Source organism: Elgaria multicarinata, chromosome 6 (genome assembly GCF_023053635.1).
Source record: "Elgaria multicarinata webbii isolate HBS135686 ecotype San Diego chromosome 6, rElgMul1.1.pri, whole genome shotgun sequence".
NCBI classification, from domain to species: domain Eukaryota; kingdom Metazoa; phylum Chordata; class Lepidosauria; order Squamata; family Anguidae; genus Elgaria; species Elgaria multicarinata.
In genome coordinates, this window is record NC_086176.1 from 64,879,863 (window position 1) to 64,951,951 (window position 72,089).

Here is a 72,089-nt window from a genome sequence, read left to right on the forward strand (position 1 = left end):
TTTCTCTCCCCACACCCCGTATGCAATCGGTTTGGGCACCACCGCCATTGTAAAAGGCCTTTCCCTCTGTGCATGCTCAAAGATGCTGCAATGACATGTTCTTCAGAAGCAAGGCTGAGTACAATGGTTATTTGAGAGAGCACCTTCTCCCTTATCAGTCTGCCTGGTCCAGGAGGTCACTGAATGAGGCTTGGAGTAGGTTTTGTGTACTGGTTCCCTTTGTGGAATTCCCTGCTAGCTGATGTCAGGCAGGTGCCAACCTTGCTTTGTTTTCAGGATTTGCTAAAGACATTAAAGAAGCTTTCCCTGAAGCATTTCCAGACATGGTTTTGAAATATTTTGATTCTTTTGAATTTTAATTGTTTTTACTGTTCATCACAGAGAAATCGTCTTTAGAAACAGAGCCATTTATAAATGTAAATAAATGAGACTTACTTTCTAAATTCTCATTTATTTGATCTTTTTTTATCCTGCTCTTCAGTTTAAAAAAAAGGGGGGGGGGCTCTCAGAGAGCAGCTTACAAACATCAGTAATAATGTAGTCGCTGTCCTAAGGCTTACAAGTGAAAAGGCCCAAGGCAAAAGAAAAATGTTTAGAAGGGGAAACGAACAAACTCAGGGGCTAGTTCTTAGTTACATAGTTTTTATTAAAACAGATCCTTGTGATTCTTTAAAGATTTTCTCGTGGCACTACCTGTCCATAGAACACTTGATAGTGTTAAAAATATTATAAATAATAAAGTCGAATTTATCTGATGAAGTGGGCTGTCTCTACGAAAGTGTATCTTGCTGTAATAAAAGTGGCCTTCAAAGTGCCACGGGACGTTGTTTTTGCTGCAACCGATTAACAAACGACTACTCTTTTATTACAGCAACCTGGAGTGGAAGCGACGGACCGAGCGGAGCACAGAAGCCAAACGCTGTTGGCCTCTGGGGCGGCCCCGCTTCCCTTTCCTCTGATAGAGCCTGATGAAATAGCTGCGGCTAGGTGACAGTTGCCCGCTGAGGCAGCGCCCCACGTATGTATTAAGGAAGGAGACGCGGTTACATTTCCAAGGCACGTTTTGCAAGCGCGGGCCTCTTCCCCTCGCCCCAAGGCGGCTCGAGGGGGACGGGACAGAGAGCGCCACAAAGGGCCATAACGGCCGTTGCCCAGCAACATCCTATCAGCGCCTCCCTTCGGAGGCACCAATAAGAGCTCCCCGCAAGCGGCGAGGCATCACCACAGCGCTCCAAGCAAGACCTCGAGCCGCGCCCATCTCTTTGTCTAGTCTCCGCCTCCTCTCTCCTCTAGCCACGCCTCGTCCGCCCAGAGAACACCACGTCTACAAATGACAACACACCCGGAAGTTCTTTCTGCCTGTGCAAGGTGGAATCCGGCCGCTTCCGGGTCGTCGGCTTCTTTTTGCGCACCTCCTCCCCCTTTAGCCACGCCGCAGGTGGAGACCGGTTTGCGCCTGGCTCCCTCGCAGGTGAGGTGTTCAGGTAACAGCCCTCTCGGCCAGGCTTTGGGTCGCCTGTGCTTGCCCCCCCCTTCCCTGTCCGCGTCTCATTTCGCCGCTTTTCTTTCTCAGTTCACCCCTTCGCGCTTGTTGCCGAGTCCCCGTCAGGGAGATGTTGCTGAGGGGCTGGCCGGGCCCTGGTGCCTCCGCGGGGTTGTCGGCGGCGTTGGTGCTGCTGCTGAACTTGGGCTGGCCTGTCCGCGCCTCGGAGATCACCTTCGAGTTGCCAGACAACGCCAAGCAGTGCTTCTATGAGGAGATCGCGCAAGGCACCAAGTGCACCCTGGAATTTCAGGTAAGGGCATCATTCCTTCTCCAACGCCACCTAAGCAAGATCACGCCCTTGGCTGCGCGCGTGCGTTCATGTCTTAATTAATCTGGGGGAAATACTGTTGCATGACTTCAGGCAGATAGACGCGAACGTGGATTAGAAATCCCTGCTTCCCGAAAGCTGGCGATGAAAAGGCAGCGTGAGGCTGGTGAAACTTTCCTTTTTGCTGCTGTTAACTTTTTGCGTTAACGTTGTAAAGACATCAGGCTGCTGGAGGGATAATTAAATCTGCAGGAGTGTCTGAATGCGTGTTGTATGTTGAAATACTGCTCTCGACCATTAACTCCTCATCATTATCTCCCAACCTGTCCTCTTACCATCATCACCTGCTCTGTCTTCTGTTCTACTAAAGTCGGCTTCTGTTATTTGTTGGATATTTGTAACTGAAGCTATACCACTCTGGAAAAAAAAGCTCACTAGTGACTACAAGGGTTTTGACCACATGCAGCAGTATACAGTTGGAGAATCTTTTCCTGGCTGAATAAGTTCCTAAGGAAAAGTTGATGATTTACTACTATTTCTTTTGTCTGTTGTTCATATGTAAATAGTAACACTTGTTTTGGTTTTGAAATTATTAGATCTGGCCCATTGTGTGCTATGCACAGAAAATAACATTATATGAAATACTTGTTTCCTTATTTTATTTTAATAAAAGGGAAATGATATACCAAATACTTTGGCTTTACAGGCCTGAAAAATGTATACTACCAGTCCATGCAACCCTGTTAAAATGAATAAATTGTTATGTGTAATTCTTTAAAGAGGGGTAAATCTACCAGTGTGTTTCATTGTTTTATCATCGACCCCTTCTGGAAAATTGTTGTGTGGGGGCAGGAATCCAACCATCAGCAATTTGTTTCTATTTGCTGCCAAGCCAGAATCTTCAGGGTTTTTTTGTTTTTTTTAAAGAGGAGGGGGTGCAGGTTCTCTTGCATTAGAATACAAGTTCTGAAGCTAGAATGCTGAATTAACCCAGCCATCATTTCTCTGCAAAGTTGCATTGCAATGGAGCAGTAGCCTTATTTGGACAGTCATAGAATCATAGAATAGCAGAGTTGGAAGGAGCCTACAAGGCCATCGAGCCCAACCCCCTGCTCAATGCAGGAATCCACCCTAAAGCATCCCTGACAGATGGTTGTCCAGCTGCCTCTTGAAGGCCTCTAGTGTGGGAGAGCCCACAACCCCCCTAGGTAACTGATTCCATTGTTGTACTACTCTAACAGTCAGGAAGTTTTTCCTGATGTCCAGCTGGAATCTGGCTTCCTGTAACTTGAGCCCATTAGTCTGTGTCCTGCACTCTGGGATGATTGAGAAGAGATCCTGGCCCTCCTCTGTGTGACAACCTTTCAAGTCCTTGAAGAGTGCTCTCATGTCTCCCCTCCATCTTCTCTTCTCCAGGCTAAACATGCCCAGTTCTTTCATTCTCTCCTCATAGGGCTCTGTTTCCAGACCCTTGATCAAATTTTCTTCCCTAATATGATCAGGAAACAGGGCTGAACTATAATGCTTCTCCCCAACATCATGCACATTACGTACCCCACCTCATGGCAATCCATCCATATGGCACGAATGTCTATACAGGAGGCTGTGCACATGTAGGCTTCCCTTCTACGCAAGTCTGTGCCATGTGCATGAATGCTGTGTGGGTGGAGGGGGAGCTTACATAATATGCATGAAATTTAGGAGGGATTATGTGGCATGGATATTTAACCAACAAGTGTGATTAAATAAGTTTTTTTTTTAAAAAAAATGATAAATAGAACTCAGGTGCAGCAGAGATTAATAGATAGGGGAGGGGTACTTAACCCTTGACTCCCACGTCTACCACTAGGGTTCCAAACCAATGTTTCCAACACAGAAAAAATGAAACCCGTGGGAGTTTGTCTTGTCTTTTTTTCTCAGAAAGGTTTGTGCCCCAAAATGTCAAAAAATGTATTTCTTTATCACCCAACCTGAATGGTGAATCATCTCATTGTTAAAGCAACAACAAAGGAAGCACGACTGTTTATGCAATCATGTTAGATACTGCCAGTAGTGAGAAGCCGCATAGCACCGTCCCATTTAGCAATAATAGAGTGTCATGCTCCCTACTTCTGTTTTTCTGTTCTGTGAGGTACGACTCATACTTCTCTGAATCACATCCCTACCCCCACTTGGTTTAAACAATATTAGAATGTAATCCCCATATAGCATGTTTCAAGTTATCACGGTTTAAGAGAGCAAATTACAGCAGTAAAAACAGCTAGTATCTGAAGTGATTATCAAAAGAGCAAGAAGTCTTGTGGAACTTAAAACTGTGGTGGATGGATGCAAAAAAATGAGGTGTTCAGTCTCAAATTTCAAAGTGTGCATCTCTTATGTACCACAAATGGTGCCATCAATGCATAAGGGAAAGGTATCAGCAGGCTTGGGGGAGCTAAAAGGCCTTCAAAGGTACCCCCCTCCCAAAATGCTATGGTTGAGAACACAAAAGAGAATACTGACTGACTTGGGATGGGGTGGGGTGAAGAGAATGGAAAACCAGAAAAGAATGGAGTATGCTAAACTGAAGCACTCCATACTACAACATTGTCACAAGTGGGTCCTGTAGCACTTTTGCAACTGTATTGTTCCCTTAGGTGATGTCAGAAACTCATACCCACTTGGGCAAGGTCATATCTGATGTCCACTAGCTATGTTTGTGGTATACTATAGAAGTATTGTGAATGTCTGGATTCTCAATTAATTCCGTGCTCCCTATCATCTTAGACTTTTCTGCTTTGCACTCAATTTCACAAATAGCCATTCCCTTCCCCTTTCCTCCAGACTCAACTTACCCCTCAAGATTCCATGATTCTGCAAGTGACCAACACTTGCATAGTGTAGCATAGGCATTACATGTTGGCCCAGACCCCCTTGATTTCAATATGAGGTATGTGTGGATAATATCCTCTAGAAAAAGCTCTTATCTTAGAAATAAGTTCTTCATCAAAATTGTACATTTGTAGCAACAGTTGTTTTTAAAAGTTTTATGCAAAAACAGGAGGAAAATATCTAAATTTGTCTTAGAAAACTGATGTTTTCAAGAGTTTACTCAACACATTTTGAGCTTCCTAGTGTTTATCAAGTATTTTACTCCTCATTTCATAAGATTTGGGCTATCTTACTTTCCCTGTTTTCTATCTTTACAAATCTGTTAGGTAAACTTCAGAAAATAAATTCACTTCCTATGGCACGTTTTAGAAGTTTTCTTCTTGTTGAGGTGTTTTTGTTAGGGCTGTGCACAGACCCACTGAACTGCTTCGTGGCTCGCTCCGCCCCTCCCCTGCTCCGCGGAGCGAGATCTGGAGGGGCGGATCAACATTTCCCCCCCCCCTTTCCTACTTGCCTCTGCGGTGGATGGTGGATGCAGGTAAGTGGAGAAGGGGGGCAAAATGGGGGCCGAATAAGCCTCCTTCCCCCCTTACCTGGTTCTGCTGCCTCATGGAGTGCGGTGGCGGCAGGTAAGCCCCCCCCTCCACTTACCTGCCTCTGTCGCCGGCTTCAACTAATGCCGCTGGCTCAAACTGGAAGACCCGGCGTCAGTTGAAGCCAGCAATGGAGGCAGGTAAGCCCCTCTCCCCCACTTACCTGTGTCCGGAGCTCCGGATCAAGGAGAACCACTTCGCCTCGATCTGCAGCTCCCCCGATCCACTCCGGATTCGCCTAGCAGAGCAGAGCACAGCCCTAGTTTTTGTGTGACAGAAGTGGTGCAACTCTTTTCTAATTGGATAGTTTTACAATGTGATGTGGAGCCTTATTGCACAAGACATTATTCTTAAGGTATAACACACTAGTGCAGTGCTGAAAAATATAATGGGTTTGATCTCAACCAACAGGAGTATTCCCTGAGTGGAGTTCCACTTGGGGGTGCTCCTGCCAGTTATAAAGGGGAAGGGAACTTTTTCTGATTTCCCTTCTCCCCCTGCAGCCACTTCTGCCCTCTGAAAATCTGCTTCAGAATGTTTGGAGACCTTTGGGACAGATTTTTGAAGAGTGAAAGCAGTTGCAGTGGGAGGAGGGAACTTGAAAACTTGTCTCCCCCCCCCCTTTCTACTAGGAGGAGAGCTTTCTCCGCTGTGGCACCCCGGCTGTGGAATGAGCTCCCCAGAGAGGTCCGCCTGGTGCCTGCACTGTACTCTTTTCGTCGCCAGCTGAAGACCTTTTTATTTTCTCAGTATTTTAACACTTAATTTTAACTTAAATTTAAATTTTACAGTTCTAACTCTGTATTTTAATCCTATATCAATTTTGCTGTGTGGTTTTATCCTGGTTTTTATATTGTATTTTGTATTTGTGTTTTTAACCTGTTGGTTGTTTTATTGTGGTTTTAATTTTTGTGAACCGCCCAGAGAGCTTTGGCTATTGGGCGGTATAAAAATGTAATAAATAAATAAATAATTCCATGTTTTGGTTCCCTCTGCTGGATCAAACTCCTTCCATGAATGGATGGAGCTCTTCCATTCATTGAATGCAAAATCTGCATCTAGCCCCTTGGTTTGCCCCTGTATATATGGTATTGTTAGTATAATGCAGGATATACTTGCAATACGCAGGATATTGGGGATCTCTGAATCTGTCATATCACAGCTCATGAACTTAGGAAGGGAAAACACATCAAATCCACCTTTTCAGGAGTGACTAAATATATGAAGCTTTAATCTTCTTTAGACCTTTTATTTTGTACTTCAGTTTAGCCATAATAAAATGGGAAATCTTTGTGAATATTTAGTGGATGTACACCTGCTTTTTAGATGTAAGATTATAAGGGCCCTGGGCTAAACACAGAATTTGTGCTTGCTTATAAGTAGAAAGAGGATAGAGGCTGTGGCCTTAATCTGGTTTGCAGCTGTTGTGCAAATCAGATGGAGTATACTTAGGCCCTGCACTTTGATTTTATCTGGTAGTTTCCTCCTGCTTTTCTTCAATTATAGGTGGGCTATACACTTCCACCATGAAAATTTAAAGTCTGAAATGTAATAACTGAACAAATGTAATAATGTTGCCCTATAATCTGTTAATTATAAGTAAATAAACCTGATTTCCCATGATGGAACTGCCTTTAGCAACAGTATGCTGTGTTTACTGTGGCTAATCTGTTTATTCAATAAAGATGTTAGCCTTATTTGCCAGAAATACTGGTACTATTGACTACTGTTTCAAATACTATTTTTCTTTGTTCCGCAGGTGATCACTGGAGGACACTACGATGTTGACTGCCGCTTAGAAGATCCAGATGGCAATGTGTTGTACAAAGAAATGAAGAAACAATATGATAGTTTTACCTTTACTGCCTCCAAGAATGGAACATATAAATTTTGCTTCAGCAATGAGTTTTCTACCTTCACGCACAAAACGGTGTACTTTGACTTCCAGGTTGGAGATGATCCACCTCTATTTCCCAGTGAAAACAGAGTCACTGCACTTACTCAGGTACTTTTTCCTGTTAATTTGAATAAATGATAGCATCCTATTTGACCCCAGATATACTGAAACCAAATTATAGGTCTTCACAAATACTATTTCTATCCAGTTACCTATATTTAGGGTTTGTTAACTGAATGAAGCATATTAGTTGATCAAAAAATGATGATGGTTAAGAACATTCTAGTAATGTAAACTGGAACTTGGTGTTGATTGGGTAATTCACAAACAAATCTTGTTTTTGACTCTGTTGCCAGTATCACATGTTGTATTTTGTTTGCAAAAATGCAGAGATATGTCTAGTTAGATGAGAAAGCTGAAAATAACAATGTGAATTGATGAAGGAGTCAGGTGAAATAATTAGAAGGCTGCTGCAGTTGTATTGTTCCCAATTGACATTTGGGGAGGAACCAAGGAGAGGAGGAAGCAGACAAAGGCAACACTAGACTCTTGGTCCAGCTTGGCTGGCTTGTGTGTGTGGCTTTTTAAAAGTGTATGTTTTTTAATGTAGCCATTGCATTTGACGGGTAGTATCCAATTAACCCTTCCCAGAGACAGAATGATTTATGTCAGTGGAAAGGAGAGGGGTGATTCTGTCTCCCCACTCACCCTCAGCTCCCTCTGCACTCTCAAACTCTGCTCTGGAGGATTTGGGGACCTCTGGAGCAGAGTTTGGGAGAGTGGGGTGTTCTTTGGGATGGGAGGAGAGCAAAGTCTCATTGCATAAATGGATGGCTCCAGTCAAAAAGCTACTTAAGAGTGCAATTCTTTGTATGTTTAGACAGAAAAAAAGTCCTACAACTCCCAGTATTCTCTAATCAGCACAGCTGGCTGGGGAATGTTGGATATTATAATACTTTTTTCTTTCTAAACATGCATAGGATTGTGCTTTAAGTAAATAATATGATAATTATCAAACTGCACAAGCTTCAAAGATACCTTAACTGAAATTGCACAGTTGTGTATAAATATGGAGTTTAGGCTTTAAGTCTCAGATCACTAATTAAAATGTAGTATTAGTGACAGCTCAAGTTATTCACCTGCTCCACTACTTGCTGCTTTTGTCCTAATGAGAGGAGTGTGAGCAGCTAAGACAGATGCATCATCAAGATAGGAAAAACATTGCTGCACCATCCCCTAGTGCTGTTGAAGAATGTTTCCAGTTCACAAAGTAGTGAACCTACCTATATCCTACAACTGAGTATTTAAGGACTTATTCATATACGATATCATCATAATAAAAGTTGTTGCTTAGACTTGAGTAAATAAAGCTTAATGTGTAGAAGATGCTAAACAAAGCAACAATCCTACATACATTGTTCAATAGATAACTACTAATAAGTTCTTCCTCCCTTTTTGTATCTAGATGGAGTCAGCATGTGTTTCAATTCATGAAGCTCTAAAATCTGTCATTGATTACCAGACTCATTTTCGGTTGAGGGAAGCGCAAGGCCGCAGCAGAGCAGAAGACTTGAACACACGGGTGGCATATTGGTCAATAGGAGAAGCCATCATTCTTCTTGTAGTTAGCATTGGGCAGGTATTTCTTCTCAAAAGCTTCTTCTCAGACAAAAGAACCACCACGACTCGTGTTGGATCATAACTCACATTGAGAAAATGCTTCAAATCCAGTTTGTTTAAAAAAAATTCTGTTCTTTAAATAATATCTAGTTACAGAACAATTAAACATGGGGAACATTTTAAATACCTTTACCCTTCCCCCTCCACTTAAAGTTGCAAAACACATTTTCCCAAAAAGCTGTGGGGAAAGGCAGCTTTTTATTTGTGTTACATGTTTTTTTTCCTCCTTCTGTTCATATCTGCTGAGAGATCTAACTTAAGGTTGCTATTTTTTTTAACTAATAAGACTATTTCGTAGGAACATAGTGCTTTAAAGAAAATCCTTTAGATTGTTACTTAGAAGATTGTCCATATAAAAAATGGGAACAATCTGAATTCTCAAATTTGGAAGGCATGGGAATAAAACAGAAGCAGATGTGATTAACTATAGTTTCAAAACCTTGTACTGCACTGCTTTGATTTGCTATGAAAATTCTACTTACATTTTTGTGCAGAACCCTTTCTTGGGGTGGGCTTATTTTACAGTACCAGATTTTAGACTGAACTTTGAAGAAACCAATTCTCTGTACATTGAAAAAGGTCTGTGTGGTTTATTGCATTTTTTCTTTTTAAAATCAAACAAATGGGGAGAATGTCTTGTAATTCTTGAAGCTGAGTCTTTGAGCTTGTGGTGCTGCTGCTGCTGCTGCTTTGAAGAACCAAAAAATCAGCAGGCTATGACACATACCTTCTAAAGTTTAGATTCTAAGGTTGGTCAGTCCCACTTGAAGTCAATAGAACTAAGCTAAAGTGCACTGGGTTAAATAACTTGTGACTCAAAGCCAATATTGCAATCTCTTTACTACTTGGGTATCTGATAGGATGGCATTAGCATAAGTGGTTTGAGGATTGTAATCTAAATAACTGGCTCATTAAGCAACATATGTACAAATGCTGGGCATGGTTGAATAACATCTCTGAATGTATTACATTTGCCTATTAAAGAGTCTAAATTAATTGTTGGAAAAACTCCTCAGTGTAATAGAATAATGTGTTGCTTTGTCCTGGCTGCTACCACTTTTGGGCTAGAGTGCCACTTTGTATGGTGGATCACACACTTTGGGGTATGTGGGTTTCTTGCCATATGACTAGTATTCTTTTTGCTCATGCCTAATAGATAATGTCTTGTATATTCTTGTAGGTGGGTGAGATTTCGCATTCTAATGTAGTTCCAAGCAATCAAAGTGAACTTTACCACTGCAATTCTAAAACACATCTATTTGAAAGCATGTCTCATTGATTTCTTGCAGAACCTGCTTCCAAGTATGTGTGTTTTTAGTTTGAGAACAAGTCTTGTCAAAAAGACTCAAGTTGCAGTGTTTCTAGGCATATGAATACCACTACGCTGAAAGGCTTACAATCACAAAAATTGGATCCGTTGAATGATCCTCTTATGCAAAGTTGACTACTGTGCCATTGTAGACATTGTCAAAAAAAGATACCAATTACAGAGTTTCCTATATATTAGTGCTGTGTAACTGTGTTGAGTTTAAATGCTGATGTGGTTTGAAAGGGAGGTGTAGATGCACTCTAACACTGAGTGGCTCAACTTCCATTTTTTTATACTTTAGTTATTGGAGCTGTTAATAATGTCTGCTGCACTACCACACAGTGTGTGGGTGTGGCTTTTTAGAAGATACAGCACTAATATAACTTAAGACATGAAAGATCACAGTGATGTATTGGTTAAAATCCTGCAGAAATAACTTGGGCCTACAGTGCTTTTTGTCTCCGACTTAAGCTTGCATAAAATAAAATACTTGACTGTACTTGTCCATTTCTTGAAAAACTCCACTACATGCCATTCATGAGGGCAGGTGTAGTTAAGACAGTTTTCAAAAAGTAAAACCAACTAACACTGGAATCCACCAACTTCTACAACATCCTTTCCTGTTAGTAAGACAAATGAAGATTGACAGAAGCAGTGCTTAGGGCTTCGGCCATAAATGTGGGAAATATCACAAAAGCATATCTATTCGAAATAAAAGTGTATATTGCAAGTAGGTCAGCTAAGCATTTTTAAAGTCTGATCAATCAGTCTAAACTTCAGGGATTTGCAACTATCATTACATATATAGGAAGAGTGAGTGCAGATAACCAGATAATCTGAAAACATTGGGCCTATAATAACATGAGGGAGTTTTCTGTATTTTCTGACCATGTAGCCAAGCTCTGCTACACTTTGGCATCTCTGGATTTCCAAGCAGTAGCGAGGTTCTGCATTCAGAGTCACAATGTGGTCAGAGTCCACACATGGCTGCCTCCTAATATGGTTATAGGTGTTATTTGCCAAAGTCTAAGGAAGTACCACGTCACTATCTGAATCCAGCTATAATAGATGTCAGTGTGTATATATTTTGTTTGTATTTTTTCTTCCTCATTCCTTATTAATTAAGGGGCTGGATGGCTTGATTTCTCCAGTGTAGGGTTTGTGGCATTGTCTTAAACTAGCTGTGTTCCATCTAAGTCATCTTGGGTCTTGCTGAACCGTAGGCAGTGTGAGGGCTATTTAAAATGCCCTTTATACACATGACACAAACTTCAAAGTAGCCATTATTTGATTAGTAGTAGCTGTTAATAGACATACAACCAACCGCAACAGTAAGTTTAAGCATTTCTGTAGAAACAGTTCACATGCAACAATTCAAACTTTGTTCTACACATCTAAATTTGAAGTACAGCCCAACCATACCATGATGCCAAGTTCTTGAATGATTTGCTTGAAGTCTACATATGTGTATCATGATGTAAAGTGTCCAGTTTCTGATATAACTCATAAACTTTTGTTGTTAGTGTCAATAAAACAAAGCTGGCCCTGTGAAAATGATATGGGATAATAAAATTTAATATAAGGTTCTATTTGAGTGGCTCCTTATTTGGGGACTTAGTGCAGCCTACAAATGTTTTCAAAAATTGAGACAGGATGGCAAAGGTAGGGATTTAAGAGTATTATTATACTTTAAGGTTGTCCTATCTCAACTTTTAGAATTATGTAGGGTGCAAATCTATGCATGTTTAGACAGAAAAAGTCCTACAGCTCCTAGCATTCTAAACTGTCTAAACATGTACACGATTGTGCCCTTAAAGACAGAAAATGTATAGTCTGATCTATCCATACTGATGAGGAAGAAATTAAACTTTATTCAATGAAATTTACTTCTAGGAGTTTTGCATCGGATTGTAGCATAAGTTAACTGCTGATTTAAAAGCTGGAAGTGTTGTTGAATTCTTAAATCTAAATGTTAGCGAAACAATACTTTATTCCAATACGTCTTAAAATTCTATATATGAAATCATAAAATAATAGAATTGGAAGGGGCCTGTAAGGCATTGATTCCAACCCCCTTGCTCAATGCAGGAATCCTAATTAAGGCATATCTGACAGATGGCTGTCCAGCTGCATCTTGAATGCCTTTAGTGTCGGAGAGCCCATGACCTCTCTAGGTAATTGGTTCCATTGTCGTACTGCTCTAACAGTCAGGAAGTTTTTCCTGATGTCCAGCCAGAATCTGGATTCTTGTAACTTGGGCCCATTCTGCACTCTTGGATGATCAAGAAGAGATCCTGGCCCTTTTTTGTGTCACAACCTTTCAAGAACTTGAAGAGTGTTATGTTTCCCCTTGATTTAAAACAATGCCTTTAATTTTTCTCCATAATAAAGTCCATCATGCTTAGTCAATAAAATCTTACCATCATTGATTTCTAAACAGAACAATAAAAGAATCAAAATGACTGCAATGAAAAGTACTTCCTACAGAAGTATAAAATCCTCAAATATTCCTTACAAGAGCCAAAATCAGTAGGAATCATGAAATATAAGGTATCTAAAAAGGCTTCAACGAGGTAGCATTTTAGGTTCCAGTTGATTACCCCCAGTTGACGTATTGCATGCCTAAATGTTTAGATTGTTATATTCAAGCTGGGATTTAAAGAACCATGAAATTTGTTTCCTGAGCCTAGAAGCATTAGGCTATAGCTTGTCAAACAGCAGCACCTCTGACCTTTCCACATAACTAATTGCTTTTCAACTAATTTGAAACAGTTGAAGAACATAAGAGCCCTGCAGTATCAAATGCCCATCTAGTCAGCATTCTGTTTGTTCAAGGGCCGACTAAATGACTGGGAATCCCACAAGCGGGACATGAGAGCACTAGCTCTCTCTTGCTGTTGTTTTCCAGAAACTGGTATTCAGAGGTTTACTACCTGTGATCCTGGAGGTTTCATATAGCCTTCAAGAACTGGTTGCCGTTGATAGATTTACAGTACAATCCTGTTCATGTCTATTCAGAAATAAGCCTCATTACATTCAGTGGGACTCCCAGGTAAGTGTATGATTGCAACCTTAACCTGCATGAACTTGTCTAGTTGTCATCGCCATGTCTTGTGGCCATGAATTCGGAAAATTAGGTGTTGTGTGGAAAATTATTTTCTTTTGTCCGACCTGAATCTCCAGCCAAGACATTTCTTTGAATGACTTGTTCTAGTATTCTAAAAGATGGAAAAACTTCACTTTCTCATCACCAGAGATGGAGAACCTGTAGCCCCCCAGGATGATGATGATGATAATAATAATAATAATGTTGTTGTTGTTGTTGAACAACAACTCCATCTCTGACCATAGGCCATGATGTCTGGAGCTGATGAGAGTTGGAATTAATGGCATCTTGGAGGGTCATGAGTTCCTCACCTCTGCTGCACACTTATACAGGAAGTGAGGCAGGAGGCTACCAGGGGGAGGGACTTTTCTGTTGTGGCAATCTGGCTGTAGAATGAGCTCCCTAGAGAGGTTCGCCTACACCCTCGTTATATTCTTTCCAATGCCAGGTGAAGACCTTTTTATTTTCCCAGTATTTTAACATTTTGCCATCCTAGTCTTTTAACTTGCTATTTTAAATCTCTGCATTGCGGCTTGGTTGTATTCTAGTTGTACTTTCATATTGTACTTCATATTTATACTAAAGTTGTATTTTATGTTTTTAATTTTTGTGAACTGCCCAGAGAGCTTCAGCTATTGGGCAGTATAGAAATGCAGTAAATAAATAAATGAATCATGCCTCTCTCGCTGCTTGGCATATCTGCCCTCTCTAAATTAAAAGGCCTTAAATGCTGAAGCCTTTCCTCATAGGGAAGTACTCCAGTCCATTGATTTCCTAATAATTTCTAGCATGGAATTTGTTATTCTACAGCTGCTGCTATAACACAACACTTTCTTTGAGCAATATATCACAATCCCCAAATGTCTTCCTGGTTAGTCACTGCTAGTTCAAACTACATGTATATATGTGCCTTTGTGAAGTTAGGATTATTATTTTTTGCCACACTTTACAGTACACTTTGAACCATATTTTGCTCACATTATTTTACCATAAGAATGGAATGCTTCCTTAAATGTACATATTCATCATTTTAACATTTTCAATTGTTATTAGAGACTACTGTTAGCTTTCATATAATTGCTATAACTGCAAATTAAGTCCTGTTCAATGGTTGAATTAAACAAGAACTTGGGCATACAATCTTAAAATGACAAGACCATAAGGAAAGGGGAAGAGATGTAAGAGGCCCAAAAGGAAGGGGGAAATTGTATACGTAGCAAATTTTATGCAGTGGAAACTCCATCTGTTGCCTTCTGGAAATCATATGACTTAACATAGATTCTAAAAACAATTTACAAGTGAGTTAATGTGCTGTTATAATTAAGGAAAGATCTGGGGAGGAGGGGACACTAGTCACATTAAAAAGCTGCTTGAGAATTTCAATTTGTGATATAGTGTAGGTGCATACACACACACACACATTATTTTTAGGCATTTGCAGGAAAAGGAATTATTTATTGCATTTGTATACCGCCCCATAGCTGAAGCTCTCTGGGCGGTTCACATAAGATAAAAACAAAGTTTGCAAATGAATAATTAACCTAGAATTAGGATATTGTTGTAAACTCTAACCTAAAAAGGCCTAATCGTGGCTCCTAGTCAGGGTAATCAGAGCTGTGCTTATCGTTTGTATAAACCACCAACTAACAGATGCTGAAGGATAGGACCAGAGAATGGAAACCGCCATCTTGCCTTGCATGTGAACTTCCCTTTTGTATCTATTTGCAGTGTGTTAGGTCGAATGTTAAGTTCAGTGGCTGATTGGTTTGATCCAGCATCCCCAAATCTCATGTTTTAATAATTTACTAGTTTTGATGGTTCTGCCCCTTTTTGGCCCAGTGGTCACATTAGGAATTTTGAGTGTCATGAGTGCTCTCACAAAATGGTTGCCATGGTGGGTGTGGCCAGTCGCAAAACATCAATTTCCCAGGATGCAAAGTGGTAAGGCTAAAACAAATAAACACTTGCGGAAGACTTTTAAGTAGAAAGTGCTGGGCTACAGCCACCTGCAGTGTGTGTGTGTGCGTGCCTGAGGCTCAGAGACATTTTGGGAAATAAAGGAATTGCTTCATTTTACAGCATAACAGGCTTCCATTTTCATTAAAAGTGATTAAGAAAACAATCGGGAAGGGCAGGGAGCCTGGCAGGCACCGAGATCTTAGTCGGCACAATGGTGTGAATGGATGCCACAATGGGGACCCAGAGTTAGTATATACCCTGATTTAGCATATCGGAGAGAGGTTTTAGCCAAGCCCTCCCCTTGTGCTAGTTTTCTACTTGCAGAGAGTTTTTCAATGGAGAAATATTCAGAAATGCGATCCTCCGCCAACAAATTGAAGTGACACGCCCATTTTCAGCAAACTTTTGGAGACGGCTATTTGGAGGCATCTAGCTGCAGGATTGCATTGTTTTTGAACTGTTGATACATTTTTAATCGCGGTATGTTTTTATTTCATTTCTAAGAATTGTTGATGAGATGGGGTAGGCCTGGGGCATGCTGGAAGGTGTAGACCCCCACCCCGGTCTAAACTTGCATAGGATTGCGCCCTTAAGCACCGAAGTCAGTTTGAATTAGGACGGCAGACTATAAAAAGAAAAATGAAAGCTTGTTTCGGAGGTGATCGTTTGCGGAAATGGGTTGCCCTTTTTCTCTTTGCCGCCTTCAGTGTTAACCCTCGTATCAAATCTCCCTCTGTACGGTTTGGAGAAAACCTTGCAGAGGGATGACCGCCGTCCCGCCTTTGCTGGCTTCTGGAGCCGGTGGAAAGACAACTACCGTATACTGCTCGACCCAAAAGTCGTCATCTGGCTCCGCCCCGCCTCCGCTTCCCGTTTCTTATCTCCCCGCCGCCTCCATCGTCGCAGCAGGTTGGCAAGGAGCTGGACATTCACTGAGATCGCCGTCGACGCAACAGACATATTCTCGGTTGATCAATCTGGTAAGTAGTATTGCTGAGCGCCTTGACCCAGTCCAAAGTCATCAGAGCAGCCCTGGCTCTTTCATTGTCTTACGCCCCCTTTTTCCGGCATGATGCCCCATCACGGTCCTTCGGAGTCAGCCCCCCTGTTCACGATCCTACGTTTTAAGTAGTTTCATGGCGACCTGTAACCCCATTAAGTCTGTTACAGCACCCCCACCACTCCCAAGGAGTGGCACCTTAAAGAAATTATTATACTAAAACACAGCTCTTTGGTTGTATTTATTAATTTCTTATATTGATATCCGGGAGCTCAGGGTGTTTTCCCTCCTTTTACCCTCACAACAACCCTGTGAGGTAGTTTAGGTTGAAAGAAACGATGACTGGCTCTAGGTCGCCATGTGAGCATCATAGCTGAGTGGGGATTTGAACCATCCAAGGCTTAACACACAGCGATTCTGTTAGTCTCGAAGGGAACGCAAGGCTCCTTTTTGACTTCTCAATTAACTCATAAACGTCCATAAGCGTGAGGGAAACAAGCTTTTTTCCTAACTTATCGTTATGAAGTTGTAGGTGTCTTGAAAATGGAAAGCAGCGTTCTTGGGTTTAAAATTATGGGCTCTGCCAAACTTGTAAGTAGGTAGCTGAATCCAGGACTGCTGCCTTTTCTTATCATTCATGCTGCAGCCCTTGATATCAATGTTTTAATTTTGTAAACTGCCTTGAGTCCCAGTACTGGGAAAAAGGTGGGAATAATAATAATAATAATAATAATAATAATAATAATAATAATAATTCAATCTAGACAGCCACCTACGCCAAAAGTGCAGGAGGCGGAGGTATTCCAGTATAATTATTCTGCTGGGATATGGACTCTGAAATGTGTGTATATATACTATTTCATGTTAAGCCCCCCCCCCGCCCTGTTTTTCTGTTTCAGATTTTTCAAGATCAATTTATATATAGAAATACATTTCTTATACCAATAAAACACTGTAATAACACAAATTGGTGATAGTCTGTGGGATTCATTGAATAGATGTAAAAGCTGAAAATGTTTTTCAATATAATTAGACTACTCTATACTTGTCATGTCAACATGATTGTTTGCAAAGAATCTGGAAAAAGTTTCAGCTTGTGAAGAAGGACTTGAGTTTCCACATTGCATTGAGATATTTCAGAGACAATGTAACACTTGTTTGGAATGATTTTTTGTGGCCAAGAATAAGAGGAATTTGAATTTCTTATTAGAAATGAAAGGCCATATTTACCCATATTTTTGTGGTTGTGCTTAATATTAATGTACTAGAGTGGTTTTTGGACACTACCATGAGAGAGAGAGAGAGAAATCCTAAAAATATGTTTTAGCCAAATCGATCACAGACTTGTGTCTCCCTTTCTAATCTGTAGGGGTGTCCACACATAAATAAGTGTAATGCAGTAGTGGGTACTATATTCCCACACCTTTTGGGCATGAGTAAAAAAAAAAAAGTCTTGAAAGAATAGAATACAGCAGGTACAATAGTATGCCTTAGCATAGAAAATTATTTTTGCTTTGGCTTTCCCTCCTTTTTTTCTTGCCTCTCAAACATCCAGCCTGAGGCAGTGTTCTGTCATCATACAACGTGTGTATATTTAGACAAAGCATCTATTATTTTCAACCTTTAGGTGGGTGTGTATCACCAATCCAGTAAACTCCACGTAAAAGTAGAAGCGATACTGAATTACTTGCCACTTCCTCTTTTTAAAAACTTTTATAGTTCTTGTTTTGGGAAGGATCCAAAGAACTACTATTAGATGTTTATCTCATCCTTCCTCTAAAAAGTTCAGGGTACAAGATCTCCTCCCTGCCCCCATTTCTCCTCATGACAACTTTTTGAAGTAGGTTAGGCTGAGAGTTTGCGGCTGGCCCAAGATCACCAGGTTAGTTTTGTGGTTGTGTAGGGATTGGAACAGGTTTCCCCCAGCCCTAGTTTGACCCTCCCAACACAACACAGGCTGGTTATGAAACCATTTCCATGAATCCAAGGAGACTTTGGACTTCTTTTTTCTTAAAGTTTAGCAGAGATCCATTCTTTTGTCTTGGCTTAGTAGACTGCTGTTATTTGTGGTTACCACAGACCCTGACACTTCCCTAAGTTCTCTGTTGTCTGTCGTGCCCAATGGGAAGAGAGGGAGTGATCTTCCTCACTTCTGTAAGAAGATCTGGGACAAAGGAGAGAATTCCCTCACACTCAGGCCATGAGACAGGGCACTCCACTCATTAGACATAAAGATTTTGCCAAATTATAAACCAGCCCCATAACTCTAAAATGATAGTTGGGCCCATTGCTGTTTCTAAAACAATAGTTGCCATGGTTTCTGTAACATTAATTGCTATTATCCAATGTACTATGGAACACTGGCTAGGATTAGGGGGTGAATTCATCATAGATTAGACCTGTCTGCTATGAAGCTGAAGAATGCATTATGGAGTGCCAAAAAGGTCAAATTTTAGGGCTTCATAGCAGCTCTGTTGCACATCCCTATTCCAGAAGGACAGTTTTTAGTGCTATCAGTGTAAAGACATTATGCAGCTATTCTGTCTTTTCCTACCTTAATGGATTTTCTTGAGAGAAAAAAAGATTTATTTATTTATTTATTTATTTAAGCATTTTTATGCCGCCATTCAGCCAAAAAAGGCTCTCATGGCGGCTTACAAAAGTATTTCTTGACAGTCCCTGCCCACAGGCTTACAATCTAAAAGACATGACACAAAAGGAAAGAGGATTGGGAGGGAGGAGGAGGGGGGAAAGGAAAGCAAATTCAGGCACTACAATCTTAGTTGCAAAGTTCAGCAGTGACAGTTGGCAGCAGCAGGGAGGGGGCTCTCAGCTGGAGCTGGACCCAGGCACGGTGGAGAGGTGCCTGGCTGCTGCTTCCTCCCTCACTGGTGGCCTCTGCAGTGTCAGTTGGTAGCAGGAGGGAGGGGGCTCTCAGCTGGAGCTGGACCCAGGCAAGATGGAGAGGTGCCTGGCTGCTGCTTCCTCCCTCACTGGTGGCCTCTGCAGAGACAGTTGGCAGATGGAAAACACAGATACAGGATTACAAATGTGGACCACCCCCACCTTAAAATTTCTCAATTGAGGCAGGGCAATCACAAGATAAAAGTCTACTTTGGAAGCAACCCTTCACTGCAGGGATCAGAAACTAGGAAATATCACTTCCTTCCAATCCCTAATATCAAAGCTATCTGGATTTATCTCAAGTGTGATGTTGGTGGGACCGGCTGTTAATTTTTGAGAAGCGTATGGGCCCATGCCTGCCTATAATTTGCATCGTCTGACCTGATAGCCCAGACTTTTAATACCCACTGTGTGTTCACTGAAACGTAGTTAATCACTGATGGGGAATTCTAACCTGCTTACATTTGGAGTGACACTTTTTCTGTATTTCTGGCAAGGAAAAACAGTTCTGTGACCGAATCTGGATCAGTTTCTGGTTACAGTTTCAAATGGTATTGCAAATAGATGTCTGTGTTAGGTGTATACTAAGACAGCATATGGAGAGTCCCTGTGCCATGAGGTGGTGCTGTTCCCACAAAAATAGAACAGCCACCTCCTGTACCTGCAGTTGCACATGAACCAGTTTTGATCAGCATGTAGTGCAGGAAGCTAAGATCTTCCCAGAGAATCTTCATTGCATGCATAAAATTTTCCACTGCTGATTCCAGACTCTTTCAGGAAGGTTTGTGCCCAAATGATGGCTTAATTGTTAAACACTCAGCCTAAGGGCCGAATTCAGGAGCTCTTAGCAGTGGGTGGGGAGGGGCAAAGGCAAAAGTAGCAGGACCAAAAATCCCAGTGCATTTTAGCTTAAGGCTCTCACTGCCAATAACTAAGTCCTAGGAGAAACAGTTTAACCTTTTAGAACGGGGAAGAAACTGCACAAACATCAGGAAACCTTCAAATGATGGGTGGCCAGGTGAAAGGGATGAGGCCAGTGGAAGGGGCCACCATCGGAAAGTTTAACCATTTGTGTTTCCTCCACCACCACAGGTTTGCTGAAATAAGTGGGAATTGGAAAGCCTAAACAAAGACTCAAATAGGGGCGTTTCCAGGTTAGTGACCTAATAGTTCCTTATAGTGGCTTGTGTGGTACTGATTCCTCCATCTTTCTGAGAAATTATTTCAGTTTAAATAATATGCCTTAATATTCTGAATAGTTTATCATTTTATCTTCTACACCTCTCGTGGTATCCTCTCAATGGGAGCTGAGCCACCCAGTGTCAGTGGTAGTGGTCAGATTCTGCTTTCACCTCCAAAGTGTCTTCCAGTGTAGGGTTTATACTGTTCCCTAGGAGTAAATGATAGCAATTAAAGTAAATGGGTACACATGGACATATTGAGGTGAAGTCTAAACCTGTCCCCTTACCTCTGCCAGTGATGGAGCAAACAAGTGAAATCATTGCGTTGACCTTCTTTGATAGCTAAATTGCCCCCAGATCCTCTTTATGTAGTGCACCATTTCAAAGACACTTCCCTAAATACCTCATAAATGTGTAAGAGCCATTTTCTACATACTGCAACAAGGTGATATGGTGTTTTTAAAGAAAACTTTGAATTGGAACATTTTCCTGTGCCAGTTAGTTTAATTTGCATAGCGAAATTTGCATTGGGAATTTTCATTTTGCATTGTAAAGTTTTCTGATGCCCTAGGGAGTGGTCTAATTTAGCATGTTTATTTTAACTGTTTAGTAAACAACAACGCTACATAAAATACCCAATTTTGGGTGGGGGGGTCCTAATACACCACAAGCATTTGACTTGAAATATCTGATGAAAAAATTAAAGCACACTTAATCTAATTTAAATGTTACATTGAATAGATTTTTAAAAATTGGAATATTTGTAAAAATGTAAAGACAACAGCATATATATATATATATATATAACAGAAAACTGTTAACACACTAATAAATGTTAGCAATCCAAAGAATGGTGCATGATATGCTGACAACCACTCATCTACAATTCTGAAACTACAAAGCTTGCCTAATACTGTATTTGCCATCAGCATCCATTCATTGTTACTAACGAACTTATGAAATGAAAAGAATTCCACAGAAAACCAACACAATGGAAAGAATTCTGTTCCATATCACTGTTGCAAAAACTGTCAGTTTGCTGTTAGTTTCCAGAACATTCCCTGGTGTATGTGTATGTATATGTAGAGCCAGTTCCTTTGTACTCAAAGGCATTTGTAGTCAAATTACCCACCTGAACATGAATGATAATCCTTTATATGCATGAAAAGGCTTATGAATACATGGAGCTGTTTATACCAGGCCAGACCACTGGTCCATCCAGCTCAGTATTGTCTATTGGGCAATGACTCTCCAGGGTCTCAAACAGACATCCTTCCCTGCACCTGATAACTGATCCTTTTGTTGGAGATGCCGAGATGCCAGGGATTGAACTTGGGACCTTCTGCATACAAGGCATATGATTTACCCCTGAGCCATGGCTCCTCTCCATAACCATTTTCAAATAATTCATAATTTACCAATGAGTTCATGGGAGAACAGCTACTGCACAATATGAAGTTTTCATTCTCTGAATTCATGTGAATTTACAGTCCGCAATCTTGGGGATGCAGTCTCTCCAGAGAGTTGCAGTCAAGTCTGTCTTGTGAGTGTTCATGTGAGAGAAAGAGGTCGAGAAAGACTCTTAAATGCTTTCCCCCTTTTGTTCCTTGCTGCAGCATCACATGCTTAGCTACATTTTACTTTCCAGGCTTGCCTTTACAACCCTTTAATAGCTTCTGCTCCATCCTGCTCCCCCGCAACACCTTGTGCTGTCCTAGATCTCTTGACTCACATGATTTCAGGATAGCCTGAATGCATTTGTGATGGTTAAAAGACGTTGTATCTTTCTTTTTCCAATTTATTTTCCATTTGTTTTATAGGCTGGAAGAATGGAGATGCTTCAGGGGTTTTAGAAGTGGCCATTTTACCATAATGGGAACCAGTATTTCCAAAAGAACCACTCCTTTTATTCAGAGGAACAATATGAAGGACAGCTGTACAAGAAAAGGGCAGAAGGCCTTTAAGCAAAAACCCAATTTGTGTGAACTGTCAGTGGACACAGAAAACAGTTGCCAAATTAATATCCAAGAAAGGAGTGACGAGGCTGGGGATATATTTTACAGGTTTGTAATTCTTCATGCTGACGACGATGTTGAGGAAGCCGTTAGAGTCCAGGACTTACTGCAAAATGAATTTTGTATTAAACCAGGGATAATCTTTGCGGAAATGCCTAGTGGTAGGCATTTGCTAGAAAATTTAAATGATGCTGTGAATGGCTCTGCGTGGACAATTATCTTGCTGACCGAAAACTTCTTGAGTGAGCTTTGGTGCCAATTCCAATCGTACACATCCCTGTTTGGCGCACTGACTATACCACACAAATGCAATACAGTCATACCAATGAGGCTGAGGAATAACCCACTCCCAAGGGAGAAGATTCCTTTCATCCTCCAGTCCATTAATGCACTGCAGGAAGATAGTCCTGGATTTGCTGAACAAGTAAAGAAAACTTTCCAGGAGTCTACATACAGGCAACAGCAAGCGATGTGGAGGTACAGCAAAAAGGGAGAGGCACAAAATCGCCTTGATTGGTGAATTGTATAAATTGAGTTGCAGTGAAGTCGAAGGTGCTTTATTGGAGCAAAAGTTTATTTATTTATTACATTTTTATACCGCCCAATAGCCGAAGCTCTCTGGGCCATTCACAAAAATTAAAACCATAATAAAACAACCAACATGTTAAAAGCACAAATACAAAATACTTCTGTGATATTCTTGTCCATCTCTGCTTTGTTCATCACAACCGCAATACTCTAAAACAACCGAATGAGTGAAAATTCTTCAAATGATGCTTCTTATGTGTTGACATCAATTTCCCATCTTGTCATTCCATTTTTGTCTGAAGCCGTGAGAAGAAGGTTCATAGCTCAACTCATGCAGAAGGCATCTTTTGTTAAATGATCTCAGGTACTGTGCCCCTGAGAAACCACTGCCGGAGTAGACAATACTTGGCTAGAAGGACCAGTGGTCTGGCTTGATAGAAGGCAGATTCTCTTGGAGTAAGATTATTCTTTTTCCTGAGAGCTAAAGGAGTTTTGAAAGAGAGATCACTGTCCAGAATGTGCACACTCCTCTTACTTCCATCTCTGGTAAACAGGTTTTGTACTGATTTAGAAACCTGAAAACCCTGCTCAACCTGGTGTGTGTGTCTGCGCACATGCATGTAGACACTAGTCTTCCCCACCTAGTGCTCTCCAGATGTGTTGGACTGCAACTCCCATCACTCCCAGCCAGCTGGCTGGGGATGGTGGAACTTGTAGCCCAACACATCTAGAAAGCACCAGGTGGGGCAAAGCAAGGGGTCCCTTTCTCAAACCACAATCAGTTTCCTTAAAAACTATTATGTCTCCAGGTTTCAAATGAGGTTTCCCATGGCCTCAGTCTTTATTTATGTACATCTGATTACCCAGATGCCCCGAAGGTTCACAGGAGCAGTGGACTTGGTTCATGCCCCTTGAATTTGGTTTTCCAACATTTGAACTTACTGTAGTACCGGATTAGAACCAAGTCTATCCTGCTAAACACACTGATATTTCAAATTCAATTGGCAGTGCTGTGTTCTACCTCCCACTAATAATCATTACATTATTAATCATTGTGATGGTGCCATTTCCACCTAGTTCACACTGACTATCACTTCCAGGGCTTTCTGTTAGAGCAACTGAGCTACAAACTATCCTTTTAAAGGAACGCAGTGGTGGTGTTTAGTCTGCCCTATGAAGTTTTGAAATATGGGAAGAGCCAAAATAGTAACAAGTGATGAGTCATTCAGTTAAAAGCTTGTTGGCAGTTATGTTTGCACTTGCTTTCAATTATTAAATAATGGTGTGTTGAGCAGTCACCAATATCTCCGATAACTACCATAGCCACTTCATGCAAAGGATTTGTTTGTCCACTATGATTATCCTCTCACTTTTTTTGTATTACAAACAGCCACTTCAACTGCATTTGAGCAGTCCCCAAATCATACCTGCCCCTCAAACCTAATAACCATTTGACTGGGAATGATAGTAACAAGAGTTGCCTAGTCCTCTCCCAGCCTGCCTCGGCACTATTATCTGACAATAAATCAAGATGCTGCTGCAACTGCTGTCTTTGTTCCTTCAGTTGCTCCAGATTATTTTTTTGCAGGGGCAAGGAAGAAAGGGATTTCTTCTTCTTTTATACAGTCAGGCTTCAAGAAAAAGGATTTGTCAGCAGGAAGCCTTGATCAGTTGACCTCTCTTCTGTCAAACAACAAAATGGAGGGCCTGTTGCAACATGTTCTGAACCACATGAACATTAAATGGTGGATGTGTTCACCTGTTACAATGGAGGGCTTTACTACCCATGAGTATATCAACTCTGCTCTGATACCTGGAACTATCTCCTGGAGTGGTGTGGGCATTTCATTTCTCTCTGTTCTTGTACAGCGCACCGGGACTTTCACAAGCAGGCAGCCTTTATTGCACAAGCTCTTGAGGCATGGCAGCAGGTATCTAGCAATCTTGTTCTTTCAGGCCACAAGCTTTAATCACTACAGCATGAGTTGATTAATCAGAAAGGTAAACTTTAATTAGTGAGGCTATGAGTAAGGACATACTTGTTTGAGATTATTTTGTCTCCAGCATGTTACTGTAATGAGTGGGGGGAATTATGGTCTTTCCTTTTAACATCTGCTAGCTTTTACTTACTAAACTGTAAATATACTACTCCCATACCTTAAAAAGGCACTGATGGAGGTTTGGGTAATATGCACACTTATTCCTGGGCCCTTTAATACTTGAACTTTCTCTGAAACTGATGTTATGCTGTTTCTATTATGTAGTTTTAATGTATTTTTAATGGATAGTGTTTTATTGATATTTGTAAGTTGCCCTAGATAAAAACTATTTGTGGGACTGGGAGTAATGTTTATAATAAATACAATTATGCTAAGTAAAAGAAAGCATTTGCATAAAAACACACAGACAACATATATCTAAAAATAATTTTTAAGCGATCAGCTAAAGACAGTTCAAGATGCAATTAAAACTCATTATATGCTTCCAAATATCTCGGACAACAGGGCAGTTTTTACCTGGAGATGAAAAGATGACAGTGTTGGTGCCAGGCAGGCCTCGTGGGGGAGATCATTCCAATAATTGGTGGGGAGGGGCACCACCAAGAAGGTGCTCTCTCTTGTTGCCACCCTCTGGGCTTCCCTTGGAGGAGGCGCCCAGAGGAGAGCTTTGGATGCTAAACGTATTGTACAAGTTGGTCCATGCCAGGAGAGGCGCTCTATCAGGTATTGTGGTCCTGAGCTGTGTAAGGCTTTATAGGTCAAAATCAGTACCTTGAATGAAGCTTGGAAACATACAGGAGGTCAGTGCAAGAGAGCCAGAATTGGTATTCTATGTTTGGACCTCATTGTCCCTGTTATCAATCTGGCCACTACATTTTGCATAAGCTGCACTTTCTTCAAAGGCAGCCCAAAGTACCATGCATTGCAGTAATCTAACTTGGAGGCTACTAGGGCATAGACAACTGAGACCAGGTTATCCCTTTCCAGATAGGGGCATAGCTGGGCCACCAACCGAAGCTGGTAGAAGGTACTCCATGCCACTGAGGCCACCTGAGCCTCAAGTGACAGAACCCCCAAGCTACGAACCTGCTCCTTCAGGGGCAGTGCACCCCCATCCAGAACAGGTTGAGCACCCTCTATCCGGTCAGGAGAACTACTCACTAACAGCATCTCAGTCTTGTCTGGTTTGAGGTTCAGTTTATTAGTTCTCATCCAGACCATTGTCACAGGTAGGCACTGATTTAGTACATCCACAGCCTCACCTGAAGAAGATGAAAAAGAGAAAGAGAGCTGCATGTTAGTATACTGATGATAATGCACTTCAAAACCTCAGGATTGCACTCAATGGTTTCATGTAGATGTTGAATAGCGACCCCTGTGGAACCCCCTACTGGAGAATCTGCAAGGCCAAGCAATATTCCCCAAGCACTACCATCTGGATCCAAGTAGTGAAACCACTGCAATGCAGTGCCTCCCACTCCTAACGCAGACAATTGTCCTAGAAGGATACACAGGCAATGGTATTGAAAGCTGATGAGAGATCAAGGAGAATCAACAAGGTCACACTCCCTCTGTTTTATAGTCAAACCATAAACCACAACCATAAATAGTATATAATGTCCAGTGATATATACGCTGGAAAAAAATAAAATAAACGAACTGTAAGGTTGACTTCAAAACTCCTCCTGCAAGTTTAACCCCACCAATGCATTTAAAATTAAGATACTCAGATATGCTAGCAACTAAAATATTAGATTTCAAATAAGATGATCAAAAAGACAAGACAACGCATTAGGATGCATGCTCTCCAGGGAGGCATGGGGTTCTGAGCGCCAATGAGAGATGTATTACTATTTTTCAGCAAATTTTCACTTTTCTGTTTCACCTTTGGGCGCCTAAAAGCATGCCATGTGTAACTATTCCTCTAATGTTCTTTTATGGTATCTTCAGACAGTTTTTCTCTCAAAAAGGCTGGGAAAACTGTTTCATTCCTTTTCCTTGGGGCCCAATATGCAAGATGATTCAGCTTCTACATGTCTCATTTCATTAGTGAATATAGACCAACAAAGGCAGTGATCACACAGACATAGGCAAGCACAAAAGTCATCTGTTCACAGTCTTACGCACTATAGTAAGATGTACTGTATTTTTATTAAAATTTCCAATACCATCTAGACATGCCTTTGGTCTTTTTGGTCTCAGGGCTGGAATGACAGTTAATGCTGCCAGCTGTCTTTGACTCTTTTTCACTTTAGAGATCATATTGGTTTTCCCACCTTCATTTCCAAATCGTGCGTCGTACTGGTTCCCCTCTATTTGGCAAAACCCTATTTCTTCGATTCTAAGACACACTTTTTTCCCCATATAAACATCTCTAAAAATGGGGTGCATCTTAGAATCGCGGGTGTGTCTTAGGTTTTTTTTTCTGTTGGTGGTACTGAAATTAGTGTACGTCTTACAATCGGGCCCAATTCAAAGTGCTGGTATTAACATTCAAAGCCCTAAGCGGCTTGAGGCCAGGTTATTTGAAGGAACGCCTCCACTGATATGTGCCTGCCTGGACCTTAAGAGGTCCTTCTCCATGAGCCCCTGCCGAAGGAAGTGAGGCAGGTGGATACTAGGAGGAGGGCTTTCTCTGCTGTGGCACCCCGGATGTGGAACGAGCTCCCCAGAGAGATTTGTTTGGTGCCTACATTGTTTTCCTTTCGTCGCCAGCTGAAGACCTTATTTTCTCAGTATTTTAACACTTAATTTAACTTAAATTTAAACTCTGTTTTAATCTCATATTTTAACCTATATCAATTTTTGCTGTTTGGTTTTATCCTGGTTGTGCTTTTTATATTGTATTTTGTATGTGTGTTTATAAATTGTTGGTTGTTTTATTATGCTCTTCATGTTTTTAATTTTTGTGAACTGCCCAGAGAGCTTCAGCTATTGGGCGGTATAGAAATGAAATGAAATGAATAAATAAATCGATAGAGTCTTACAATTGAAGAAATACAGTAGTTTGGCCTCATCTTGAGCACCGTGTCCAGTTCTGGGCACCACACTTCAACAAGGACGCAGACAAGCTGGAGGGGGTTCAGAGGAGGGCAATAAGGATGATCAGGGATCTGAAAAGAAAGCCCTATGAGGAGAGATTGAAAGAACTGGACAAGTTTAGCCTTGAGAAGACTGAGGGGAGACATGATAGCACTCCTCAAGTACTTGAAAGGTTGTCACACAGAAGAGGGCCAGGATCTCTTCTTGGTCATCTCAGAGCGCAGGACATACAATAATGGGCTCAAGTTACAGGAAGCCAGATTCCGGTTGGACATCAGGAAAAACTTCCTGACTGTTAGAGCAGTATGACAACAGAACCAATTACCTAGGGAGGTCATGTGTTCTCCCACACTAGAGGCATTCAAGCTGGACAGCCATCTGTCAAGTATGCTTTAAGGTGGATTCCTGCATTGAGCAGGGGGTTGGACTTGATGGCCTTATAGTCACCTTCCAACTCTACTATTCTGTAATTCTATGATTTGGCAGCCTAACTAAGCTAAAGTATGAAAATTTATTGCTATAACAATACTCTTCTATTGTGCCAAGTGAAAACAGATTCCTCTCTAATTTCTTGTACAGACTGCTACTTGGTGGCTGCTCTGGAACTTTCCACCACTTGGGGGAAGGGGTAGGGTGGCTACTTGTCCTCTTTTACAGAGGCATGTCCTCTGTTTGAAGGACTGTCCTGTTTCATTCCAATAAAAAGATTAAAAAAACCATAAGAACAGTTGCCCATCAACAGTACATTGATGGTGCTATATAAATAAATAATAATAAAATAATAACAGTGAGCAGGCACAAAACAAATATGCAGGCACAAAAGTCATCTGCTTACAGTCTTCTACACTGTAGTAAAATGTACTGTATTTCTATTAAAATAATTCTAAATTTGCATATATGCATATAAATCAACACATGCAAAATGGTGCCCTGTTTCTGGGGTGAAGCATTTCCTCCTTTTTGGCAATTTATAAGTGACCATCCTAGGGAAGTGGAGAGTATGAAACATTAAAGGCCAGGTGTGTTCAAATGATTCCCTCCACTCATACACCCAATGTCTGGTGAGTGGAGTAGAATAGCGCCCAACAGCACCCCAGTGTCACACATCCACGCGAACGTCTGTGTGTTCAGCACCTTTGAAAAGGGAGCCTATGTGTGTCAAGCTATATGCGTGCAGGCTCTTCATCGATTGGGACCCCTTTCTCTCACGAATATTATGATTGAATATATTGTTTTGTTGTTGTTTCAGTGTCAACTGTGACCAATTATCCCTCTCCTGCTGTTGCACAATAAAAAGGGGAATTCGCTCAGACCAATGAGAGCCAGAGAAAAAAGCGATGCCGTAGAAAGAGTTACAACTTCATTATGCAGGGAGTATATTGTGCTAAAGACCTTTGCTGGAAAAAAAGGGGTGCAGTTAACAGTAACAGACACTGGCTGGCAGATGATCAGCAGTACAAGTTGTTCTTGCTCAGAGAAGCTGCATGAATGCTCAGCATACCACTGGGGTTGTGTGCTAGGATAAATTCCGTTTTGCCCTGATAGAAAAGAAAGCCTTTTATGAGCCTAACGCAGCCAGCAAAGTGAAAAAAAGCTCCCTATGCAGACTGTTTTCAAAACAAGCAGGATTTAACCTTTAAAAAATATTGGACAAAAACAACATGTTGCATTGGTAAAGACTATAAATAGGTGATCTGCTCACATTTCATGGCAGGACTTTCTAAGCAGCGGGAAAGAACAACCAACACAGCCTGGAGAAACGGATACATGGGTCTGCATTCTGCAAATCTTGTATGGTACAAGTCTATACGTTGTATCCAATTTATTTATTTATTTGAAACCTTTCTTGGCCACCTTTCAGGGCAGAGGCCCTCGCAAGGCGGCTTACAACAATAAAATGCATAAAAACAGTTTAAAATATTAAAAACAATAAAACTATAAACACAATAGCAATAAAAATGATAAAAAGTCGATAAAACCAGCAACAGTAGTAACAACAGTAGTCATATCACTAGAAGGCCACAGTAAAATATGTTTTCAAGGCCTTCTTAAAAGTCTGCAATGACGGAGCATGCCGGACCTCATATGGGAGCTTGTTCCAAAGATGTGGGGCTATTTAGAGTAGTCCGAATGGAATGAATGTAACTTAAGTTAGACTAACACTGAACACAACCCTATGAGATTGCTTCAGAGTAAAACTGATTGCAGATGTGACATATTTACATAAACAGTTGAATCCATATGATTTCATGACATGTGTTTAGTCTTACCAGTCGTTTTTCTAGAAGGGAGAAGTTCAATAAGTGATGTTTGACTGCATAATTTAACTCAGGCTACATTCAAACATTTACTTTAGATATACAGACCTTCAACATCCCTTAACTTCTATGCAATTCTCACGGAACAAGGAGGTAAAATGAGAATGGAATTCTGCTGAACAATTTTTTGAACAAATTCATCTCTTTCCAGGGCCCATCATGGAAAAGAGGTCTGCTCTAGAAAGCAGAATAGAGATGATTACATGATCTTAGTTGTGGAAGTATGTCTGTATAAAGTGTGCCCTCCTAAATGACCTTCGACGCAGGCAATTCTACTGGCCTTGTTCATCCAAGCACAAACTACATTGTCTAAGAACCTGTATTTATAAAAGAATTATAAAAACACAACAATGAAGACTTGTGTATCATATGCGCCTTATTTAAATTTTGGAAGATAGATTGTGAGTAGCCTTTTATCAACCACGCTTGAAGGGGGGGGAAGCAAATGTTCTCAACCACCTTGCGCAGCATCAGAACTGCAAGATAATATGTGGGTTAATGATACTATTTCTACTCTCCAGAATTCCCCTGTGAGGATATCAATATACCTGCCCTATTTGTCTCTTCACAGAAATCACTATTACATAGGCATTTTTTCTTACAGTAAGACTGAAACATCCTAAGGATAAGTATCCTTCTGCTAGCAACTTTGCAGTTGTTTTGGGGGAGTTAATTCTCTTAATCTATTAAAAAGAAGTATAGTGTAAAATAGCATTTTGATCAAAGAATGATGGTAAGTCCCATTAAACAGCCAAATGTTGTCACGTTACAAGTGATCAGAAAGGTTATTTGGCCTTTCCCAAGGGTATGTAGAAAGATGACTCCATCACTTGAGTCATCTTTGTTTGCAAACTTTTTTTGCTGGCATTTCTGGCTCCATACAGCTTGCTGTGTTAACTTGTTTGGAGACAACTGTGTATGACGCACAGTGAGTGTGTCATGCACAGCAATCCTCTCTATAGTTCAGCAGAGGATATAACTTGAGTAGGGATGGGTAGGTAGTGAAATTTAGTCAGCAAACACGCAAAGCAAACAGCATGGACCAGGCACCAGATTCTTCATTAAATAGGTCTCAACTATTCCATATTAGGCCAACTGGTAGCCACCGCAGTTGTTCATTTATTCCAGTGACAAAGAGAAACCAAGCAGGTCTACTTTCCTAGTGATGAGGTGGTGCAGGTACCTGTGATGTCCCTACTTCCACAATGTAGTAGGTATTTATTTTTATTTATTACCAAGAGTTATAGCCTGCCTTTCAATAAAATATCCAAGGCAGCTTACAATCAGGATAAAATACACAAACTGAGATTAAAAAACAAAACACACATATAAGAAAAAAGACGAAACAATACCAGTAGGTGGAAATGGTAGGGGCCTATACTCTGCTAGCATTGGAAGAGAAGCTAAATCGAGGTGTCTGATTGTCACTGGATCTTCCTCACAATGACCTAAATTCTCCTGAGTGGGAGCTGCCAATTCTGTTTGAAGGGACAAAAGCTTGTGGAAATCAAAAGGTATATTTTCCTCCAGGTAGACTTTGACCAAGTTAGGCTATGGACAAGTATTCAGGTGGCCTTATTTATACTAGAAAATATTTTATTTAAAAGTTTTATTCCCATTTGTGCTAGTTCTTAGCTGTACATGATGAAAAACTATTCCTTCACTGAAGTAGTCTCTATACCATCACTCACTCTACCTTAATTTAGCATAGCCAAGCCAAATGTATTTTAATTCCTTTAATCTTTCCTGATAAATTAACAGAACTAGTTAATTGCTAGTGAATTGCTCTTCCTGGATTTCTCTCCAATTAGTTTTTATCTTTCAAATTCTAAGGTTCACAAAAAAGTATTTTGAATTCTCACTTGTGTTTCTAACAACACAGAGGAGTCCATCCAGAGGCTGGTAATGCTTGAGATAGGGTGTAGTGTCTGTACCCCTGCTACCTAATTCTCTCCCACTTGCTGTAGAGCAACACTAGGGCCCAGATGGGATGAAGGTGGGATACAGTGGCAGCACAGGGTATCTTGGTTTTGTGCTTGAGGGCCAAACAATGTTAGAAGCTGACACTTAGAAATGTGCCTGGCCACATTTTGAAAAGGAAAAGACACTCCCAGAGGGGGTGCTCAGGACTGAATAACTGGCAACCAAGGAGTGGGGTCTTAACCGTTTCCTGCATGCTGTTTCCCACTCCTGGTGCCCCCACCACAGCAGCTTTCCACCAGGTGGTTTCAGATGTGCGTTTGTGGTGATGGGTGAGTGGAAAAATACATAATGTTTGTTCTACCTACAATTTCTCACTACCTACCTCACTGTAGCATCAGCTCACCTTGCAGCTCTGGGGAGAGAATAACTAGCAGGCAATTTAGAGTAGGAAGATACGATTTCACATTGCATATAATGTGTGGTTTGGCATTTTGTGGTATAGGCATAGTCTCTGTGTGAGTTCCTGGCAACCTAACACTAAAGCTAAGGAAGCTGCAACTACTCACATAAGGTAGGCAACATAAGTCATTTGCTTGCTGAGGGTAGTTGTGACTAAAAGGGACACATGGTAGATTGTTCTTTAGAAAGATCTTTTTAGCAGTGGTGAATTGTGGTATACTGCCCGCTCCTGTGCACTAAACAGACCTAACTATCTAAAACCAGCTCTGATGCAAGCTTAAGTGGGAATCTTGGATCTGCTTGCATGATTCTGCAAGTCAATTCAAGGGTGCAGTGTTCTGTGGTATGGAAGGGACCTAGCAAACTAGCATTGCTAGGGAGCTGCAGTATATTTATATACTGTTGGTTGCTGAAGAGAACTGTCTTGAGCCAGTTGCTGAAAGGCAGAGAGAGAAAAATAGGAAAGACATCTGACTATCTACTGCCTAGTCACAACTAAACCTGTTTTCCACAGCACTGCCTGAGGCAATTTTGCTGTCATATAATTTAATCTCTCTGCAGTGATAAACTCATTTTCCAAATTGTAAGATGGGATTTTCAGGATTCTAGCAGTTTATGGCCTATCAAAAATTAACCTCAGCTCTGTACATTCCTACAGACTGCCATCCTGCTCTGAAAGGCTATCAAGAAGGCATGATGTGAATGGCTTTCTTCTCAAATTTCCTCAGGGTTTTGCTAATCAGTCTTCTACCCTCATGAATCACCATTTAAAATATTCTTGATGGAGAATTGCTCATTTACAACACGATACAACAGCACAATGATTTCAATTTGTTTGAGTTATGCACGCACGCATAACTCAACAAAGAGCAGCTAAAATAATAATTACCAAACAGGTGGAAAACAGGTTCATCTTATGAAGGGTAGAGTGAGCTATTTTCCAATAGTTTTAATATTTGCCTTTAAGCAACCCAGTATTCAAAATGATAAACATGTTTTCCTTGAGTTTGGAAATGTAACAAGAAAATTCCAGAAATGTTCAGGAAACAAGGCGAAGCATGTGCGGGTCAATATATTAAATTGGTTACTAGGCATAACCAATTTAAAAGCTGGGAGCTTTCCATGGATTTTTCCTGCAGCACTGGCAACTACAGCAACACTAAAATAAGACAGAATGTCCTCCCACCCCCCACCCACCCTGTGTTTTGAAGCTATTAGAGATGGATAGGATTGGGTGTGTTTGGGTGAAATGCTGCTGGTAGTAAGCTAATACTTTATTATTAGAAACAAGTAGGATTGATAACAAAATGTTGCAATATGGATTGCTTCTGTTTAAGTTTCAGCCAGCCAGTCATGCCTGTTTTCAGGATACTCTATCCCATTACTTCCTCCACCCTACCTTTCCCAACAGCATTCTTTGGTCACTGAGCACACTCAGTCCTCAATGAGCTATTTTTGGGTTACCACCCTTAGGGCTTTTTCCTTAAAATAAACTATAGTTCTGCAAGGCTTGGGGTTTCTCCAAGTCTGCTGATACCTCCCTCTTGTGAGCTGGTGGTGTCAGTTTGGCTACATGAGAATGTAGAGGGCAAGTTTGCTGTTAGCTTTCTATTTCAGAACCTTTAAGTTCGCTATCAACAATACAATTAGAAACACTTTGAGCACAATACAAATATTATGAGAAGACTATGCAAAAATATCAAAACATCACAGCTGGAAGTTTGTTTTTTAAAAAAATAATCAACAGATGAATCCAAAAGCCCAAAGAAATAGTATTTTACCAAGCAGCGAAATGCCATCAAGTGGCTGTCCAGGAGTTCACAATCCTGGGGCACAACCAAGAATGCCCTGTCCTGTGTGCCCATCAACTAGACATGTCAGTGATGGAACATGGTGCTAGGGCCTACACCAAGTATTTGAGCACATTGGCAGGATCATGCAGCAGAAGAGTTATTCAAGAATCAGGTTCCAAACTGATTAGGGCTTTAAAGATTATAACCAGCACTTCAAGTTGTGCTCAGAAACAAATTTGGGATTCAACAAAACTCATACAGCGGTGAAATCATGTGATCTAAAACCAAACCAAACCAAACCCCAGGCTCCAATTAGAACAGTCAAGGCTGCATTTTGCATCAGGATTTGGCTGTCAAGTGTGCTTAGACTTGCAACCTTAGCTTTCATTCTCTGGATTGTCATATTTGAAGGCATGAAACGATTTTATCCTTAGTCACCTTGGCAAGTGATCAAATTTTGTTCTTTTCATCTTGTCCTGTTGTGTGTGACACAGCTTGAGTGTTTATGCCATCTGGGATTGTTAGAATAATTATTTGCCCTATAGGCTATTCTAACAGTGCCTATTGGTCACTACTGTGCTCTTCATCTGGTCCTCTGCAACCTCCCCAAATTTAAATATTACTTTAATATCTATAATACTACCAATGCAGAGCTTTACAATGTAAAAATTTCCTTCCCTTCTCCTGTGACGTAGGTTATCCTGAGCAACAATGGCTTTTCAAAGGCTACTGACTGCCCAATTCTATGGGGAGGGGGCTTTAAGTAAGCCCATTGATTTCAGTGTGCATATATGTACGCATTGAATCTATGTCTATACCCAAACTATTATTGCATCATGCTTTGTAGATGTGTCTCAATACAGAAGACCCATATCTTATTAGCATAGAGGGCTGTCAGACTTGATTTGTGTGTCCCTTTTAACTCCTATAACTGGATGGTCACCTACAGGTCTTGGATCAGAAGACTTTATTTTTGTAGCCAGCTGCTGAGCAGATAGTGCCAGCTGACCACATGTCTGCATCTTGCCACTTGCCTCAGCACTTCAAGGAGGAAGACAGACACCCCGTCCCACATCTGCCAAAGGCAGTTTTTATCCCTCAGCTAAGTTTTATGGCAAAGATAATTTTTTAAGTCCATAAGTTACAGAACAAGGAGACACCCAACAGCCTCTCCCACCCCGCCACATAACTGAAATTCTAGCAGAATTTTCTGAATGTGTCTTTTTTAGTGTTGTTAACTGTTGTTGTCAGGAGTGCCTTTCCACCACCAAGATAAAAAATAGGATTTATTTTTTAAAGAAAAAAAATATTATTTTCAAAATACCTTTCGTTTCTAAAGAAAACCAAACTATTTTTAAAAAAATAAATAAATAGAAGAATACGGTGCTTCTAGAGTGTCCTTCCCCTGATGGGAAGCAACTTCCCCCCAAACGCCTTTGAATATGTCCAGAATGTTGCTTCTAAACGGTACGGTTGTCTTGTTTTTTTTTAATGCACCTTATAGAAAATAGGTCCTTCTGGCAACTAGGCAGGAGAACGAAATCTTGGCTGGTGTTCAACCCTCCTCCGCACGCCAGAAGAATCCCACCCAGCACCTTCCTCCCCGCGGTGGGAAACTGAGTCAGGCTGGCAGCACGCCAGGCGAAACTTCACGGAGCCGGACTCCTCATACGTCTCGCTCCTTTGGCGCCCGTCCGCCGCCATTATGTGCTAATTTAGCTCGGTGTTGTGCGACTCGGCTTCCCCGACTTTCCTCAGCCCGGAATAACTCACTCGCCCCAGCGCCGCCCCCGCCTCAGCTCAGCACCCGCCTTCCCCTTTCCTCAACCGCCTGCGTGCGTGCCGTGCGCGCGTTCTCAGCCTAACTCTCCTCCGCCCCCCCCCCCGAGTCCCGCCTCTTCCCTGCTCCACCATAGGAAGCTATCTGGGCGGGCGGACCCCGCTTCTCCCCGCCTCGCCCCGCCCCCCGTACTGGGGCCTGAGACGAGGCGAAGGAGGCAGCAGGTTAGGTTGCGCGGGGTTCGGTTTGGCTGGCCGGCGCGGGTGGGGAAGCCGGAGAGAGGCGGCGGAGGCTGGCTCGTTGCTGTTGGGAGCGCCTCCCTGTCATGGAGGAGCTGCGTTGGGAACGGGGCGCGGCGACGGCTTCGCTGTGAGAGGCGGCGCGGCGGCTGATCGGAGAAGAGGGAGCCGACCCGGTCCTTCAGCAGCGCCTCGGGAAGGTAGCTGGTCTCTCCCTTCAGAGCTGCCTGCGGAGGGAGGGAGGGAGAGAGAGGGGGGTGGGGGCCGCCGCCGCCGCCGCCGCCGCTCTTCTTTCGCCCCCGCCCCGGCCTCTCTCGGGCATAGCCGAACCCATCTGCCTGCCGCGGGGCTGCGAAACGGTTGGAGCGTCGGCCGGGAAATCCTGAGTTCGGGAGGGAGTAGGGTGGCGGGAGAACTCTGCGGATCAAGGGCGGATCGCGGGTTGGGAAAGACGGCTCAGGTGAGGGGCTGGCCGAGAGCCAAGGTATCCTTGGGACCTCGGCGCCCTCTCCGCCTTGTGTGTTTTGGGCCACGGGAGGCTTCCCAGGGGAGAAGTCGGGACAAAGGGGGCGGAGGAGCGAAGGGCGTTCTGGGCGGCTCCTTGCCCGTAACGATCTTGCAGATGGGGCGGGTTGTGATGGTGGTGGTGAAGAGGAGGGGTATCGTAAGGCTGGTTAAGCCCCATGGATGTGTGTGTCGGGTTTTGGAGAGGATGGGTGGGAGGAAGAATAGGATGGGATATTTGTGCCCTCAACAGCTTAGACTAAGAGATGAAGGGAAGGCAGGCGGTAAGGAAAACCCTTTACGCCCTTACCTCGCTGAGGGAGCATTTCGTGCTTCTTCTTGTGAGTTCCATGACATTGATGCTTTGGGCATAGCTTCAGATCCCAGACATCATTGTCATAAAACTTCTTTCCTTGTTTGTAGCCACCAGCCGGTGACAGTCCATTGTCAGCTAGAGCTAGGTTGTCTGAAAGGGTTGAACATCTGATGGATTTCACAGCCATGATTGATTGAGCATTCTCTCTTGTCCAAAGGTGAAATAGAATAGTTTGCACCTTGTATCCTGGCAGACAACCTATTTCCACATGGTGACATCAAAAGCCAATGTTTACTGGGAGAACATTTTTGGATCCAGCTATATTTTCCTTCTAGGAGAGAAAAAATGATATCACACAAGGGAGGAGCAGTAAGGTGTAGACATTGTTCTTGAGTGTATTCACTTAGAAGCAAAGAGAAAGCTCTTAAAACTTTGCCTCCTCCCCCCATCTATTCTAGGTTGCGGAACATTGCATTTGCTTTGAGAGATCCTGTGTTAAAAATTCATGCTGTATACAGAGATAACACATCTACCAGGGAGAGCGTGCAGGGACTGTCTCCGATTCTGTGGTGGTTCCAGTTATTCCATTATTTGTGATTCTGAAGAACAAGTTGGATTGAGAGAAAAAGACTAAATGGATCTTAAGACAGCAGTATTCAATGCAGCTCGTGATGGCAAGCTGCGGCTCCTCACCAAGCTGCTGGCAAATAAAACTAAAGAAGAGGTGGCCTTGCTGATGTCAGAAAAAACAAATGGTGCCACACCCCTACTAATGGCAGCCCGCTATGGGCACCTCGACATGGTGGAACATCTATTGGAACACTGCAGCGCTTCTATAGAAGTTGGTGGCTCTGTGAATTTTGATGGTGAGACCATTGAAGGTGCACCACCATTATGGGCAGCATCAGCGGCTGGCCATTTGAAGGTGGTCCAGTCTTTATTAAATCATGGAGCATCTGTCAACAATACAACTTTGACAAACTCAACACCTCTTAGAGCTGCCTGTTTTGATGGTCACCTAGAAATTGTAAAGTACCTTGTGGAGCACAAAGCTGACTTGGAAGTATCAAACCGACACGGGCATACATGCCTTATGATATCTTGTTACAAAGGACACAAAGAAATTGCTCAGTATTTGCTTGAGAAAGGGGCTGATGTAAATAGAAAAAGTGTCAAAGGTGAGTTCGGTATCAGTTGTCAACAGAATGTCTTTTAAAGAGTTTATTCTAATTTGACAGCTCAAAGGTTCAAAGCCTAAGAAGAGTAAACTTAATTGTGTCATTGCTCTATACATTTTTCAGTGGGTTTTTCAAGCATTTATTTAGGCTTAGCAAATGTTAATTTATAAAAATCATTTTTTAAAAGAATTGTTCCATAGTTTATGATCTACTGGTGATGTGCATGTAGTCCAAATTACAGATATAAGTTTTCAGGGTGTATTTTCTATGATTTGGTACTACCTCCTTTTTGTAAAAGTAGCATTGTATGGAAACTGGAATGTTTTTGGTCATTGAATGGAGGAATTTCATCAGCAGTATTAAGGTAGGAAACACTGCAAATCAAAAGGAAATTGTCTTGGCATTTTTTATGCACCATTACTCATTGCTTACTAGTTGTAATATGGAAATATCTACTGTTTGTCTTTGTGATTGGAATAATGAAATGTTAGAAAAATACAGTGGCACTTTGATCACAACAGATGCATCTTTGTTCTAGTTGTGTTTACTATGTTGTTGACACTATTGTTCAATGTGTTCCTGTGGTTTGTACTGTGATTGTAGTTTCCTTGCCTTTTGTTCTAGTTGTAAGTATGCTGCTGCTTTTTAATTATGCCTTTTCCTCATCTGTTATATTGCTACTAGTTTGGGAGGTATGTCCATTGCTTCTGACAGACACTAATATTATTCTGCCCAGCCTGTATCTGACTCAGATGCATCTGACCCTACCTTCCCATCCTAAAAACATTGGATATAATAACCACGAGAGAGTCAAGCGTGTGCTTAACTCTTATTAAAGTCAATGGAATTTAAATGGGCTTATTTTTGACTGGATCATGCCCATTGTGTAATAAGGTATCATGTGATAATTTGTGTGTTAAGATTGTTGGCAACTGAGAGCACACTGATGTAGCTATAAATCAGGTACTGTAGTTTGACTTGTTTCTGTTGTGAACTCACAAAGTAGCCTCTCAGTTTCCCATGTATAATGTGGCAAGGGGATGATAATAATAATAATGACCTGTTTTATAGGGCAGAGGTGGGCAGACTTTAGGCTTGTCGGATATATTTGGTTTTTACTAGAACTGTGAGATCCGCATTAGACTTGGAATTAACCCAGGAATTTGTTTCGAGTACCAGAACTGAATGAAGCTCATAGTCTTTCCACATAAAAATCCACTCCTGGTTACTCCAGCTTTCTTCATTTCAGCAGTATAATTTAGGACAGATGGGGAATCATTTTGTTGCTGCAGTTGTTAAACAAGTGAGAGTCAGAAATCCTTGCTGATCTGCTTCATATGATCCAGAGATGCAACACATAAAGATCTACCTTTTGCCCAAGCCTGTTATAAGGTTGCTGTAAGAATTTTAATACGATAATTATATGAACTGTGAACACTCTAAAGGACAGTGCATGGGCATTCTCCAATTGGGCACAACTCACGAGTGCTAATGTAAATTACATTGTGCTAGCCGGGATTCCCTGGAAAACCTGTTGCATGAACTAACGCTATTGGTGTTTCACTAGAGGTCCCTTACACTAGCGCAATGTAATTTATGTTAGTGCCGGTGTCTAATTGGATACTGCCCGAGGTTCTAAGCATGACTTTTATTGACCAGCTTGAATTTGCTCTGTGAACTTCTAGTGTTGTCTGTTTTACTCTGTTGCTGAATGACTCATAATGCAAGTTCTGCCCTTACAGCAGCGTGAAAGGAATTCTATTTTTATTAACAGAAGAAGCATACTGCTGCTACTGACACTTAGCAGCAGAACGTAACCTTCTTTTATTATATTATGTTAAATTCTCACCATCATTTTAGTACATTAACTAAAAGGAACTGTGTCATAATCATGGGTTCCTTTCACTAGTGATGTGTCTGTATAACTAAAGCCATACAAGTGGAAACACATGGAAATTTTTATGGGTGTATTCTCCCAATCATTGGAGAGTGACACTGAGTGGTTATGGAAAAGGGAAACTTCAGAAGTTTTACATTCTTTTTTCTTTTTCTCGGACTGGTGGTAGAGCCTTGGATTATATGTACAAACAAAAGTAATTTCATTAATAGTTGTCAGATTATTCATTCTTCTTTTTACCAATTTATAAGAGATTAATTATGTTCCTGAAAATCCTCATTTTATTTAAATTATTAAGAGAAGCAATTGATTCCCTACCTCTTTCACATCAATATATGCAGTGGATAAACTGGGAAATGTTTTTTGTGGGGGCAGTTTTTGAACATGGCTGCCAGTTTTGGCTTTGAGTAATTTTTGTGCACATCTGTGAGTTCTGGACATTCAGAATAACACAAATTAAGTGCATTGGAGTTTAACTACTTTGATGTATTGTTTATGAAAATTATGTATTTATATACAATACTCCCCACCCCTCTTCAGCTAAAAAAGGCTCCCAGAGCAGCTTTTGATTGGGTGGGAATGTCTTATGGCATTTCTCTTTTATAAACGTTTTCTTGAGTTTTTGAAGGCTCTGTATTTTTCATATAACAAGACATATTGGGTCACTTCCTTAAAGCTTTTTGTTTCAAAACTTATATAGATGAATATGTTTGAATATTATGTCAATTTGGGTCAGTAAGGAATATCTTCTGTTGATTAAATTAGCCAGGGTTTTTAGGTTTCTGACAGCTCAAGGAAAAATTGTGGTTTCTGAATGTACATTTGAATCAGCTTCAAGTTTAGGGCCTTTCTTCATTAATAAAGCAATCCTACATATGTCTACTGTGAAGCAAGCCAATTAAATTAAATGGGATGTACTCGCATATAAGTGGAAGTAAGCCCCATTAAATGCAATGAGACCTACTTCTGAGTAGACATAGGATTGCACTATAAGTGTCTCTTCAAATCAGAGAATAACAAGTGAGCTTCAGGGAAATCTGCTAATGATTAACTTTCCTAATACAATTCCAGGGAAGTCCTTTTTGCACAAATTTGCAGAGAAATACTTTCTTCCTGCATATATGTCTTCTGCTGTGGTGATAGTATGAGTAGGGACACTTTCTGTCAAGCGTTTTCTGTTTCAGGCTGTTTTCTCCAAATACTTATAAGATGGAGGAGAAAGATTGCTTAATATGTTGCTGCTGGTGGGGCTTGATCCTATATTTTAAAGATAGGTTTGTTACGTGGGAGCACTTTTAATACCTGTGCCTATAGTATAGCTATTCTACAGTGTGATCTTATATTTGAAAATAAATGTAATATCTTAGGTAGGTAACCTTGCAAAGTATGCATGAGGCAGCGCACTCCAGGATATTTTAGAGCCAGACAGAAGAATCTTGTGAATCCCCTCTTCTTTGATCATACTTTGTATAAATAACTCTGCATGATCATGGTTCATTACAATGAATTATGAGGATCACACCACAATTGTGTATGGTAACACATTTACTGTGAGAAAAGTTAAGCTTTACAGGCTTTAGAAAAAAATATTCAAGGAGGACTTAGAAAAGGTTATACTGCCTCTTTAATGAAAATGTCTAGGAAAAAAGAGTGAAATGTAAGTTACATGTGAAAATTATCAGGTTTTGTGCAGCTAAGATAACATGCTTTCAGTGCAAAGATAAGATAGTTGAAAAGAGGTAGAAATATACCGTATTTCTTCGATTCTAAGACGCACACTAATTTCAGTACCTCCAACAGAAAAAAAAACCTAAGACACACCCACGATTCTAAGACGTACCCCATTTTTAGAGATGTTTATATGGGGAAAAAAGTGTGTCTTCGAATTGGAGAAATAGGGTATATATCCCATTTCTATGCATGTTGACTCAGAAGCAGAACGCTTGAGAGTGTACTGACATCTCAGCTACAGGCAGTCTTGAATGAAAATTATTATCTGAATCCATTCCAGTCTTGATTCATGGGTGGTTTTGGGATGGAATCAGCCTTGGTTGCCCTGAGGGATGACCTTCAGGAGTAGGAAAGGGGGAGTGTGACCCTATTACTTTTTCTTGTTCTCACAGTTGCTTTTGATACTCTTGATCATGGTATCCTCCTGGACTGCCTCCCTGAGTTGGGATTTGGAGGCACTGCTCTACAGTGGTTTGACACTTACTTGTGGGATCAGTTACAGAGAATAGCAATGGATGACTGTACCTCAGCCTCATGGCAACTGAACTGTGGGGTATCACAGGGCACTGTCTTGTCCCCAATGTTATTTAATATCTATATAAAGCCCTCAGGAGATCTGGGGCAAGATGTCACCAGTATGCTGATGACATCCAACTCCATTTCTCTGTGACATCTGAAGGCCATGCATGTTCTGAACCGATGCCTGGATACAGAGCTAATAAACTGAAGTTGAATCCTGATAAGTCAGAGACCCTATGGGTTGGCAATTCCAAGGTCTGGGAGTTGGGCTGTTTGCCTGTTCTGGATGGTGTTGCGCTCCCTCAGAAAGAGCAGGTATGTAGTTTGGGAGTGTTCTGACATCCATCTCTTACTGGAAGCCCAGGTAACCTTGGTGGCCCGGAGCACCCATTAAAAAGTTTGGTTGTGTGCCAACAATGCCGTTCCTAGATAGGGATAGCCTAGCCATGGTGATCCATGCGCAGGTAACCTCACGATTAAAATACTGTAATGCATTCTTTTTTGGGCAGCCCTTGTGCCTGGTTCAGAAGCTGCAGCTAGTGCAAAATGCAGCAGCTAGGGTGCTCTGGGACACTTAGTTGTGCTCATATAACATCTGTGTTAAAAGAACTGCACTGGTTGCATCTTAGCTACTGAGCCATGTTCAAGGTTATGTTATTGTCATACAAAGCCCTAAACAACTTGGGACCAGGCTATCTAGAACTCAGCCTTCCCTTATATACAGCTGACCTTTGAGATCATCAGAAGAGGCCTTGCTGTCATTCCGAAATTAACAGAATGTTATCACATAATACCTCTTCTCGGTAGCAGCACCCATCTTTTCGAAAAACTCTCTCCCATGCAGTTCAGGAGGCAGAAAATGTGGCATATTTCAAACGCATCCTGAAAACGTACTTGTTCACCTAGGCTTTCCCTTTCTTGTAATTAAATTAATCATGCTGCTCCATCTTGCTTCTCCTTGTATTGGTCTGTACTATTACTATAATTGGAATTGTTTTTAATACTGTGTTTTGATATATTTTAAATGTGATTTTAATATTTATGTGGAAATTGCTTAGGGGTTTTATTATATCTAGCAGTATAAAAGTATCACAAATAAGTAAATAATAAGTACGTCTGCCTGTGTTCGAGGTGGCTTATTAGCAGATGGTACCTAACGCTGCAATCCTACAACTCTAGCACTGCACAAGTGGGAGTGTAGTCTGGCAATAAGGTTCTGAGTTAAATCTTTAACAACGCAATCATGTCTACCCAAAATAAGTTCCAATGGGATTTACTCTCAGGTAAGTGTGTATGGGACTGCACCCTAAATAACTAAACAAGGAAATAAGGTGGTTCAGACAGGATATGATTAACCTATGAATTATGGTTACCACAAAGTTAGAACTAAAATGAGCATACTGTCTATGATTCAAAGACTAGCATACTCGTAGCCAGGAGTAATATGCTATTAAGTGTAACTACAGTTTTGATTCTGAAACCCTATGGGCATTGAATAAACATGGTTTGGCGTCATTTCCTTTAATTCATTGCTTTTCAGTAACAATCACCTTAAATGGCATAGCTTAATCAATAAAGCAGAGATGGTTATAGAAGAGGCTGAGATAAAATTTACAGCCAATTTAAAATGGTGTGTGGGTGTTGTGGAGAGGATTATTGTCAAAATATAAAATTTTAAATCATTGCATTTTTTTATCCTTACAAGGTGATGGTGTCACCTACCTGTAGATAAAATATAAACTTTTTAAAAATATAAAACAGGCACCACCAAAAGGGTTTTTAACCTGAAATTCAGATGCAATTTCTAACACTAATAAAACCAATTCTAATGAGCAGACAAATAAGACAGTGGTTGGTTTAAAAGGCCTTAAGTAACCTCTCTGTACAAGAAAAACCATTGCACAGTATCCCTTTTTAATTGGTTGTTTTAATAAAGAATAATGCTAAATAAATGCTTGCCAGAGAGATGTGGTTCTTGTGCTCTGTGCTTGTAGATTGGGTGAATTCAGCTACCTGTTAAAGATATTCTGGTCAGTTGGCCTATTTTAGACTGTGTGCCTGAAGAGTGGACAAGTTCCATTCTTGTAAATGGTGGACTACATTTTTCACATTTTTGCCAGCAAATTTCAGACTTCTGCATCTTTTCCTTAAGCCATACTGCCTTGTGTTTTCTTAACTTTACTACCCTCTTGACTGTTTTACTAGTTACCGCTCCCTGTCACAAGGGTTCTCCTGTTTTGTAGACAAGGTATTTCACTTTCCTTGTAGAAACAACCCTGTTCACAAACATTATTTGTTGAAAGCTTTCAAGTAGTTTGAATGTTCAGAACATTCTGTAATGACGTAACAACTCATCCAGTGGTGGTAGGACAGAGCAGCAGGCAACACCATGTTTGTGTGTGGGTTTGCTATACACATTTTTCCTAATAGCAAAATTGTTTTAACATTTAAAAGGCTGTCTTCTAAGAAAATGTACCCAGTAAAACAATAGGGAAGCAGAAAAGCATTCCGGCAGGGATTGGGAACTGCAGCTGTCTAGATGTTCTTGATCCCCAACTCCCATCATCTCCAGCCAGCATGGCCAGGGATGATGGAAATTGTAGTCTGGCAACATCTGGAGGGTCAAAGTAACAGAGGCAGTAAGCCTATATACACCAGTTGCTGGGAAACATGGGAGGCAGGGTACTGTTGCACTGTGTCCTACTTGTGGGTCTCTGGTTGACAGCCAATTGGCCACTGTGTGAACAAAGTGCTGGACTAGATGGACCCTTGCTCTGATCCAGCATGGCTCTTCTTGTGTCCCCTATCCCTGTACTAGAGAAACATGACAGGCTGGAATCCTCAATACTTACTTTGAAGTAAGCCCAATTAAAGACAGTGGACATTTCTGAGTAAGCATACATAAAGTTATGCAGCACATCTCTGTGATAATTTGCTGGTTTTGGGACACCCGCAAGTTGACTTGTTTGTGAGTGAGTACCTAAATTTGCTGTTTCAGTTGGCAATCTGGCACGTTGCCCATGAATTGATGTATTCAGGAGTGAATGCCCCAACTTGGTATTTCAAGCAGTGAATGGATATGCCTACCCATAAAGGGGGATGCGCTTGGAGTTGAGCTATTTTGACTATTTCAAAACAAGATATACATTTATTAGAAATAATTAAATATGCATCTCTAGCTGTTGTTTCAGTTGCCTAATTAAATGCCGATATATTGTGGGGAAATTCTCCAGTTTGCCATCTGAAGTGGCAAACTGGGACAGCTGCCTATGAACAGATTTGCTTTCAAAGAGGTGTCCTAGTCCATCATGTCATGTGGTAGGGTGGAATATGTCTTCACCAGAATTGAATCTATTTGCTAGTAAACACCCTGTCTATCTCTTGCCAAAGCACAGAAAGGTGCTTGCATACAGGCATTTATTTATTTATTTATTTATTTATTTATTTATTTATTTAATTCTTTTACTGCTCTCAGCTTCTGACTGCAAACCCATAAGGAACAATGAGTCTTTGTGATTTTCTGACATTGCAAAACTGTTAGACGCCCCTGCACTGTTTGTTTATCTGAAACTTATTCTACTTTCTGCTATACTATTTTCAAGCATGATGTTCTGTGATGGAGAGGTGACTACAGAACTCTGCGATAGTCAGTAACATACCCTCAGTGAATGTAGTCTTTCTGGATGAATTTGATGGCTGGGTGGCTGGCAGGCAGGCAGGCAGGCAGACAGAAGAAAGTTAGCCTTGAACAGAATGGAAAATTAAAGACAATCTCTTAAAACATACTCCAATATTCAGCACAATAGGGCCTAGTTGCCTCTATGCCATAACATTCCTAATTGTCTCTCTCCTAGAAGAAAATGAGCATTGCTCACTTGTTCTTAAAATATGTAAGGCATGTTCTTTGTAGATAACCCTTACAGAAGTCCCCAACACTATTCTCTTACATTTACTTAACAGCGGCCTGAATGTTGGTTATGGGAGCAAGTAATTTGAATATTTCAACAGAAATGGCTTTTCTTTATCTCGTTCCAGAGCCTGCTTGCTCAGGCACTATAAATGCTTTGAACCCAGCTAGCTGAATGGTTAAATAACGTGTATTGGATAAACCCAGAACAAATTTTTACAGTAAAAGCTCTAGCAGAACATTTGCAATAAAAGATTCTGGTGAAAGGCTGACTTTTTGAATCGGCAAATAAGAGCCCACATACTCAAGACTGATTATTTTCCTCAAATGCAAATATGAAGATTACTCTAGTGACTAATGAAAGATGTTACTTTTCTGACATGTTAATGACATAGATTAAAATACCATCTTTGTCCACTTACTCACCTACTTATGATGGGTAACTTAATCCTCATTATTTCAACAACTAGGTTACTAGATACATCTGTACAGGCACTTTTTCTTTAGTAGATGATTATAGTAGGCGTAGTTTTTCTCAGAAAATGTATCATAGCATACATGATATTTGCTTTCTTTTTTCCATAGGAAACACAGCATTGCATGACTGTGCAGAATCGGGTAGCTTGGAAATCATGAAGATGCTTCTCAAATATTGTGCAAAGATGGAAAAAGATGGTTATGGAATGACTCCTCTTCTCTCTGCAAGTGTTACAGGTCACACAAACATTGTTGACTTTTTGACCCAGCATGTTGAGACGAGCAAAGCAGAACGCATCAATGCCCTGGAACTCCTAGGAGCCACATTTGTGGACAAAAAGAGAGATTTGCTTGGCGCTTTGAAATACTGGAAAAGAGCTATGGATATGAGATACAGTGACAGGACTAATATCCTCAGTAAACCTATGCCTCAAATGTTAATAATGGCCTATGATTATGCCAAGGAGGTAAACAGTAATGAAGAGCTGGAAAACCTAATTGCAGACCCTGATGAGATGAGAATGCAGGCACTGTTAATCAGAGAACGTATTCTTGGCCCTTCTCATCCAGATACATCCTACTATATTCGGTACAGGGGTGCTGTCTATGCAGACTCTGGAAACTTCAAACGATGCATCAATCTCTGGAAGTATGCTTTGGACATGCAGCAGAGCAATTTGGATCCCTTGAGCCCTATGACTGCTAGCAGTCTGCTGTCATTTGCTGAACTCTTCTCCTTCATGCTGCAGGACCGGGCAAAAGGCCTGCTAGGCACAACAGTTACATTTGATGATCTTATGGGTATACTGTGCAAAAGTGTCCTCGAAATAGAACGTGCCATCAAACAAAATCAGTGTCCTCCTGATCAAATACAACTCAACAAAGCCCTTTCCATCATTTTGCATTTAATTTGCTTGTTGGAAAAAGTTCCTTGTAGTTCTGAACAAGATCATTTTAAGAAACAGACTATATATCAGTTTCTTAAACTACATCCTAGGGGAAAGAATAACTTCAGTCCACTCCACCTTGCTGTTGACAAGAACACCACGTGTGTGGGGCGCTACCCAGTTTGTAAATTTCCTTCTTTGCAAGTCACTGCTATACTAGTGGAATGTGGTGCTGATGTAAATGCTAGAGACTCTGATGACAACAGCCCTTTACACATATCTGCACTGAACAACCATCCTGATATCATGAATCTTCTTATCAAGTCAGGTTCACATTTTGATGCAACAAACTTGCTTAAACAAACTGCTATTGACTTGCTAGATGAGAAGGAAATGGCAAAGAACTTGATCCAACCTATCAACCATACTACGCTGCAGTGTCTTGCTGCCCGTGTAATTGTGAATCATTGTATAGGTTACCAAGGGCACATCCCAGAAAAACTTGAGAACTTTGTTTTGCTCCATAGATGATAGTCTGACAATAGGTCTTTGGTACTGTGAGAGCATGAGTTAGTAACATTGTTGCTTTCTCAAGCACTGTTGTGATATGCCAGCGATACACCATCATTCATTCAGTTTGGTCCATCCTGCTCATTGGCTAAAGCATTATTAGAAACGGATCTGCAGAATTGGCTACCCAGTATTTAAAAGAAACATACCATATAATATATTTTGTGGATTATTTAGAAATGTAACATTATATTCGGACTCACTAAAATTGTTTGCCAAAGGCTTGTCTACTCTGGTTTAGTTTGCCTGTTGGTTGTTGGGACTGAATTGAATAATTTTCGTGGTGTTGTCTTATTCTTACTGGTGTGTGGATTTTATATAGTTGGGAAGTCATACTTTTGTTCTTGCTTGAGTATTTCTACTTTTTTCTTTTTTCTAATGGGTTCATTGCTGAACTGTACAAGTTGTATGGACTTGTTAACATTTGCAATTACCATAAGTGCTTTTATCCTCTCTATGCACTGGCTTGAACATGACTGTTTGTGTGTTGGCATTTTTCTATGCATCAGTTGGCCATTTTTAGCTCTGATACTGTTTTCTTGCAGTTTGTTAGAGCTCTCTTAAGAATATACCTTTTACAGCATGACAGTTCTTCAGGACTTCAGTCAGCTGTCTCAACTCTCATTTGACTTTTCGCCCCTTGATGTTTCTGTGATTGCTTTCTATTATTTTATTTTATTTTAGCGTTGCGTGCTGAATTTGGGAGTAAAATGTGTTCTTGTTGGCAAACCCACCTTAAATTAAGTCTAAAGTTATTTTAATATGTCTTGCTGCGAGTGGAGAAAGGTAATGAATTGCTGCTGTCTTCTCCTCTGCACTTGTGTCTTGCTTGAGCTGATTGTGTGACTAGGCATAGAGAGTTTTTTCAAATTTAACCTGAAACTTAATCATACAATTCCGTGAGAAGAACTAGATCAAACATAGTCTGAAATTACAACTCAAGATTCTTAGCTACAAAAGAAACTAAAGCATGTTGGCATGATGCTTGTCAGTCCAGATCTAGCCATCAACTAGTATAATTAATTATATGGCTGTAATCAGTAGCCCTCTGCAGGGGCATCAGAAGTTTAGTAGTATCCCCTCGTCTTCATTTTAAAATAACTCTTACAGATAATTTGCATGCATTTTATTCTCTAATACCTTTCAGCCATATTTATGGTAACATCAGAGGCTGTGTTGAAAACATAGCCTCCACTGAAAGCTGTCTATTTTTATAATACTTGCACAACAGCTTAGCTATTGCAGCAGAAAGGGCTTTTTAGACTTGATAAGGAAACCATAAGTGAAGACTACAAATGAGATTAAGATTCAGGTAATAAATATAATTCAGCACTTTATTGTTGATTCATAATGAAACTTATTATGGCATATTAGACCTGCAAATGTCTTAAAATAAAATGGTTCTCAAGAAAAAAAACCACAACCCTCATTTTTCCTCGAGTGGAATACAGCTGTTTTACAGTCTAGCATATTGCGTGTTTTTGCAGTGCCATTGACTTAATCTTAGTTTATGATGCTCCCTAATTCCTTTTCTATTCAGAAATGCAACCCAGAGATTACTATGAATGTGTCACCATTGAAAATGCAGGAGAAATTCAGAACCAAACCAGTTCTTCAAAGCTAGTATGAATCTGAAATTCAAGATGTTTTTGTTTTGTTTTTTTAAATTACAATGCTTCAGTTGATTATTCAAGTGTACACATCTTCACAGTTCATATAAACTAGTAACCATACATTAGGTGTTTTTTATCTCATTGGTCCAGTTCAGACATAATACTAAACCACGGATTAATATTACAAGAATAAGCTGTGATGAGCCTTGGGCTTCCCCCTACTCTTTCTTGCTCTTTTCCGTATGAGGGAAGGACAATAAAAGCCTCCACTTTCAGTTTTGAATAAATCACAGTTTCCTTATGTCCAAAGATGGGAATTGTGATTTATTCTGACTGGTTCATTCAAACAAACCGGGATTAAACTGTGGTTTCAGATCCCTTTTTAACCTAACAACAGTTATTTCTCCAATTTGGGATATAAAGGGAATGTGTGATCTGAAAGTATAAGCTTTCAGTCTTGTTACTTCACATGCAATGGAGGAGGAGCAGGGAAGGAACAAGACATGAGTCCAGCTAAGTTTTTCTATGGCCTATTAATGCTAAATCATGATTTACCATAACATCTGAACCAGCCCATTGTCTAGTGTGTATCTGACATGAATTGAAATAGCTTCACTACACTAAGAAAGGGATCAGACATATATATTGCTATTTTTCTGTTGTATAATTTTCAAGTATGGCAAGAAATATCTAGCAACTATTTTTTGCCCATAACCACATCTGATCACTTTTATCAAAAGCAAATTTATGGGGAAACTGGGTTCACAAGTGTATAAAGCAAAACAATTATTTTAGCTTGTTACCTTTACAGGGGTTAAAACATATTCCTATTTAAGGATTAAAAGCCTAAGCAGTTTGAAGAAAATGTCGTTTTTTGTTTTTTTGGTGCTCTTCATTGTTTAGCTGTTCTGCAAGTAGACAATACTAATTTATATACTTCAAGGGAGACTGTGGAACACTGTGTCTTCTCCAATGTTTTATTTTACTTTGTAATGGTATTCTGACAATAGTAAGGCTCTGGAGATGGAGACACCATTGATTCTTTTGAATACATATACTTTGGAAATATGTCTTCTGGTGATAAGTAAAACTATTAGTGTTTCAGAAAACTTTTAAGCAGCAGTTAATTAATGGTGATTGAAAGCTCCTTATACTTCCCTTCTTACTTACATTGGCATTTCCATTTTGACCAGCAATACTTCCATTTCAAATCTTGTTTTTAAAGTTGTCCCACAAACTGGCTACATTTCCAAATTCAGGACTTATAAAGACAAAGTTTGGTTCTCTTGTGTTCCTTGCTTTCACATTGAATGAAACCCTTCATAGTATTCTAACCATGCGTGTTTCTCATTTCAATATAGTTTCCCTTAAAACATGTTTTTTTCTTATTATTAAATTGCTATTGTGCCTTATTTGAGGATTCAACATACCTTTCAGGAAAACAGTATCTCTTTTGAAGGGATACAGGAATGTGCATCATTATGGTTCATTTCTGACTCTTGACAATTTCTCCCATTCATTTTTTATATATTTCCTATTGTGTATGAATATTTGATGTTTGGGGCACTAACAGACCAGTGCCTTTGTTAGCATTAGCTTGATTACCAGTGAGTGCTCAAAATAGTGGCCTGCATAAATGCAGTCCTACTTACCATTAGCTAAATTTACTGTAGTCACAATGCGCATTTCATTTATATCGTTTGAGAGCAAAGAACCTGGGAGTGAGACTTGTATGTTTGGGGATAAAAGTTTTGAAATAGCAACCATTCTTGCCAACTTTCCTTTAGCAGAATATAGTGTCATTGGCTTTGGCAATTTGTATGGGCAACTAATCCAGCAGTTTGAACAGAATCCCAAGAAACATTAGATTTTGATTAAAAACACACAAAATTGTAGCCCTCATAATTGCAGGGAAAACAACCCCAAGGAGTTGTAATTTCATTATATCACACACCTTTCAGCCCTTTCTGAGCGGTTGTGCCCTTTCAGATTAGTTGCTATTTCCTTGCACTGTTTCTTTCAACATTACCTAACCCTCTCAACCCATGCTGTACAGAGTTCAAAATTCTACAGCTCTTCCCTCATGCAAACATATAATCAAACTGCAAATCCTTTGAAGCATGCAGAATAGCTGTATTTGCATTACTTCAGTGGCAACAAAACTGTGAATGTGGTTGCAGAATTTGAAAGGTTTTGTGCAGAATGCAAGAGTTTCTGTTAATGGTAACTGCTAACTTCAGATTATAGAATGTGGACCTGGAATTATACAATTTATTTTGATAGTATATTTTAGTTCAATAGCAGGAATGTATAAAAAGTTACAAATATCTAAAAGCTAACATCTATTTGTTAGGAACTTATATCAGGTGTTTACATATTAGCCATCACCTAGCCTAAATAGATATTTCACATACTTAGCATCATCCTTTTAGGATGTTGGTAACAGAAGTCCCTGGCATTTTTCTGGTTGGTAACTGCTAGTATCATTTGTATTCCTAGAGCAGGGAGGTAGATAACCTGCTGTCATAAAGATATTTTGGGTTACAACTCCCATAAGATCCAGCTAGCATGGGCAATGGTCACATATGGGAGTTGTAGTCCAAAATATCTGGAGTGTACCAAGTTGCCTTCCCCAGTGAAGACACCAAAAGTATTCAACACTATTGAAGCTTCGAAACAAATACAGTTCAAGTTACAGGCAGACTAATCTTTGGAAGGCCCTAAAAGCTCTTTCTGGTAGAGCTATAAGCAAAACCTCTTATTTATGGTGTGTTTGTGCAGGGTTTTTTTTTAAGGGATTTATGCACTGGTTCAATATATCTGATGCTTGAAAGCAGTATAGCAGCCATGCACTATCAATGGTGAGCTCTAACAGTCAGCATGGTAAATGGAAAAGAATACAGGTGAGTGAATGTACAGTTAGGTCAATCCATATGGAAGAAAGACACAAAACCTTTGGATACTGTGGATTTTGGAACTTGTCTTTGGATATTGCTTTCAGTACTTAATGACTTTGGGCTAAACAACTGAACTGTTGTCCTGAAGGCTAGAGGTTTAACTTGAAAAATGGAAACTTTGTTGACACCTTCAGTTGTGATATTTTATTGTGCTCTTTACAATAGCTTCCCTGTAAGATTATAATCCTGGCTAATTTTGACATGTCCAGTGAAGCCAGTTTGGGAGCTGAATCTTCCTTTTTTTAAAAAAAAAAAATCCATGCAGTTATTTGTTTCAAGACCAAACTTTAAGCGTTGTTTTCCTTTCTTTTTCAATAGTGCTATTTCTCCTATGTAATCACAGTCCCTTGATCTTTAACACTTCATCCCTGCCATGTCCTAATTTCTTATGTGACACTGTTTCTCAATTTTATCCCCCTTCCTCCTCAGCAAAACATGAGGTTGAACATCGTTCCTTTGCTGGCAGAAAGTTTCCAGAAACACTTAGGGTCACTTCTTCATGCTGTACTGTATTTATGTTTTCTTCGTCCAATGCTGGCAAGTCGTGTCTATAATATCCTGTCAAAGACATAGGAATGTACCTACTAAAATATTTTATTATGCATTTTCCCTTCCTACTAGGTATGATTTAATACAAAACTAAGAACAAACCAACCCAAAAGAACAAGATGAACTTGTTCTTTCACTTCAGCATCAGTTCATCACTATTAACCTTGCACAAGTCTCTGGATATGTTATTTATCAGATTAATTTGTTAGATTTAAATGAGTTTGTGTATAAACAAAACACTCAGGGTTGTGTGTAAATGCACTAAAATTATTCACATTTTGCACTAAGACAAGTTTTGCAATGTAAATAAATGTAATAATTCTGCTTCTGCTATCAATTTGTGGGAGACCAGAAATTATACAAACTATTGCTGTTTCACTTTGGATTCCTATTTTCAAGCTGCCCTTAGAGTTATAAGGGCTATAACTTGATTCTCAAGATGCTGAACATTGTAAGCACGGTACTTGTTATCCTGCGCATAGTGTGATCACAGATACATAGAATACACTGTGGGTGTTTCTGTTGGGAGTTGGGCTGGTGGTGTCTCCTGTGGCAATGCTGGTGATACTTGTGGAATGAAGCATCTCTTAATACCACATACATGTTTAAAAAGCAATGATGTGTGAAATAAACATTGATGTTTCTGGCTACACATGGGAAACTATTCCTATCCTCCATGTAGATCTCTGGGATTAGTTGTATATACAGTGTGCTAGTTGAGACATGACATTAGAGCACATCATCTGTTTGATATACTATTTCTTCCCAGCATGTTTCTCTTCTCCATAATGGCGAGAAACTAATCCTTGCTGTACTTCTTTTGCTTTATTTTTTTGCCTATGCCTTCATATTTGGTAAGATACATTTTACGTGGCATTAATGCATTTTCTGGAAAGTTCAGATAGAAGTATAAAGAATAACTTCACACCATTGTATAGAATAGCATTCTCCAAGCTGATCCCCTCCAAAAGTTTTGGACGTAAATTCCCGTCGGCCTGGGTCAACAGAGCCAATGGTCAGAAATGCTGGGAGTTGTCATCTAAAACATCTAGAGGGCACCAACTTGGACAAGGATAATACAAAAAAGTATTAATAGAAATTCTCTGAAGTTCAGAAACTTAATTAATGGACAGAGAAAATGTGTTTATTAAAAGTAGGTGAGGATACTTTCCTATATTCACATACGAGCATACTGCAAATAGTTGCAGGTTCAGCCTAATCTTTTTCTATGCTTCCCACTTCCTCAAGCAGCTAGAAGTCCCAGGGCAGATTTACATGGTCACTTTATTTGTGAGAAGACAATACAAGATACTTTATAAAATATTTATTTATTACAAATAAAAGTAGAGCTAGGGAAAAGAAGTGTTGTAAAGAAGCACTGATTGCCTCAAAGCAATAGCATGTCTTTGTATTTCCCTGAGGCTGGTCCTTGCCATACAGCATGTTCAGTATGGTTTTTGTACCCAAATTTTAAAACATCTTTCTTCACACCTCCCCTTTGTATAACCTCAATTCTGTTTCAGAACCTCAGGTAGGAGGGATGTCATCAATTAGAATCTACTGTTAATTGCTAAGCCATGCTAAAGGGAGATTTGAATAGCAGGATGTCATGGCCCATAACAATATGAAGGGAAGTTGTGGGAAAAGAAAAGAGAGCCTCCACTACCACATTAGTTTTTCTTTAATTCAAGAGCTTCAAGTGACATAACTGATGGCGAAGCAGTCATGGAAGTCTGCCGATATGAATATGATTTTGTTATGCTTCTGGCATGCCAATGAAAACATACAACAATCTTTAAAAAACCCTATGCTTCTATCTTAGGTAGCAATCATACCTACTTACTTGGAATAAAACCTTTGAACTCAATGAGATTCACTTCTGAGTAGATACGTTGTTAGTAACACTTTTATTCCTCTGAAGCAAATTGGTATTTCAGCTTTTTTGTTAATAAAAAAGGTTGTTTATGCATAAGCAATTCTCATAGTCTTTTGATCTTCAATGGGAGTGTGTGGTTTTCAGTATTAAACATACACAAGACACTTAAACATGTTAGTGTATGAGATATTTCTCAAACTACTCTATTAGTTCTTTAAACTTAATAAAATATACAGCATAGAAATATACAGCATACAAATTTTAAAACTCTTCTTGTCCACTAATGAGTGGCACACCAAAATCATAGAAATGATTGTATAATCAAATGCAGGTGAGTGACCTGGAAAAACAAATGTTGAAATACTGTGCTGCCAAGCTGATAGCAGCAGCAACTGCCTCACTGTTCATCCTGGACAGGCAGAAGAAGTCTGGAGGAGATGATGAAAACCTGTGGTCGTAGCTTCCTGGAGAGGCAAAAGTGGAACTTGCTGGAACATGTCAATGTCACAAGTTTGGGGGTAATTCATATTCCATTAACCTACATCTGAACTAAGAGTCTTACAAAGCAGTACCTGGTAAATCTGAAATTTGTATTTATTTGGTACCTCAGTACGGTGATCAACTATCAGGATTCCCCCGGATTCCCCCTGGTTTTTGTTTTATCCTGGGTGCTGGGGGGCGGGTATCTGTAATTTTCTATAATGTCCTGGAATGACACACTATCCCTTTTAAGGCTACCATTAGCATGGTGGTGGGGAGGCATGTCATCCCCCCACTGCTCCAACTGGGGCCTTAAAGAAGAAAGTGCACCATTCCCAGAAATTATAGTAAAGGCCCTGATTGGAGAAGGGGTGGGAATGACAGTTTTCTCCTCCAATTGGGGGGCTTTAACACCCTGATTGGAGCGGAGGAGGGGAAAGGGTGCTTTCCAGGGCCTCTGGAAAGCACATTATTTCCCCTTGACATGCTAATGGAAGACACACTTTCCTGCTGCTCCCACACTGCTCCAATTGGGGCAGGAATGGCACGCTTTCCTCTCCTCCACTCCAATTAGGGCCTTTAAGGTGATGGGGGGGGGGAGTGATGCACTTTTCAGAGGCCCCAGAAAACCGCTTTGCTGCCCCGCCCCCCCACTGGGTATCCTCATTTTTGGTTTCCCAAATATGGTCACCCTATACCTCAGGAACCATTTGGTGAAGGATCTGGGTCTTTCAGTTTTCATCTGTTCTGTGGGTAATATACAATGTTAATCCTACTTAGAGTAGACTCGCTGAAATGAATGGAACGAAAGTCTTGACCAACTTAAGTCCTATTCATTTCAATGGGTCTACTTGAAGTAGAACTAACTGAATACTACCCTTTAGTTTGTAAGAATTGTTATCCAGCAATATATATTTTTCTAAAGTTTTGTTTTCTTCTGAATTCAGGATTGAAATATTATAAAGGAAAAAGACTCTTGCAATCTTCTGTGGTGTAAAGGGATTCGACAGAATGAAACCAGCCTCTTTAGCAGATTAGAAATTTCTTAATGAAAGTTCCTTTGGTGCTATATATTGGCATTTGTAGCGTTTCATATCTGCAGAAACTTTGTACTGTTTGTATCTATTAATTTATGATGTCTTTTAAAAGCTTGAGAAGAAAGGTTATGCTGGAGTGAATTCTTTTTTCTCTAATTTTTCTTTTAATATCTTCATTCCATTCTTGTGCAAGGACAGAATGGAAACATAATTTGTGTGTGTGCCCCATTTCTCCTAATGAAGACAGGGTGCTAGGAATGAGGAGGGGGTGTGGGCACCCCCTCTCACCCTGCCTTGTGCCTGGCACCCTTGCTTCCACAGAAGAAACACAGTGCTTTCCTAGCTCCCTTGAGGGCTCGCTGTCTCTGCCTTGCTTTCGAGACACCTATTCCTGTGGGGACTGGATACTGGCTCTCCCCGCCTGCACCCCTTTTGACAACATGCAGGAGAGGGCAACAAACAAAATCCAAACCCCTTTCCTCAGATGCACATTGTCCCGTTATGGGGAAGTGCAGGAAATGGTTAATGGTCCTGTTCTTGCACAAAATTGGGACCATGAACAAAAAAAAGGACTCCACGACCTGATCACAGTTGTGATCGGAGTTGGGAAAGGGGACTTGGTGGCAGATAAGACGGATCTGCCCCCAGGGATGTGGGCCAGAGGACAGGGAGGTGGGGCAGGGGAACAAGCTATACACAGTAGCTTATTTTTCTGATGGTCTATTAGGGCACAGTAGGCTACTGTGTGTAGCTTCTAAGCCGCTATGGCTTGAAGTGACATGCAAACCCATTGACCAAGGATGATTAAGGTTACATCCCATATTAAAATATAAGGGCCTGCAAATGCTTCCTCAAGACACTGCAAAGGGCTGTCCTCTTGTATAGATTTTATTGATTCCATTAGGCCTTGTGTTTGAGAACATCTGGGTTGTACCCAGAAGTGTGTAGTTTTGCTTTGTTTTTAGAACAGAAAGATAACTTACAATTTTATTTTTAAACACTCTGTCTCAAAGATTCGGGATATGTGATAACAGCTTTGAGTTAAGAGATGTGATCACCTCTCTCTTAAGAGGTCGCAGATAGAAGCAAAATGGCATAGATAAGATCCAGTATAAAGGGAGGCCATTTTAAGATAACTTTAATAAAGAATGCATACAGCAATGAATTCTAAATATGGGGATGGTGGGAGGGGCCAGCCCCTGGAAGTTTTAGGTGTGTGTAGAAAATGGTCTCTGCTTTCTTGCCCCATCCTCTCACAGTGCAGTTAATACCACATGAACAACGCTTAGAGAGATGGAGATTAGTCTCCACTGACAGAGCTATAGGTGTAAGGCTATTGCCTTGGCTTATCTCTCCTAGGGCAATCTTTATGATACCTTTTACCACAAACTGTTTGGACTGAATTAAATTATTTGTCTGGGAACTGAGTCCTGAAGACCTATTATCCTTAAATCATATGCAGTGCTGAAGTAGTTGCATGTCTACTTTATTGTTCAAATTAATCTGAAGGTTTATTGGATGAGTCACCAAACTAGAATTCTTCACTCTTACATTTTCCTAATTAATGAGAATGCTGATACCTGCCTTGATTCTCCCAAGCTTTTCTTGATCTCTTTAAAATCCCATTGACTGCTTCCTAAATCTTGGGTTCATTTCAACTTTTCTCACACATCTCTAATCTCATGATATTTGACCTTGATATATTGGTGTGTCCTGCACTAAATGATTTATTACACAAATTATACTGAAGAGGGAACCTCACAAATTTACTGTGATTCTTGCTATAGCTGTTATGAGGTTTATTCTTTCCCTCCCCAAAACTCAGTGTGTTGTATTCACTGATTGATGCATGTATTATACTTTGGTTTTCCTTCAGAATGTTGAGTCCTTACACTGGGCTCCCAAGGAGTGTTCTGTAAGGCAACAGCCAGTCTGTGATCGGCTTAGTCTTAATAATGTGCCTGAGACCATTTGGGGGGCTGTAATGATGGGGCTTGACATACCACTTTTCCATGAAGCCATTGTCACAACCTCCTGGTCCCCAAACCAAAGCACAGCTAACTGAATTAACCAACTATTTACCCCATTTTAAGACACCAGTCTTAAAATCGCTTCACTGGCTGCCAATTAGTTTCCGGGTGAAGTATGAAGTGTTGGTTATCACCTTTAAAGCCCTACATGGTTTGGGTCCAGGCTACCTGCGGGATTGCCTTCTCCTGTACAATCCGCCCCGCAAACTTGGGTCCTCTGGGAAGAATTTACTTCAGCCAACAAAAACAAGGCTGACAACTATTACCCAGAGGATCTTTTCTTCTGCCGCTCCCAGTTTGTGGAATGGCTTGCCGGGAGAGATTCGTCAACTTAACAGTCTTCCAGAATTTAAGAAAGCCATAAAGACTGATCTCTTCTGACAGGCCTACCCAGCTGAATTTTAAGATGCCTTTTTTAATGGTGTGCTGCTTTTAATGATGTACTGGTTTTAATGTTTGAATTAGTTTTATGTATTTTATGTTGTTTTTAATTGTGTTGTACCCCGCCTCGATCCAGAGGGAGAGGTGGGTAACAAATATATGATGATGATGATGATGTCTACTTCCCTTCACTTCCTCTGAGATCTCCCAGGGTCAAATTATAGACTCTAAACTTTCTGGGAAGGACGCGTTGTCTTCTTCTCCGTAAAGTGCAATGCCCATTAATGGTGCTCTATAGTTGTAATTATACAAATAATAATGCTAATAATAATAATGCTAATAATAATAATAATAATACCCATTATGTATATTTAATGCTCAAATCAAGAAAATCCCTACTCTCAACATTGTGACAAAGGAAGGGGTGCCCAATGTTTTTGGGTTCTTGGGCACATTTGGAGATTTGAGAATGCTGTGGGTGCTCTCAGAAAATGGCTATCATGGGGGTGCCTTGCCCATTCATAAAATAGCAGCCCATGGTGGGCATGGCTGGTTGTACAACACTCATTTCCCAAAGGCTAAAGTAGTAAGACTAAAAAGAAAGTAACTTGCCCAGGAACCTAAGTACAAGGCAGATTTGAGGTCTGAGCTCCTTGCTGAACAAGCGACTGTGACATCAATCAAAAAGTATTGCCAGTATCACTCCTGACATGGCAGGAGAACAACCATCTCTCCCTTAGGCACGGAGCACTTCTGCTATTGGGCTTATGTAATAAAATGAAGCACCACAGTGTCACGTATCAGACTGGGCTTTATTCCCAAATCCATATAAGGATTTCTCACTTAGGGGGTTTCCTATATGAATTTCTTTGCCAGCTGCTGCTTGCTGCCCTCAGGCCTTTTCAACCACACTCCTAAGCAGTATTCTCTCAATTTGTTTAGCCTTGTTTCCTTTGTATATTTTTGAAATGCCCTTTCTGCTCTAAGTCTGCAAGAGCAATTGCCAAATGGACCTTGAGATAGTGATCCTACCACTGATTCACCCTTCTTCCTGGGTCCCTGATTCTTCAAAACCCCTAATCTTTGTTTTCTTTAAGCTGAAGGCCTTCAGCTAGCTGCCTCGATCCTTTCTAAAGATGACTTTCAAGGGGTAATGTGGGTGCTCCCCCAAGGGTTCAGTCACAGTGTATTATTTGTGTTTAATGTGTATACTAACATTCTTGTTCCCCTAATAATGGTCTTTGCCTTCCATTTCCTCTCAACTCATTTTTTTCTGGAGTCCTTTTTTATATTTTATTCACAACTGATGCTTTCTATTTCAATATGAACTAGGGCTGAACTCCAGCATAGTGGGAAGTAGCAAAATCTGCAATGAACCCATGTGCTGGCAGAAGTAAGCGCTTAGCTATATTCACATCTGGGGAAAAGATGTATTTTTTCCTGTAATATTTGTACTGTAATTGAGTAGTTTATTTGAGATGACTAGGCCATCTGGACATTCGCATAATGTGATTTCAGTAACTAGTGTAGTATGAATCACAGACAATTGTGCATATGTTGTATGACTTCCTAGTAAATGTAAAGCAATAGCTACCTAACTGCTAGAGGATAATATGCTGCCTATCACTTCAGGACTAATATGTCAGACATTCACACGACAGGTGCTAGAAAAAGCTCAATCCTTTGAGCAAAGAATACACCCTAAATAATCGAGTGACCACATCTGTTTTGATTACTGGTTGCCTAGTTACCTGCATTGTAGCTCTGATATGAGAATATACAATCTCAGGAATAGTTTACAAGTAGCTTTGCTTCTGTATCAAACAGTTTGTGACTATATACTAACACTGAAGGGGAGCCATGAAAATGCTGTGTGATGCAGTCCAAAATATCCACCACCCAACCATTTGGGTGGGTGGATGGGTGGGTGGGGAACCCTACCTTTACTACTGACTGTCATTTCTAAGGCAAAACTTTGGCCTCATTAATTGTTTTCTTCATTTGCAAGTGAACTCTATTGCATGGCTTAAGTTCACCTCAGAATGTGAAGCTCTTCCTGCTGTGCCAGTTAAAGGAGAAGGGCCATAACTCAGTGGTAGACCATATGCTCTGCCCGCGAAAGGTCCCAGCTTCAATCCCTGGTATCTCCAGCTAGTGCTGAGGAAGGCTCCTGATTGAAACCCTGGAGAATTGCTCTCTGTCAGCACGGATGTTACTGAGCTAGGTGGACCAATTACCTGACTTGTTATGAGGCAGCTTCATATGTAAAGGTTGCTTTGGCTCCAGGACATGTCTATTTCAATACCATCAACCATGGCATTATTCTGGATAGGCTATCTGGGCTAGGAGTACTGCACAATGGTTCCGCTACTACTTGGATGGCAGGTTCCAGAAGATGGGGCTGGGGGATTATTGCTCTATCCTTGGCAGTTTTGCCATGGAGTGCCACAGGGCTCTATTTTATCCACCATGTTTGATGAACCTGCTGGGGGAGGTTATCTAGATATATGAATTGGGGATGGCACTCAGGATGGCATTCAGAATTGGGGATGGCATATGTAGATGGCATTCAGGTCCATCCCTACTTCTCATCAAATCCGGGTGAGGCAGTGGGTGTTCTGAACCAGTGTCTGGATGAGGGCCAAAAAACTGAGACTCAGTCCAGAAAAGATGAAGGTATTGTTAGCCAGACAGGTGAGGCTCAAAACGTTTGTGAAATATTGGAACATGCACACAGTGCTGACTAATATAATGCAGATGAGATCATTTACACTATGAATTGCAGAAGGGTGGATGAAGCTCATTGCCATAATTAAGTAGCCCCAGCCTGTTCTTTATTCCAAGAAGTGAACAGCAGTGATGCAAAACTGTGGAACTGCAATGTTTCACGCAAGCACAATTAAACATCATATATAGCTCTAAAAACATATCGTTACCATGTAGTGGATGGCAAGGCCTGAACTTCTATTCTGTCTTGACAATAACGCTTCTCAAAGACTTTCAGAGTGTAAAATTAGCTGATGAATCATGTGGTCTACACCATACTTTGGCCAGTAACGAGGTGAACTAGAAAATAGCTCTATTCAGATCTGTAGGCGTGAAACAGAAGGAACTGTGGACTTAAAAGATTTGTTGTGTTTTCTGATAACTATAAAAATTCAAAGGAATATACTCAAAGAGTATGAGTTAAAAATAAACAAAAGTACAGTGATGATCACCAGCAAGTAGATTGAGTTGCTGGCTTGTTCTGGACTATCTTCAGTGAAGTTAATAAAACATCTGGTCTAGGAGTAACTGCTTTCAGGACTGCTTTCAGGATTACATTGCCAATGTTTTCAAATGAGGACTCTGAACTGGAGATAAATGTGGTACAGGGAGGTTTACATTATTCTTTCAATGCATGTTTATGCATGACATAATCCCCTATTATTTGCATATGGAACTGCAGATGAGTAGTTTTTCCAGATTAACTAGCACAGATTACGAGGGTGTCATCTTGTGTATCAAACTGGAAGTGAAAGGGATAGATGGCAACATAACTTTAAACCTAGTATTCTAAGTAAGAGACACACCATGAATGCTGAAACACAGCGAAAGTGACGTTAATGTCCCCAAATACCAGATTAGCTTTTCTGCTCTTTAAAACACCAAAATTATTCTGGGGTTTTCCCCCTTGAAATTACCAAATTATGAATGCAGCCCACAAAACAGTTACATTTGGTTCCTTGTGACTACTACTAGTGAACTGTGTCCCATTGCGCATGGTTTGTGAATTGAGTTTTGTGAGTGATTTTCTTGCCCAACCAACCATTTGTCAGTAGCAACTCCAGTGCTTGTTTATATGAAACTCAATGACAGTAGAAAGAATTATTTTTATTTATTATTATTTTATTACATTTCTATACTGCCCCATAGCCGAAGCTCTCTGGGCGGTTTACATAAGATTAAAACATTTAACATTAATCCTTCCACTCTCATAACACTCTCACAACTCTGAATATAACCCAGAACTAGCACAATCTGCAGAAGCAATATCCTGTCCAACTAAGTTGTAAAATGCCTTGTTTCACGATTTGCACAACAAAAAAGGGCCTCTGCAAGCGGCAGAAGCCTTCTGCTACTGGGATAACACCACTGGATATACCTCCCCAGGCCCAGATGTCCCTTATTAAATAAGGCACAAACCCATCTTCTCATGAGCCTGAAAAAATGTTTTGAGGTGGGGGTGGGAGGCATAACATTTTCAAATAATTCTGGAACTAACCTGAGTTCAGTGGAATGGGTTTGGGATCCTGCTGATTGATATGTTCATGTTTATCTTTCCCCCACCTTCAACTCTGGGAAGACTGAATATCACCTCCTTCCTCTTCTTCACCCCATGATTTTTCGTTCTCCTTCCTGAGGCAATCTCACTGAACCTCTTTCCTGCAGACACCCCCTTTTCTTTTCCTTCCTCCTCCTACCAACTTTCCTTCAACTCTGTCCAACTTTAATCCTCTCTCCATGTCTCTCTGCAGATGAACATCATTTTGTCACACAGACCCTCCTCACTGTCATCACTGGAAGGCCCTCTTCACACATATCCAAAGCTTGTTGGGATTTCTAGTCCTGCATGGAGAGAAAAGAGGATAGAAGGAGATGGCAATGGCTATTTTGCATTTGATGATAATTGTGATGAGGACACTTTGGCTTGAAGAATAGAAAGGGTTAGTACAGAGCCCAGTATCATCTGTAGAAGGGCTTGTTTCCTACAATGTTCAGAGGTACTCTTCCTGGCATTTCCAGTAATGAACCAAACGGATAGCAAATTATCACTGGCAGAACCCCTACAATGGTTGAAAATCATTGAAATATTTCTAGTGACAGTTGTAGCAAGTAGAATAGTGTTTAAGCATGTCCAAAGACATCTTTAAAGGGCAAGGGAGGCATTTGTTGGACTTCCCTTTACATATCTTTTCTATCTAGCAAGAAAATGCTTCTCTTAAGCTCAGCTCTCTCCTTGCTATTTATTTACATTGCTATACTGCACAATAGCCAAAGCTCCCTGGGCAGTTCACAACAAATAATAAAATAGAACATGAAAGTTTAAAACAGCACTAAGAAACCAAAATAAAAAAATAAACACCAAAATAAGCCCTGGGAAAGATTTCAAATACAGTAACTTACTTAAAAACACCAGAAACTGAAACTGGGGCCGAAAAGACACAACATAGGTTCCATGCAAGCATCTCTGGGGTGCTCGTTCCACAACTGGGGTGCTACAACAGAAAAGGCCCTCTTCTTAGTTGCCACCCACCTGCTATACATGCAGAAGGAATTTATATCCTTCCTTTCTTGTCTGTGGGAGAAATGTTGCTAAGAGACTGAATTCCTTATATGCTTAAAAGAAAATAGCTTAGAATTTCAGCAACAAAATAAGGTGAAATTAATTTTCTGAAAGCTGCTATTCCCTCATCCCTTCTATAGGGCAAAGCCTCAGTTATGCTACGCCATGTTTCTGGCTTTGGAAACCCATGTGCGTGCACGCACGTGCACACACACACGATTTTGAAAAATAGTCAAATGAATGTTAATTTGCCAAGGAATCTAAAACATTTTCCTCGTTTGTCAATATTGGGCATGTCTCTTTGTCCAATACCAATGACAGATTTTCCTTGACAGCACTTTTGTTGGTTTTCTATTGATCCGTTCAAAAGAATAGAATCAATAGGGCCTATTGATAAATTCATGTTATGATTTTAATGGATAAAAATACTCTGTAAGAGTTTCACCACTATAATCTACACAACAAATAAACCACTATTATATACAATTAATACTTACATTCTTTATGTATGATATTAAACATTCTGTTTTCTGCATATTGTATGTATTATATAGGAAGTTATTTTCTACAAAGGATAATACTGCAAGTTTGATTGCATTGATTATAAAATTATTTTGGGAGGACTAGTGCTTACTAAAGATTCAGGGAGGAATCTGACAAAGGGTTCTTCCTGAGGAATTAGAAACCACAAGTCATGTGATAAAGGCTCATTGTTAAAAATGGCTTTTTCCATTGTGGGTGATTTATAAAATATACACATTTGTGATTTATATTATTGTATGTGTGTCAACATTTTACATTAGTACAATATACATACTAATTGTATATAATTAGGACTCTATTTGTTTATTTATAGCCTTTTTATCTCATCCTTATCATGGGCCTATTCCTTCTGGCACACACTGGCATTCAGACACAGTTTACCCAAGTCAGTAAGGTTATTTATTGTAGCAAACGTTATAGTAAAAGCTTAATGGTTACCCTCTTCAGAAATCTTATAGCTCAGTGATAGCCATAGGCCTGTGGCTTTTTTCAAGAAACAATTCAAAGCCCTATATCTACAACCATTTCAGAAATCAGTCCCACAATAGTTTCTGAAGTTGGGATCTCTACAGTCCAGAATACCAGTCTGTCGAGTCATGATAAATCCAGGCAAGATAACTTTCCAGGCAATTCAAGACATGGTTCAAGAGCAAATTCCAAACAGGCAAACACACACGCACCTACTGCTACTAGATCCCACTCAGGCTAAAAATTCAGGTGTCAGCATAATCCCAACAAGAAAGTGGTCTGGGCATAAAAGATGTTGTTTCCAGCATTATACTCCATCGCAGGTTCTTGGTGACAGAAGATCCAACCAGACAAGGGTGTGCATTTGATGGAGAATCCCGGTGAAGGATTTCCAGCTCCCTGGCCTACGATCCCCAGCCCAGCCCTATATTCTTCTTGGCACCTCTCCACCATTCAACTACCACCTCATTATTTCCTCAGCTTCCTGCTTTAAGGGCACTACTTTTGTCCCAATTCCTTTAGCCACATTGCTCCTTGATCAGCCTATCTATCACTCCTCACTTTCCCCCACAGTATACATGTCCTACAAACCTTAAGCTCTGTGATTTTTTTTCCAGAGCCTTCTTGATTAGCTCCTTCTTGCCTCAGTTTCTGGCTTCTTCCTATTCCTTCAGGTATTATTCTCCACCTACCCTTTCTTCAAGTTCCCCTTTCTATTTTCTTATTTTCTGCACCCTTGCTTCAGTCTCCTCATCTTTGAGATCTTTCTCCCTTAGCTTTTCATTATGTCCTGGGACCTCTTCTCAGTCCTCTGCCTACCCCACATGAGATTTTAATCCAATCCAACAAACTAACAGCTTTCCCTCCCTTTATAGAACCTGGACTGCAAAGTATTTAGTTCCCTGAGCAGCTGGACATTTCTTGCTACACACCACCTTAAGCCTATCAGTGTCAGTGTCACAAGTGCAATACAATAAGATTATGTGCCTGTTCGATCCCGTTAAGTGCCCAAAGTACATGGCCGTTTTAAAAATAGTTTGTTCTAAATTTGTATTTATAAAAAGTCCTGAAAGTAAACTGAACAGTAACATTTTTATTCTTGGTACACCTGTTATTTACTATACAAGTACTTCATGTGCAGAGTTCATGGCTTACTTTCTGTAATAGCAACAGTTGTTTGACGTAAGTGAATTTATATTAATATGTTACATAAAATAATTGTTTTAGCAACCCTAAATGAACTTAGTCCAGAAAAGTCCTATTGTCTTAGGCCCGTTTTGAAGTAAAACATCAGTCGTGACCTTGTTGTTGCATTACTTGCAAAAAGAATAAAATTAAATGTTTAAAAAGGAGAAATCCAGTGAATGTACTTTTTAGAGTTAAAGCAAATTGAGAGACTTTATAGTATCAACAAGACTTAAAGCAGAATATGACAGATATTGGGGTTGTCTATACGAGGGGAAAGTCCCAGAGTGGCTCCACAGTGGTGCTAGGTCATTTATATGATGCAGCAGCCATTATGGAGCTGTCCCAGAGCTTTCCCCATAAAGCTCAAAATTTAAAAAGTCGGGGACTTACCCCAATTTTTTTCTGTGGAGCATGGCGGCGACGGTGCATCTCCATCTGTTGTCTTGCTCTGGACTTGCAGCGAAGGCATGTCCTGGCCAATGGTGATCCCTGATTGGTCACCATTGGCCAAACAGAGAGGAGGGGGCGGGCCAGCGAGCCGAATGGCTGGTGGAATACCTCTGTGCTTCTCCGGCGTGGGCAGAAGGACACCCATGCCAGAGATGCACGTAAAGGTAAAAAAAAAAAAAAGGTAAGAAAAGGTTTAAAAAACAAACTGTGAGGACACGTAGACATGCCATGGTGCCTGTGCAGTGATGTGCAGTTGCACAGTGGTGCACAGGCATAGTGGCAGTGGCTCCTTCAGAGGCAAACCCCACGCTTGCTCCTTAGGTTGGGGACAACCCACAAGAGCACAAGGGCAGAGTTTGGAGGGCTCATGGCACCAATACACCGTCGTCAAGATGGCCCCATTAAATAGTTCAATGGAAACTGGTTTTTTAAAAGATGTTTATTTTTGTTTTAAAACATGTAAATAAGCCACAGCTAAGATGAATAAAAAACCATATACAAAATTATTAATATTCTAAGTATATTTTATTATTTATGAATTTAGAGATACATTGGGAACTCCTGGGAACCCAAGAGAAATCCAATAAAACTATATCATGTACCAGTCAGTCAATCAGAACCTCAACAAACCTATCATTTACAAAATTTCTGCCTGAATTATTACAAGCAAAACAGACCTCCCTTGTTATAGTTATGCAATTAAGATGGCACATGAACATCACTACTTGGCTTGTCTATAATATCTGGTGTGAAAATGAAATCCCATCCTCCATTTCCCTTATAGAAAATGATCAATTTAAATGGAAAGCAACAACAGCTAGGCTCCAAAGCACAAACGTGCAGCCTGAACCCTGCATAGCACCTTGTAGAGTCTGATCCCATTAAGATAGCACTCATACTCATAAACACACTTCTGCTGTTTTCTATGTGAAGAAGCAAGTCTTCTGATCATTTAAAGAAACAACATTATTTATGAAATTGTAAGGAGATTTTTTACTGTGCTACATGTAGCTCTGTTTCCCCTGAAGCTTGTCCTAGCTAATGAGTGTAACCAGCCTCAACCAGATCCTTGTTATCATCAAGGGATACACAACAAGTCTTAAAGAGACACTGCACTATTCCCACAACACTTGCCTGGAAATAAGTCCCAGTGAACACAATGGGGCTTCCTTCTGAGTAGACATGTATACTTTTATACATAAGCCCTACTACATTCAATGGGGTATGTTTAGGAGAAAAGTCAAACATACCTCATTTCAGTTGTGAGTTTTCTGTGGAAGCGCACTCGTGACATATTCAACATGCATGCAGCCTTCCTTTGAAGATTGCATTCATGAGGGACCTGTTTGGCTGGCCCTTGTGTCAATCATGAAACAACTTTCCCTACCCACTTTCCAGAACCAAAACAGTGCACAGTGCAGCTTGTTTGGCCCTTAGTTGTGTCAGGAAGCCAGCTCTCCTCCACCCAGGCCTGGTTCACATGATCACAGTGACTGAAACAAGCCACGGTGGCTTGTTGCAGCTGTTGCGTGTGCCAAACACATGCTGGCTGGATTTCCCTAATTACCAACACTGGTGCGGCTTGCCATGTCATCTGAACCCAAGTGGCATGGCTTGTTTGGGGTGAGCAGCAACCTGAAATAACCATGATTATGCAAACCGATCTCAGTCTTTGACAAGGGCAGGCCCTAAGGTGTTAGCAGTAATGCACAATGAACTTCTGTAATATACAAGGAACTTCTCTTGTGCAAACTCCATCGAAATGAGTTGAAATTGTGTATGGGACAAGTATGGGCTTTTCTACACAAGGCTATTAGTCTGCTGCATTTACTTTAGATTTCATTGCAGAATTGAGATCTGAGCACTACATGAGGGGTGTTTCCTTTTCTGCTACATTACCTCTAGGTGGCACTGTGATATAGTGGAATACCACAAATACACAAATGGAAGCAGTGTTGTGTACCCCATTTCCCCTACACTAAAAACAACAACAACCCACGTAGAAAGTGCTGTTTACAAACAGAAGCAAAACTGGAGGGTCCGGACATCTCTAAATAATCCATAAACCATTGTGAGGAGGGAATGAAGATCGCACAATAAATGCTTTATATAGAAAAGTTCTAACTTGCAAAGTATGCCCAAGTGAAGTTTGGTAACAGTGCTAAATATCATCATTCAGATGTGAAATAGTTAAATTGTTTAGCATGTGAAGCTGGCAATTGTTTAATTTTTAATAGATGCCATTTTAGAGATAAACACTTCCCCTTTGCAACAAGAGGGGATTTCATCTGGGCAGAATAGTTTCCACGCTAAACAATGTGCCCAATTCAGATCTCAATTAAAGTTCAATTGTTTGTTTTCAGAGGCTTCCTTTGTTCAACAGAGCAAGCCTGGGGGATGTTACTTAGACCAATTCCATTTAAAACATATCCATTCTGCAAGAAAAATAGTATACAGCAGAAATCCAAAGAAGTTGGTTTTATCAATAAATTTGGTTCCCTAAGTGTAAGGGCATTTTCACTCATGAGACTAAAGGGCTGTTTCTGAATTCTGCAGGGCAAATATAAAAGCTGCAGTGGCTTGTATGTAGAATTGATTTTAAAATGGCGGACTCCCACTCTCCTGTATTAACAGGGGTATTCCCACAACCACTTCTCTCACATATTTGCTCAACGTACGAAGTGGGAGTAAGGACTGCATGTGCTAGCCATGACCCTGATGCTGATGTGCTTGCTGCTGGCCATGCCCTCCTGACAGCTAGCCATTTGGCATTAATAATAAAGGGCACTACACAAGTAGAGCTCTTCCTTGCCATCAGGAACCCTGGGTCAATCAGTATTCCTGGTGGCAAGGAAGAGACCTTTGACTATACTGGTGCATGTTTGTAAAGCACCTTTTCATTAATTCTAAATATGTGGCCAATGGGTGGGCAAGCTGGTGCACTGGCCATTCAGAAGGCATGCTCCTGTTTCTCCCCAGTCCTGTGTACTTTGTGCATGCATGTGGTGGGGGAGGACATCTGCACACCCATTACATTTCACACACATCACAGTTATAGGCAAGAGACCGAAATATGTTTTGGAGTGCCATATGTGAATCAGTCTTAGTAGAAAAAAGGATGTGTGTTTTAAATTTATTTATTTATTTATTTTATTACATTTATATACCACCCCACAGCCGAAGCTCTCTGGGCGGTTTACAACAATTAAAAATAGTAAACATTAAAAGTATACAAAAATTAAAAAAACATAAAAACAGTATAAAAACAACAGTATCCATTTAAAAACAACAATTCTGGGGTCCATTAAAAACAGACTTAACGTTGTTAAATGCTGTTAAAATGCCTGGGAGAAGAGAAAAGTCTTGACCTGGCGCCGAAAAGATAACAATGTTGGCGCCAGGCGAGCCTCATTGGGAAGATCATTCCACAGTCGGGGGGGGGGGGGCAACCACTGAGAAGGCCCTCTCCCTTGTTGCCATCCTCCGAGCTTCCCTCGGAGTAGGCACTCGGAGGAGGACCTTAGATGTTGAGTGCAGTGTACGGGTAGGTTCATGTCGGGAGACGCGTTCCATCAGGTATTGTGGTCCCAAGCCATGTAGGGCTTTATAGGTTAAGACCAACAGTAAATTTACTGTCAGGGGAGCTTGAGCTATTGTTTTCATTACCAGTGGTGGATAATAGCCACAGTATGAAAAAAATACCCTAAATTAGAATGGCACAAATGATCTCTTGGAAATGCGTAGGATTGTGCCTTTAAAGGTGCAGTTGCCTTGTTCTCTTTTGCACTTGGATGCTCAACAATCTTGGAATTGCTTTGCACAATACATTGCTCACACCAGTCTTGGGTACTTGCAGAATTCATAAGGCTTTACAGTGAAATCAAATTAAAATCTCAAGCTGCCTGTTTCTGCCCATCTAACAAACATAGATTTCTGTGGCCTCTAGTCCATGAGTGAGTGATATAATGAGCACCCTTTGTAACCTCACCTCTGCCCCCATATAAATGATTGGATCCCATTTTAAGGCACAATCCTAGCCCCCGTCTTTACGGCGCCACGAGGCATCTTGCACCCACACTTGCGTTCCTTCCTGACATCTGCATGGGAAGGAAGGCAAGTGTACATTTTCTGGCCCCACGCCTCTGGAGATACAGATAAAAATAAAGGGGTGGGAGGAACAAGGCAGCCAGAGGAGGGCATGAGAGAGACTGGGGGCCCGTCTACACTTGTCTAGATGAAACGTAACAAGTTGGCAGAGATGACGTCAGCAGTCACGTGATGCTGTTGTTGTTACGTTTCTTCTGACTTTTAAAACCGTTCCACTTTCTGTTAAAATCGTTTTAAAACTAACAATGTGCCCCAACGTTTCGTTGTTTTCAATGCCGTCTTTCAAAGTCATGTCTCGTGACCATGGTCTTTGCTTCCTGATTAGGACAAGTGAGGGCTTTTCTAGGGGAGGGAGAGCTGGCACAACGCGACGAGGGGGAGGGGGAGGGGGAGGGAGGGAGGTGAAAGAGAGGACAGAGGCTTAATTTTTTTTAAAAACCGCTTATCTTTCGGGGCGCACGTGGCCCCTTTAAGACGCTGCAGGGCTTCCCTCGTCCCTACGCGTCGCCCCGCCTAGCTCAGAGTCACCAGAAGAAGGAGGTTTACTTCAGAGCCGGTATGAGCATAATGAAGAACGTTCTAAAGAAGAGTGTGCCGGGGTAAAACGATAGAAGAAAAGGTATTTCGATTGACTGGGCTCAAGTTGCATTTTGTAACGTAGCAAGGGAGGACGCAACAATGCACTTA

The 72,089-nt window shown here is 40.7% G+C and overlaps 3 protein-coding genes across 5 annotated transcripts; all 3 read left to right on the forward strand.

Annotated features, from left to right (window-relative positions):
* Positions 1 to 1,353: 1,353 nt before the first annotated feature.
* Positions 1,354 to 9,863, forward strand: TMED7 (transmembrane p24 trafficking protein 7). Its single transcript, XM_063129499.1, has 4 exons — positions 1,354 to 1,471; positions 1,574 to 1,796; positions 7,038 to 7,283; positions 8,641 to 9,863. The coding sequence occupies exons 2-4, from the start codon at positions 1,614 to 1,616 to the stop codon at positions 8,875 to 8,877; spliced, it is 666 nt and encodes a 221-aa protein (XP_062985569.1). The 5' UTR covers positions 1,354 to 1,471; positions 1,574 to 1,613; the 3' UTR covers positions 8,878 to 9,863.
* Positions 9,864 to 16,123: 6,260 nt separating this feature from the next.
* Positions 16,124 to 23,024, forward strand: TICAM2 (TIR domain containing adaptor molecule 2). Of its 2 annotated transcripts, none has more exons than XM_063129501.1 (3): positions 16,124 to 16,209; positions 20,226 to 20,287; positions 22,135 to 23,024. In XM_063129501.1, exon 3 carries the CDS (start codon positions 22,187 to 22,189, stop codon positions 22,847 to 22,849), a length of 663 nt encoding a protein of 220 aa, XP_062985571.1. In that variant the 5' UTR covers positions 16,124 to 16,209; positions 20,226 to 20,287; positions 22,135 to 22,186; the 3' UTR covers positions 22,850 to 23,024. The 2 variants fall into 2 exon arrangements, with proteins under 2 accessions (XP_062985571.1, XP_062985570.1); XM_063129500.1 differs by lacking the exon at positions 16,124 to 16,209 and adding an exon at positions 19,819 to 19,914.
* A 13,441-nt stretch (positions 23,025 to 36,465) lies between these two features.
* On the forward strand, positions 36,466 to 50,378 carry FEM1C (fem-1 homolog C). 2 transcript variants are annotated; one of them, XM_063129506.1, is made up of 3 exons: positions 36,466 to 36,611; positions 37,690 to 38,409; positions 47,049 to 50,378. In XM_063129506.1, the coding sequence occupies exons 2-3, from the start codon at positions 37,866 to 37,868 to the stop codon at positions 48,356 to 48,358; spliced, it is 1,854 nt and encodes a 617-aa protein (XP_062985576.1). In that variant the 5' UTR covers positions 36,466 to 36,611; positions 37,690 to 37,865; the 3' UTR covers positions 48,359 to 50,378. The 2 variants fall into 2 exon arrangements, with proteins under 2 accessions (XP_062985576.1, XP_062985577.1); XM_063129507.1 differs by lacking the exon at positions 36,466 to 36,611 and adding an exon at positions 37,476 to 37,502.
* Positions 50,379 to 72,089: the final 21,711 nt, after the last annotated feature.

Coding starts and splice junctions, on each gene's coding strand:
- TMED7 (XM_063129499.1), top strand. CDS start 1,614: ATGTTGCTGAGGGGCTGGCCGGGCCCTGGTGCCTCCGCGGGGTTGTCG. Junction 1,797..7,037: donor AGTGCACCCTGGAATTTCAG/GTAAGGGCATCA, acceptor TTTGTTCCGCAG/GTGATCACTGGAGGACACTA. Junction 7,284..8,640: donor GAGTCACTGCACTTACTCAG/GTACTTTTTCCT, acceptor TTTTGTATCTAG/ATGGAGTCAGCATGTGTTTC.
- FEM1C (XM_063129506.1), top strand. CDS start 37,866: ATGGATCTTAAGACAGCAGTATTCAATGCAGCTCGTGATGGCAAGCTG. Junction 38,410..47,048: donor AAATAGAAAAAGTGTCAAAG/GTGAGTTCGGTA, acceptor TTTTTTCCATAG/GAAACACAGCATTGCATGAC.
- TICAM2 (XM_063129501.1), top strand. CDS start 22,187: ATGGGAACCAGTATTTCCAAAAGAACCACTCCTTTTATTCAGAGGAAC.